Raw genomic sequence first — 72,089 nt, 5'->3', positions numbered from 1 at the left:
TGTTTTGGTCACATTTTTGTAACAAATTAATTTTCCTAGGTTTTCGTAGGTATTTCCAAGAAAACCTGCAGCACTAAAAAAAACCAAAAATTACATGAAAGTATCCAGATTTTTACTACTCAAAATGCTGAAAAAAAATCTAATACAAAATAACTACCCTGATGACATAATATATATACCTTGCATTTAATATAACAAAAATGGTAAGATAGTTAATATAAGTAGGGTTGAGCAAAACCGAGCACGGAAACTGAAAAACCGAAAAAACCCGACAAAATCAAAACTGAAACCGAAAGAGAAACCGACAGTTTTGGTATGAGCTTTTTAAAAAACCGAAATAATGCGTTCGGTTTCGGAATTATAGTCATGAGTTCAAGTCTCAATTGAGACATAGGTGGTAATTAAAAGTATATTAGTTTGCCATTTAAAAAAGTATTAGATAACCATAAACAGGGTTGGTTTGGTGGTAATGGCGATTGACAATCAAAAGCGAGGTTGTGTGTTCGAGTTTTCTCGTTGTCGTTTGTTTTCATTTTTGATTTCAAGCCAAACTCCCGATCCCACATTGCTGGAAAGATAGAAAAATTGCTATACGCTTCCTCTTTCTAATTGGTACGCATTTGATATCGGTTATACTCGTCCCACATCCATGGCTGTAAACGAACACGAATGAGGGCTTGCTCATGTTCGTTCGTTTAAGTTAGTCGAACAAATAAACGAACATGAATAGATAAATGAACACGAATGAGGGCTTGCTCATATTCGTTTGTTTAATAAATTAGATTGTTCATGTTCGTTCGTTTATGTTCCTGGACATGCTAAACTGACATCAACAAACGAACATAAAGGAGCAAACATAATTGAACATATATGAACATAAATGAAAATATAATATTCTAATGTAATCAAACACAATTAAGCATACATAAACATAAAAGGAACTTATATGAACAAACATAAACGAATGCAAACGAACAATATAAACGTTCGTGAACGAACATAATTGAACGAACGAGTCCATTGTTCATGTTCGTTCGTTTAACGAACGAACGAAAATTTATGTTCATGTTTGTTCATTTATTAAATAAACAAAAATAAACGGAAATTCTCGTTGAACAATTCATGAGCAGTTCACTGAACGTTTAGTTCATTCATAGCCCTACCCACATCACTTCAAACACAGAAGCTGCCATCTCCATATCAGTTATATAAATATTTTCATCTGTGTATAGAACTTGGGCTTGGTTGAAGGTTATGCGGTTTTAAAACCAATAAACCGAAACAGAATCGATTAGAAACCGAAAACCAAAAAACGGAACACATTGGTTTGGGTTTGGGTTTGGGTTCGGTTTAAGTTTTTGAAAACCGAACTAATTTGGTTTGGGTTCGGTTTTTGGTCAAAAATAACCCGTGTATTATTGGCATTCCTTGGAAATTTTCGCAGGAACGTATTCTAGTAGTGAAAATTGAAATATCATATTGTTCCATTTTTAATTAATACTTTGTCGTAATTATTGGCATTCAACTATCATACGTACAGTAATCACCTCCTAACACAGAGCATTTTTAAGTAATTATTTCTACCAGTATCAAGGTGTGTAGGAAATGTATTCCTCCCTTAATGGTTTTGAGGGTTCAAAGTCCTTTTGTGGACAAAGGTGGGTTAAAGGGTGTATGTGCTTTTTCGTTAAAAAAAGTAATTTCAAAGCCAATTTGAGACATCAAACCAGAGTTATTTCATGGGTCTGTTCACATTGTCAATAAATTTCTTACTTGCAAAAGAATCTAAATTCCACATTTTGATGTAGATGTTCCATGAATAGTTCAGAACAAGAAAGACTACCAGAAACTAGAAGGCAAGAAAATGATGGGATTGCACTAAATAGATCTCCACCGCATTTAGATACAAATGGGAAAAAATACAGAGGAAATAGTTCTTACAAAGAGGATATAAAGGTGGTACGAAGCCTCTTAAGGATGTTTCCCATGTGGGGAACGTTAATCGTGGTCTCCTTAGTATCAGCAGCCGGGAGTACTTTCTATATTGAACAATTCAGCAATCTTAAAGGTAATGAGGAAATTCCCGCCCAGATGTTCGATGTGATTCAAGATATTTCAGGCTTCGCTATCCTAATTATATATAGTTGGACTCCTTTCTCCAAAAATGAGAAGCTTAAAATTGGTGTTGGAATGTTTTGTTCTGTCATATCTTGCGTTTGTGCATGGAGATTAGAGGTTTCCAGGTTGAAAGCAGTCATCGAGCAGGGTGATGATGATGATGACACGTCCATTAGTTTTCTTTGGTTAGTGCCTCAATTCAGCATCCTTGGATGCATGGAATGGCTTGCTGAGGAAGGGTCGTTAAACTTTTTTAAGTCACAAATAGAAGAACCCATCAAGAGTTACCGTGAGGAGTATATGGAAGTTGTGATGTGCCTTGGAATATTGGTTAACACTTTTCTCATTTTAATACTCAAAACCCAAGGGTGGTTTGGATACGATGTCAACAATGGTACTCGTCTGGACAAGTATTATCGACTTTTGGTTTATCTATGCTCGGTTAACTTGATAATCTACTATTGCATTGCGAAATGTTTCTACAAGGAGACTGAACAGGAACGCCACTCTGCTCATGGTAACTTGCAACTAAGTGAAAGCACTGATCATGCTACTACTGGGAACAGTTATAGGAGGAAACGTTTTCTTGTTTTGTTATCACGTCAAGTTTCTTTTGTGTTTGATACTCTATTTTGAATCATGTTATTCGTTGTAGTATTTTCAGGTAAAAAAGAATATTATTTGTACTTACTAGTCGTCACAAATGGAGCTGAAACAATTACAGGAAGACGCGTAAGTATGCTTTAAATAATAGATAAACATTTTTATTCCATGTTAAGTAAATAATAAACGCTTGTATATAGCTTATTAAACATAAACATTTCTATTCAAATAAATTACTTTTTATATAACCAAGATTAAGGTATATATTCCTACTTTCGGGAGAGTTCTTATTAAGCTATTCTTACTTTAGCTAAAAGCTCTTAATTAAATGGTGATTAGTTCAATATCACCACGTTTCCTAATTCAATAAAGAATGGAACAGAATCTTCTCCAACTTATATATATTACTACTAGAAAAAAGGATTTTAATCACAGCGGAACTACAACGCACTAAAATGTCCGTCATAAACAGCTGTCATGATTTATGATTTATGATTTATGACACACATAATTAACCGTCGTAAAAGTATATCAATAGTTAAAAAAAATTCATGATTTACAAAAATGTATCTCATTGATTACTTTCTAAATTGAAACTAAAAGTCCAACATGTCTAATGTAACATTCGGATTCCCAGGTATCTTATTTTAAGTATTTATCTTGAGTTTTAGGGAGGGACTCGACGAGTAGGCGCTCAGACTCGTCGAGTAGGATCACGATTTCTTGCTTGGATTAATGACCGGACTCGACGAGTCGATGAGTGGACTCGGCGAGTCCGCACTGTAAAGTGAAGCCCTAAATCTTAGGGCCTGAGCCCTATTTAAAGGCCCTTATGGCCGTCATTTGCGGTCACTACTCCCCTATGAAAACCCTAGAGAGCAAAGAGAGCTTAGAGAGCAATTTGGAGGCTAACTCTTCATCCTTTGGTGTTATCTTGCAAGAAGGAGTGGGAAAATCGAAGCTAGATCGATTGTGAAGCTTGGATCTATGTTGTTCACGCTGAGATTCACGTTTTGAGGTACAAGTCCCTTCCCATCTCGTGTATTTGATAGATTCCTTGAATCTAGGGTTTCCTTTGCACAATTTTGAGTTAGATTGTGAAGCATATGAGGTCCCTTTGGGTATAGATGATAGATCTGGACCTTGAGAGGTCCAAAAGGTCCCAAGCTTCCATCTTTATGAGGTTTCATGTGAGCCTTGAGAGTAGAACCCCATTTTAAAGGTTTTTTCTCTGTTTTTGGTCTTATAAGCATTGCATGAAAGTAAAGTTTGAGCCTTTACATGAATTTCGAGTGTTAGAAGGTTAGATCTACTGGTTGGTGAAGCATATCTGACCTTAAGAGATCGTTTGAGTGTTTTCATGGGAGGAACTCGCCGAGTCCATAAGGGGCTCGACGAGTCGAGTTGGGTTGCCCCGCGATTCGCAGCCTGTGATAACCCGTTGAGTGTAGGGTTGACTCAGCGAGTCGAGTGAGGACCAGGGGCGAAGAGGACATGCACGTACTCGCCGAGTCACATGAGTGCACTCGACGAGTCTGGTCAAAGTTTGATCGTTGATTTTTGTTGACTTTTAGGGTTTGGTCAATGTTAGGGACTTTGAGCCATGAGAGGGGTAAAATGGTCTTTTACCCTTCTGAGAGTGAAGAGAGGGATTAGTCTAGCCTTGAGGGTTGTATTGATTAGAGTGCTTATTCCATGTGATTAGGCGGGGTCTAGACCAGATTTTACCGAGTTCGAGATTTACCGAGTTACCCGAGGTGAGTCTTCTCACTATACTTTACCTAGAGTGGTAATTAGAGTTATATGACAGAGTATCTTGTATGTTATTTATGCGATTGTGATACACTGCATTATTTCTATGTGATTAATGTCGTGTATGTTCCAAAGTTATAGAGTTAGAACCGGAAGGTTCACAGAGTTAGGACCAGAGGGTCCATAGAGTTAGGATTAGAGGGTCCACAGAGTTATAGGCTCAAGTGGCTATTATGTGTCATATGTGGTATTTTGAGGAACTCACTAAGCATTTATGCTTACAGTGTTATGTTGTGTGTTTCAGGTACCAGTGAGGATCACGGGAAGGCGCCGGCATGATCAGTACACACATGAGGAGCTTTTATACATTATGATCTTGGGGTTGTGTTTCTATGGATTGATATGTGATACAATGACATTATTATAATATTTATGAATGAAAGTATGTTTTGAAAATGTGAAAATTTGTTTCAAAATTTTGGTGTTACACCTAAGAGGGGAACCCTAAGATGCCTCATTGCCTAATATATATATATATATATATATATATATATATATATATATATATATATATATAGAGAGAGAGAGAGAGAGAGAGCTAGGTTCAAATGTGAATTGACATCTATTGTCCGGACGTGTGGACAGTGTTATTCTGTGATAATGACAACTAAAATATGTTGTTTGATAATATGAATACGTTCAATCTTACATAACGATTGTCATTATCACATATTCCTATTAATTAAATCGTTTATAAGGTTATTATAGACTCTTTATTATTATTCTCATTTTGTCAGAATATTGTCAGAATATTTATTGAGTTGTATTTTGTCAGAATGAAAATGAGTGAAAAACGATGTGTGAGAACAAAAATAAATAAGACTTAGTGAGAATGCATGAAAATGACGATATTTTTGTAAGGTTGAACGTATTCGCATTACTAAACAACTTATTCTCGAAGTAATTCTCATAGAATAGCACAGTCCACAAGTCCGCATAGTAATTGTCCATCCACATTATAATCTAACCCTATATATATATATATATATATATATATATATATATATATATATATATATATATATATATATATATATATATAGGGGACAGTTCACTTGAGATTAAAAAAAATGTAGAAATATAGAGATTCAACCTCAGTCACATATTTCTCATTAGCCACTCTAACGCTTCAGCATACCGACAGCAGCGGGGTATACCTAATCATAAATGATTATATGGCAGAGAGGTATAATCATATATGAGTATACATGTTTATACGTATATGCCTAATCATAAATGATTATACATATATGTTGTTCACAGACTAAGTAATCATATATGATTATGACAGTTGGTGGCAGAAGAGGTGGTTGTGACAGAGATGGCGGTGGTATAAGTGACGGAGGTGACAGTGGTGGGGTCGACTAGTGTCAGAGGTGGTGTTAGTGGTGGTGGCAATGGCGGTTCTGGTGGTGGGGATAGTGGCGGAGGAGAGAGGAGCGGACGGCGCTATATAATCATTTATGATTAGAACAGCCCTGCCACGCTGGTACGCTGGAGGGTTAGAGCGGCAGATGTGAAATATATGGTTGTGGTTAAATCTCAAGATCTCTATTTTATTTTTAATCTCAACGGAACCTAACTCTCTCTCTCTCTCTAGCTCTCTCTCTCTCTCTCTCTCTATATATATATATATATATATATATATACCTCTTAATTGTGATTTTACACTTTTGAGTAAAGTTTTAAAAACCGGCTTTTAGTTGAACCGATCAGATCCTAGTTCAACTAATTCAACCACTTCAATCGCCGATTTAATCCGATTTTCAAAACTTTTATGTATTTTTTATTTTTCCTGCATATATCCAGAAACACACACACATACACACACACACACATATATATATATATATATATATATATATATATATATATCATAATGAACTATATCATAAAGCCATTAACACAACAATTGAGAAGTATTAAGTTAAGAAGATCGACGTCGGACGGGTGCTAAGTGTGCATCAAAGTCGTGTCGTATAGTGTTGTGTGTCGGTATTCGAGTTGTGTACATTGTGGATAACTTGATCGATCAAATTGTTCAATTCATTCGGAAATAGATTGTTTTAAGAGGCTGAGCGAAAACTAATTGTCCAAATCCAATAAATTGATTCAAATGGTTTTTTATCGGGTCTATCATACCAATTCAACTGACTGATCAAGTATATAAATCGACATAAAACCGACCCTTTTCGTCTCCGGTTCCCGGTTCAAACTGGTTTTTAAAACATTGCTTTTGAGCAGTTTATTACCGCTTAAAGTCTCTACTTGATTTGTTTCCATCGGTAATTAATTAATCGATATATACAAGGTCTAAAACTTTATAACTTTAGATAATGTTTTATGCCATAAATCATCTCTAGATCATATTTACAACGTAAAATTGGCACTTTCTACACGAAAACCATATTTAGAAGCAACCATGACATCAAAACGACAAAGCCCGCCCTCAAGGATTCTTATTGATCAGCATGTGGCTGTATTTGACCACATTTTAAGTCTTTTTATCCCAATTTGGTCCACTACGACACCATGTGTTGTACGGGTAAGTAGGTCGACCGGACCTATTACATGTTACCCGTTTTTGGTGATTTTCAATTATGTAGTCGTTTTCGATAGAAAGTTTGATTGTTTATGATTTTGATGGATCAATTAGCATAGCAAGGTGGGGGAAATTCAAACTAATACGTTGATAATTTATTAGCAATGTGATGATATAGGCAAGGATGAATCCTTAACTGAAAACCGAGCCGAATCCATTTGGTATTGGTTCTTAGTTTACGGCTTACTCGATTTTGATTTTTTGATTCCGGTCCGGTTCTAGAACAGTTTACATGCCTAGATATAAGTATATATGTGATCAATTCCTATGGTTCTAGTAGACGAGTGAATGGTGATTTTTTATGGTGAGTTCGTAGTTGATTTTCTACGAACACATCTATATAAAATGTTATTTACTATTATTTTTGTTTTAGGACTTGTGCGTATAATATACATACTATTTTATGTGAAGTCATATTTGTATACTATGTAGTGATGGCATGTAGTATTGACATGTTATGATTGATGTAGAGATGTTTATATGCTATGATGATGATATGCTTTGCTATTTTCCATTCTAAAGTTTATATGCATAATTTGATGATGATGATATGCTATACTAGTAGTGTATTCATGCGATGCGTAAGCGGGATTTGTTTCATTTCGATAATAAGGTTTTGGCCAAAAATTAGTTTCCTTTCAACAGACGTTATTATTTCGGTTAAAATAAAAGAATGTTGAAATTTTGTTTTAGAAGTGTGCAGGTTATAGTTAAAAACAAAAATATGTTATTGTTTTGAAAACTAAACTATGTAAACACATGACCATGTGATCTTAGCATATCTAGCATTTTATATTTAAATTTTTATTAAAAACATATTTTAATTTTATGATTGTTTTAGTAGTCGAAAGGAATTCAATTAGGTTGGTGGGTGTGGGCTCGACGAGGGGCTTGGCATCCTCGGCGCACACCGGTCCGACCCATCGGCTTGCCGAGCTCGGCTTGGTATCTCGGTTAGTATATGCTGAGTTTTGTTGTGTCACACCCCCGAACCAAGACGGCGGAAACGTCCGGGGGCGGATGACTTCATGTAAAGTATCATAACAATTGAATATGAATGAGACAAAGCAACCAAACATCATACATTAGAAATACACATTTACATAGTTTACATATTGAACTTGTTCATCAGTTACACAAAAGTAAGAAAGTAAAATTTCTTGAAGTCGCACCACTTGATCTCATAGCCGAGCCTATTACCTATTATTGGATCCCTGAGAATACAAGTCGTTTTGAAAGCATCAACTAAAAAGTTTGTGAGTTCATAAGCATTTTTGTATAAAAATGGTTTTGTACTTGTTTAAAGTAGTTCTCATAGTGCTTTCAGAATGCCGATATTTCTATAAAAATAATTTATAAGTCTCGTTCTAAAATTGTGAATGTTTGCATGCCTCTCCTAGCTTATCTTTTGCTTGTAAAAGTGAAGCGAATATTCCCCGAAAATCCGATATTTTCTAAAAAGAAATGGTTTGAAATATCTGAGTCCGATCTTATATTAATTCATGTGTGTTAATGTTTGCGAAAATAGAAAGAGAATGATCCCAGACAATCCGATGTTGTCTGCGTAAGAGAATGCTGGAATCTCAACCCCTGAGGTTGAGTACCAACGCGTATAGGTTACCGTTTTATCCAAAAAGAAAAGAGAATGGTTTCCCGTAAATTTTATAACGTTAATTCCTCTAAGCGAGCCGTTATAATCATACTAGATAATGACAGTTTCGCCTATCATGGCATTTTCGGACACTGATGGAATAAGATAAGGTTTTTGTCACCCTAGACTGGCCTAGTCTAACTGCAGCAAGCAGCTCAGGTGTGGGGTGTCACCCCCGTATAGATCTATACACAAAATCCCGCTCTCCCTCCAGGAGACTTTGGTTATAACTACAGGCTACGATTGTACACTCAATAGGTGTCAACCGACACGTCTCACTAGATCCGTAATCGAATTACACGAAAAAAGAAAGAAAAACATATAAGGTATATTCCAAGCCCAATAAACATGTAAGTGGACAACTAAGGCCCACTCAACATGTATAGTATTTCCAGGCTCAAAATGAATATGAATGTATATCTCGGGCCCAATATACATGTAAAAGGACAACTGGGGCTCACTAAACATGTAAAATGACATTAAGGCCCACTAAACATGTAAAATGACACTAAGGCCCACTAAACATGGGACATTAAGGCCCACTAAACATGTAAAAGAACACTAAGGCCCACTAAACATGTAAATTAATTTTCCAGGCCCAATAAAGGAAAGAATATATATATATATATATATATATATATATATATATATATATATATATATATATATAAATTGACATGTCTAGATGTTTTAAAAGTATATATAAGTTATACAAACTTGCATCTAACACAGGTATAAGAGCTATTAGCATGATAAAAGTAATTTCTTGTTTATGACCTTTCTATCCTGGTTTTTAGAAAAATTGCAGAAAAATCATCTTAAGTCGAATTCGGATCTGTAAACTCTGCCAGTTTGGAAAATGAGTCTACTTTATTCATAATTTTTATTATAATTTTTAATGGCCTCAAACCTATGTGAAAATGTTCATCTTCACAGACTGGTCCGAAACTATTCCGGAAATGATAGGCAGTTTTGTAAAAATCGCCAAAAATAGTAGAAAAATCGTATGAATGCGCGCGATAGTTATTTTAAAGGTATAAACCTGAACGTTTTGCAAGTAAAACAGTTTTGAAAAATATTATAATTAAGGTGGTCAAAAAATTCCGTAATTAGACCAAATCGTTTCTGTTAAAAGCTGATTTTTGAGTTTAGGTTATACTGTTGGATAGGGTGTCTAAGTCCATAACTTATTTGGTATATACTTGACCCGACCGGCATGGTCCATTTGGGTTGCATCTCATCCAAACTATTTATGGATAATTTTATGAGAGTTATACACATATGTTTATTAATATATTATAAGTTATAATATATTAATATGAAGTTATGTTATTTAATTAGTATTAGTCTTAAATTAATTATGAATTAATTTAGAGATTAAAAGGAAGACTAATTAGATTATGGGCTATTGGTTTTATATGGTGTGGGCTAACACTCATTTGTTAATGGGATAGGCTTGGATGGAAGTCCATGCATGATCCATGGAGCTTTTAACCCATGGATCCTTGGAAAAGGAAAGGTCATGGGTTATTAGGGTTTCACCCTAACCATGTACACTATATAAGCATGCTTATGGTGCATGAAATGGCAACTAGTGAACTAGTGTGTGTGTGCTTGTGTGTGGCCGAAAATACAAAGTGTGTATACTCTCTCAAAGTTTTCCAAGAGTTTGTGGTGTTTTGTGATTCCATTTGAGGCATTCACACTATTGGTGCTTGGCCCTCAAACTCCTCAAGAACCAAACTCATCAAAAAGGTATGTAATCTTTTCTAACTTTTTATGTTGAAATGTTCCCCATGCCATGTTAGATAGGTTATAAACCTTGGAAAATTATTATTTTGCATGTATTTAGACAAACATAGATCCAAGGTTTATTAGGGTTGCATGCACACTTAAGAAGTGTTAGATTGTTCAAAGCCCAACAGTGGTATCAGAGCCTAGGCTTGCTTGTTTGATACTTGATGCAAAATAGTTGAAAAAGTCGAAAAACTTGTTGTCTGCCTGATGAACTCGCCGAGTCCATGGGGGGACTCGCCGAGTCCATGTGTATCTTCAACCTACTCGCCGAGTAGGTTCATGCACTCAACGAGTAGGAGCGACAGAGTGCAGATTTTCGACTTTTGCTGCTGGAAATGGACTAGAAACATTACCCTAAACTGTTTAGGTGTTTTAAAACTTGTTTTAGTTGGTGTAATGGTTGTTCTAATCCATTTACAATAGCATATATCAAAATTCCATGATTTTTATGTGTTCATATAATTATTGAAATTTTGATAATCATGTTCATGTTCTTATGAATTTAGAAGATGATAGGAATTATTTGCTGAATTGTTTAGAATTAATTCTTGATCATTTATGTGTTTTAATGGAGTCCATAATTTGTCCTCAAGTTATGGATATCCAAAGGTCACTTTCTTTAACACACACATTTAAACACATAAGTTACATGAAAAATGAAGAGTCTTCATTTTATGAACCTTTAATTCATAAATTATGAAATGAAAAGTTTTGGATAGTTACAAAACTTGTCCTCAAGTTTTGGAATTTGTAAAGTTTCACACACTTTAATAAACTTTAATTCCAACCCTTAGAGTTTTAATAGTTAAAATTCAACCCTTATACTATTTATAACATTAATCGTTAATTATTATATATATGTATAAGAATAAGTCGTTCTACCGTTAGTAGGCCTCATTCACGAAGCCGGTCTATAAGGTGGGTATAAGGTTGTTGCCTATAAAATGGTGACTTAATGGGTGTCTACTCTCACCCACCGCTCGCTTGACTGGTGGAGGGTCGTTAGCCGAACAGGTAGGACAATGACTTTAAATCCTCATTAAAAGTATAATGATTATTATAAAGTAACTAAGCCTTTTAATTCCTAATCTTAGTTATTTTAGGAAAAAATGGTGCTAGTCCATGGAATTCACACTTTGTACCTTACCAAGTCGTTGGTGGAGCGTGTGTGGTTAACCGGCACACTAACTTGGACTAGTAAGGATCACGAAGGGTGACTTAATGTTTGTCATGGATCAATGGAGCGTGTGTGGTTTACCGGCACATTGATTAAGTGATAATATTAAGGGTACCAAGTGAATTAGCATGGTTATTCACACCTTGTTTTGTGATCCTCGGCATCCCAGTCACAAAACTTGAAGGGCACAATCGAGATTGAAACATGCCATTGAAAAGTTCAATGAATCTCAAAAGAATCAAGGAATTTCAAATCCAATTAAAACCTAATAATTCATTTTGTTTTTCATGGTGGAAATTGGTGAATCGTCATTCACCTACCTTTCAAATATATTATTACTTAGATTACGGCATCCCTCTTCTAAGTATAATATATTGTGATTGGGTCCTAGCCTTAATATTACATTTGGGTGTCTTATTAAGGATTCCATATATCTAATCTAAACTTGCTCTCTTCTTTCAGATGTCTTCCAACACTAATGCTTCAGGCTCTAACCCAACTGGTTCTTTCTCTCTCATGAATCTTTGTGGGAGGGTCATCTTTGAGGGTTCCAACTTCATGGATTGGATTAGGAACATCAGGATGGTTACTCGTTATGAGGACAAGGAATATGTCCTTGATAAGGAGTTAAAAGAGCTTGATGAGTCTACTGCTACTCCTGAGGAGATCGCTGAATTCAGGACACATGAGAGAGATGCTACTAAGGTGGCATGTATCATGATGGCCACGATGACAGCCGAGCTCCAAAAGTCATATGAAGATTACTACCCTTTTGAGATGCACCAAGACCTGATGGAAAGGTACCATCAGAGTGCTCGTCAGGAGCGGTATGAAATAATCTCCTCCATAATAACTACCCGCATGAAGGACGGTGATTCCGTCACGGCTCACATGCAAAAGATGCAAAGGTATGTGGACCGTTTGCTGAAGCTGAATGTGAACATCCCTGAGGAGTTGGCAATTGACATCATTTTGCACTCCTTACCTTCTTGTTATGACCATTTTCGTATGACATATCATATGAACAAGGAGGAAGTTACCCTCAGCAAGCTTCAAGGACTCTTGAAGACCGCTGAAATCGGTCTTAAGGGCAAGGCGGTTGTTACCTCTACTACTCCTACTCCAACATCTACCCCTGTTTTGGCTATCGGGCAAGGCAAAGGGAAAAAGAGGAAGCACCCTTCGAAGGGTACCAAGGGAAAGTCTCTTGAAGGCTCCTCATCGAAGACCAAGAGCGGTTCTGTCACTCCTTCTGCCATTCCCAAGGATGTTGAATGCTTTTATTGCCATGAAAAGGCACACTGGAAGCGAAACTGCCCTAAGTACTTGCAGGATCTAAAGGATGGGAAAGTGAAACCCACCCATGCAGGTATTTACACTATATTGTCTAATTACTCATTATATTCTAACTCTTGGGTGCTTGATACAGGATGTGGTATTCACGTATGTTCTGATATGCAGGGCCTAAGAAGAAGTGAGGATGTGGAGCACGGGAAGATAAACTTGATCATGGGGAATAGGAAGGCTTCACCTGTTTCCAAGATTGGAGTTTATACTTTGTTGCTTAATAATGGGTTAAAATTAGATTTGAATAAATGTGTGTACTCGTCTGAAATGGCGAGAAATATTATTTCTTTTCATGCTTTGTACAAACAAGGTTTTACCTTTTCATTTGATAATGAATGTGGTGGTATTAATGCTTTCTTTATAAATGTGTTTTATTTTAAAGCGTTACCTTGTGATGGTGTGTATGAAACTGTGTCGATTGTAGACAACTTAGGAAATAATGTGTTGTATATTGATTCTTCTACTAGCCTAGATAAAGCATCATTGTGGCATTGTCGTCTTGGACATGTAAATAAGAAGCGCATAGGCCAACTCCAAAAGAGTGGAGTACTGGAATCATTCGACCTTAAATCGGATGATAGTTGTGAATCTTGTCTACTTGGAAAGATGACAAAATCACCCTTCACTGGAACTTGTGAAAGGGGTGAGGGTTTGTTGGACCTAATACATACTGATGTATGTGGGCCATTCAAAACCGCCACAAGGGATGCTAATCGGTATTATGTGACTTTTATTGATGATTTTAGTAGATATGGGTATGTCTACTTAATCAAACATAAGTCAGAAACCTTTGAAAGGTTTAAGGAATTTAAACAGGAAGTAGAAAATCAGTTGGGCAGGAACATTAAGATGCTTCGATCTGATCGAGGTGGTGAGTATCTTAGTACCGAGTTCCTTGACTATCTTAAGGAGTGTGGGATTGTCTCACAATTGACTCCTCCCAGGACACCACAGCTGAATGGTGTAGCTGAGAGGCGTAATCGAACCCTATTGGACATGGTTCGCTCTATGATGAGTCGAGTTTTGCTACCAATCTCTTTTTGGGGGTATGCCTTAGAGACTGTCGCCCATATCCTTAATCTAGTCCCTACAAAGAAGGTTACCAAAACACCTCATGAGATGTGGACTGGGAAGGTTCCCAATTTGAACCACATCAAGATTTGGGGCTGCGAGGCTTTCGTGAGGCGTGAGACTCATGATAAGCTCGAACCCCAAAGTGAAAGGTGTATTTTCATCGGCTACCCACAGAAATCCTTCGGTTACCTCTTCTACAGACCCACTGAGAATGTGGTTTTTGTAGCAAGAAGAGGGGTCTTTCGTGAGAGAGAATTTATAAGCCAAGGAGACAGTGGGAGGCAAATTGATCTTGAAGAAATTCAAGAAGCAATTGGTGAAGGAACCTCAGACACTAGCAATCAACCTGAGGAGGAAACTCCTGTTGAGCAAGCTGACATGTCTGTACCTCCGAGGCGTTCCACACGGGTTAGGAACACACCTTCGTTTTATTATGGCTTTCATATTACTACGGAAGGTGATACGTTTATCAGTGATAGTACACTGGTAAATTTGGATGAACCTAGCAGTGTTAAGGAAGCCATGGCAGGCCCGGAGTCTGCTAAATGGAAGGAGGCTATGGACAGCGAGATACAGTCCATGTATGACAATCAAGTTTGGAACTTGGTTGACAATGTACCAGGCCGTAAAACAGTCGGGTGCAAATGGATCTTCAAGAAGAAGACCGACATGGAAGGAAAAATGCATACTTATAAGCCTCGACTGGTTGCGAAGGGTTTTACTCAAACTCAAGGTATTGATTATGATGAAACCTTTTCGACGGTAGCAAAGATTAAGTCTATTAGGGTTATGCTAGCCATTGCAGCATTTCATGATTATGAAATATGGCAAATGGATGTCAAAACCGCTTTCCTTAATGGAAAGTTGGCTGAGGATGTGTACATGAATCAGCCAGAGGGTTTTGTCAGTGCAGAGTACCCTAATAGAGTATGCAAGCTTGAGAAATCCATTTATGGATTAAAACAAGCATCTCGTAGCTGGAATCTTTGTTTCGATGAGAAGGTCAAAGAGTTTGGCTTCTCGAGAAGTGAAGATGAGTCTTGCGTGTATGTCAGAGCTAGTGGGAGTATAGTTAGCTTCTTGGTACTGTATGTGGATGACATACTAGTTATAGGAAATGACATCCCAACCTTGCAGGAGGTTAAGTCCTGGCTTGGGAAGTGCTTTGCTATGAAGGACCTAGGGGAGGCTGCCTATATCCTAGGGATAAGGATATTTAGAGAAAGGAGTAAAAGATTAATTGGACTTTGTTAGAGTACCTACTTGGATAAGGTGTTGAAAAGGTTCAACATGCAGAATTCCAAGAAAGGAGATTTACCGATCCAAAGCAATGCCAAACTAAGTAAGACTCAGAGTCCGAGTACAGAGGCAGAGATAGCTGAGATGAGCCAATTACCGTATGCTTCCGTTGTTGGCTCGATCATGTATGCTATGACTTGTACCCGCCCTGATGTGGCATTTGCTTTGAGCATGGTCAGTAGGTATCAGGGGAACAGGGCAAGGCTCATTGGACCGCGGTAAAGAACATTCTCAAGTATCTGCGGAGGACTAAGGATTGGATCCTTACCCTTGGTGGGAGTGATGACTTGAGGGTATTAGGGTATAGTGATGCTGGTTTTCAGACTGATAGGGATAACTTCTGCTCTCAGTCGGGCTGGATCTTTACCTTAAATGGAGGGGCAATTTCTTGGAAGAGTTCCAAGCAGGAGACGGTGGCTAATTCGACTTGTGAATCAGAGTATATAGCAGCGAGTGAAGCAGCAAAGGAGGTGATATGGCTAAAGAACTTCATCGGAGACCTTGGAGTTGTACCAGCTATTAAAGAACCTATGGAGATTTTCTATGACAACAATAGTGCGGTTGCCTTAGCCAAGGAACCAAGAGATCATGGCAGATCCCGACACATTGACATAAAATATCACTTCATAAGACACAAGATTGAAGAAGGACTCCTCGTGGCAAGGAGGATATCGTCGGATGAGAATCCTGCAGATCCCCTTACGAAGGGACTGACGAGGGTTAAGCATTTTCAGCATGCGAGGCGCATCGGGCTGAGGGACGATATTAGTTTTACAGATTAGATAGTTTTCCTGAAACTTGTAAAATGTAATCGACGTTTGATGATGAATAAAATTTGTGATTTATTTATGAGTAAAGTGTTACTATCATTGTCAATTATTTACTATTGTTTCAGTTTTGCATGTTTTGACTTCCAGAATAATTAATTTATTCAAACCTCCACAATCGGTCATACATCGGAAGTAGGTATGAATCAAGATTGTCATGAATTGGGTTTGTAGATGGCTGAAAGTGTTTAGACATGGCAATGGTTGCTGCAACATTCATGAGTACTCATAAGTTATGAGTATTGGTATAAACCCACGCTCACTTGTATCACTTCATGGAATTTATCTCGAGTGATCGTGAGACGATAATATCATATAAGTCTTCAAACCTAGAGATATGAGTTGTTACCTATGAGTTGGTTGTGCATTGATTGCACGAAAATGCATCAGTAACTTGATGTTATAAAATGTGCCTTTGTGTACAATTCAACAAGTAATATAACAAGCATATGAGTCGAAGTTTATTTGTTCCTTCTAGAAATAGAAGCGATATCTGGGCCCCTCGATGATTTTGTGTTGACCCATGTATCGGGCCCGGTCAGAACTAAACTGATGTGTTCAGTGAAGTTCTTAGTCAAACAAATCGGAAATCGAGAAACAACGGCCAGACAATAAGCAAGACATAGTTCCATGTGTTTGTCCGGCTGATATCATGAGAACAGAGGATTATATGATCACTTGTCTTAAAATGGCGCTTCATAGTTCAAAGGAGTTTTCGAGAGCTACGATTGCTGGTTGGTTCCTGAAGTTATATAGGCAAATACAGTTATTAGACTTATCCAAGTGGGAGTCTGTTGGATAAGGTGTCTAAGTCCATAACTTATTTGGTATATACTTGACCCGACCGGCATGGTCCATTTGGGTTGCATCTCATCCAAACTATTTATGGATAATTTTATGAGAGTTATACACATATGTTTATTAATATATTATAAGTTATAATATATTAATATGAAGTTATGTTATTTAATTAGTATTAGTCTTAAATTAATTATGAATTAATTTAGAGATTAAAAGGAAGACTAATTAGATTATGGGCTATTGTTTTATATGGTGTGGGCTAACACTCATTTGTTAATGGGCTAGGCTTGGATGGAAGTCCATGGATGATCCATGGAGCTTTTAACCCATGGATCATTGGAAAAGGAAAGGTCATGGGTTATTAGGGTTTCACCCTAACCATGTACACTATATAAGCATGCTTATGGTGCATGAAATGGCAACTAGTGAACTAGTGTGTGTGTGTGCTTGTGTGTGGCCAAAAATACAAAGTGTGTATACTCTCTCAAAGTTTTCCAAGAGTTTGTGGTGTTTTGTGATTCCATTTGAGGCATTCACACTATTGGTGCTTGACCCTCAAACTCCTCAAGAACCAAACTCATCAAAAAGGTATGTAATCTCTTCTAACTTTTTATGTTGAAATGTTCCCCATGCCATGTTAGATAGGTTATAAACCTTGGAAAATTATTATTTTGCATGTATTTAGACAAACATAGATCCAAGGTTTATTAGGGTTGCATGCACACTTAGGAAGTGTTAGATTACTCAAAACCCAACATATACATGTTTGAACACAACACTTATTTTTACTATTTTGAGTGTATAATCCCAGATCTACAAGTTTATATGTAATATATAAGACTAAACATACTTTTCTCATGGTTTTTATGAATATCTAAGTGATAAACTTCATGTTCAAGTAAAGATCCAAAAGTTAAACACATAACACAATGGTACATGCAAATATCCAATGGTTAAACGAGAGTTGACTTGTATCCTCCCCCTGAAAACATTAAAACTACGAAAGATATGGGGGTATGAAGCTCACCTTGAGGGTTTTTTAGATGTAGATGAAGAAGAAGAAGATGAAACTTTGAACCTAGCTTGAGTTCTTTGAGAGATCTCGAAATGGTGGTGGATCTAAGAGTTTTAACACAAAACAAAGGATGTAAACAAGAGTTTTAGCTTGAAAGATGTAAGGATATTTGAAGTTAACAAGAACACTTACCAATTTATGAGCTTTTGGAGAAGATTCTTTGGGGAATACCCTCACACACACGAAAAAATTTGAGAGGAGAAGGGGAATGTTTTAGAGAGTTAAGTGAAGAAGATGAGATTTGTGGAGTGTGTGTGTGTATGTGTGGCCGAGAGATAAGAGAGGGAGGGAAAGAGGGAGAGAGTTGACTTTTTGAGGCTTGATGTGAGATTTGCATGGGAATATGTTGGTCCATAGCCTTGCATGGGTACATGGTGGGTACTTGTATGGATGTTTTTTGGGTATAAGTGAGGTGGCATGTGTTTCTTTTTCTCATTTCTTTCTCTCTTTTTTTTTTAAATGGGCCAACCGATTAGGAGAGGGAAAGAAAGAAAATTTTGGGCTTGGTTTCGAATGCAACCGAGACACATTGGCCCAATAGAGATTTTTCGGCCCAAGAAGGCCCATTTATGGGTTTGCGGCCCAATGAAACTAAATGGAAAGGGTTCTCGGCCCAATAACTTGGAATAATTTCTCGTGGCCCAATAAAATCTAGGAAAATGTTTGCGACCCATTAAGGCCCAAAACAGGTCTTATGGAAAAAAAAAAAAAAACCAAGTTGAGGGGTTATTGGCCCATTAGGGCGCAATAGGAAAGGTTCGGTCCATTATGAATGTTTTAGCCCTAAAAAAATGCTAAGATGGAGTATTGGGTCCACTATGACCTAATAAAGGTATTCACGACCCAATAAGGAAGACTTGGCCCAAAAAGAGATTTGGGTCGAAAATCCTTGGGCTAAGGCCCAAAAATGATTGGATTTGGCTTATTGGATCGAGTTTTGGGCTTATACAAGGAGATTATATTGTTCAGGAATTCACATCTTAACCTAAGTTTGCCAGATGTGACATGTTGACTAATGGGAAAGTGGGGTAGCTGGCACTGGCTACTTCCATTTAATTTTTTTTTTAGAAAAAATAAAAATAATGATGATAATAATAATAATAATAATAATAATAATAATAATAATAATAATATAATAATAATAATAATAAAATCCTATATATACTACAACTTCAAAACATTTTAACTCATCAACATCAACTTACAACTCAAATACACTCTCTCAAACTATCGTCTTCGTCATCTTCATCGGGCATGTTTGATGCCTTGCTTGAAATGACTATAAAGGTTATTTAGGAGGCAAGGTTATTTAGGAGGCAGAGCAGATGATCGAACAACTACAAGAAGAAAATGCGGAGAATGCACGTTGGAGGAAGAGAAGATACATACAAAGATTTCGTGAGGTGGCTAATAATTGACTCATGCAAGATTACTTTGTGGATGATGCCAACTTTATAGGATATTATTTTCTTCGCCGGTTCCGTATGCATAAATCTCTGTTTTTATGTATAGTCAACAACATCACGGCAGCGTGTCCATATTTTCAACAACATCGAGATGCTAGAGGTACTATTGGTTTTACTCATATACAAAAATGCACCACTGCACTTCGTCAATTAGTGTATGCCACTTGCGCCGATGTACTAGAGGAGAACATGTCCAGTCATGTTGCATGAACTAACATTCACAAATTTTGCAATTATGTCATGAGATTATATGGTCCATGATATCTGTGCAAACCTACTTGTAGTGACATCCAACAATTGTATGTTCATCACTCAAATGTGCACGACTTTCCTGGAATGTTAGGAAGCCTAGATTGCATGCACTGGGCATGGGGTTGTTGTCCGAATGCCCATAAAGGGTAATACACCCGAGGCGATCATGGTTATCCAACCGTTATACCGGAAGCGGTGGTGTCACAAGATTTGTGGATATGGAATGCATTCTTTGGCTCAGTTTTCTCCCTTAATGACATCAATGTTCTTAACATGTCTCCGTTACTTGATGGCATGTACAACGCGACTGCACCAGACTCTTCTTTTCAAGTAGCTTGAACATCGTATAGGAACAAGTATTATCTAGTGGAGGGGATCTATCTGAAGTGTGGTTGTTTTGTGAAGTCATTGTCTTGTCCAAATGATTGGAAAAGGTTGAAGTTTAAGAGAGCTCAAGAGCGGGAGAGAAAGGATGTTGAATGGACATTTGGAGCTTTGAAAAAACGTTGACATATTTTTAAATATCCTGTGTCGTATATGGATGAGAAAAAAATGAGCGAGGTGATGTATACTTGTATCATATTGCATAATATGATTCTCAAAGACGAAGGAAATGCAATATGTGAGTATAAACAAAACGAGATCGTTCCACCAACACAAGCTTTTGAGGTTGGAAGCGCGAAATACATGTCGAGGAGGACATTAGTTCATGATGTTGAGACCCATCATGTTCTTCGCAGGGACTTGACGGAACATATTTGGAACGTCAACCACATTGAACTTAACACAAAACCGGTCTACGATTTTGAAGGTCAATTTTCTGATGAAGATGTTCTTCAAGTCTATCTAGGTTTGGTAATTTTAGTTTATATGTTTTTAATTTTAAATTATATATATATATATATATATATATATATATATATATATATATATATATATTGTGTTTGTTGTTGTTTTGAATTTCTATGTTTTTATTTTAAGTTTGATAAATTTTTAGTTTTTTAAAAATTTTATGTTTGAAATATTTTTTTTGTATATATTTTTTTAAAAAAGATATAGTTAACATGACAAGTGTGGTAACCCGCGCCTAGCAAATGACAACTTTTGGTAAGAATGTGGCAAATTTGATGTGGCGCCTAGATGGACCATGACAAATATGACACCACACCCACTAACCTTAATCATTTTATCTTTTAGCAGTTTATTATCGTTTTATTTTTATTTTCAGATGAGTTGAAAAGGGATATTATTAGTCATTTTATCTATCTATCAACAAAATGGTGGTTTGAATTTGTTTAAAATAGACCAACATAAAAATTACGATATTTTTGGATGTTTTGTTAATTTAGTTATTTTATTAATTACAGAATCCAATTATTTTAGCTTTCTATTCATAAGTATTTTTTATTTTAAGTAGATTGTTTCTATGGTAATTCGTATGATTACATAAAACCTATATGCATTGGAATGTTCAGCATATCCAATGAATATGCAATCAATTCCACGTTCTCCCAAATTTTTCTTTTTGGGCTCGGTAAGTTTTACAACTGCCCGACATCCCCAAACCCGAAAATAACTCAAATTCGACTTTTTCTTGAACCAAAGTTCATATGGGACTGTTTTGTTCCTTTTATTTGGAACCCTATTTAACAAATAGCAGGCCGTTAACATGGCCTCTCCCCAGAATCCTTCACTCAATCCCGAGTAAGACAGCATCGAGTTTACCATTTCCTTTAAAACTCGATTTTTGCGTTCAGCAATGTCATTCTGTTGAGGCGTGTAAGGTGTCATGGTCTCATGAATGATACCCATTGATTGGAAGCATATGGGATCCATATATTCACCTCCCCTATCAGTCCTGAGACATTTAACTGGAATGCCCAATTGCAATTCCACCTCGGTTTTGTATATTTTGAATTATCTAAGGCTTCATCCTTAGAGTGCAACAAATACACATAGCAAAACCGAGTGCAGTCATCAATAAAAGTGACTACATACTTTTTATTCCTTAAAGAAGGAGTGGAATGAAAATCACACAGGTCACTGTGTACAAGTTCCAAAACAGCTGAATTTCTAGTGACACTAGGAAAGGGCTGTTTTGTCACTTTTGTAAGCATACATGTTTTACATTTATCAGATGTCATATCAAAGGCTGGAATTAATCCATCTTTTGACATCTCATGCATCCTTCTAAAGTTGACATGACCTAATCTTACATGCCAAAGCATAGATTTATCAACATTAGAAGCAGAAGATACAAATGCAGAATTCTGAACAGGTAATAATTTGTCAATAATATTCAAACGAAACATTCTATTATTTAAATATCCAAAGCCCACAAACATTCCACCCTTAGACAAAACAAACTTATCCGACTCAATAACTTGTTTAAAACCATCATAATTCAAACAACTAGAGCTAACAGGATTCTTGCGAATCTTGGGAACAAACAAAACATCAAATAACCTAATTGTCTTTCCAGAAGTAAATTCAAGACACACGACACCTAAACCACAAATAGGAATAAAAGAATCATCTCCCATTTTCAGCACCGAGCGATCTTCACACGGAGTTAATGTTTCAAACATCTGTTTATCCTTGCATACATGGTTCATTGCTCCGAAGTCGATCCACCAAGCAACATCATCATCCTGCACATAGAATGATTCAGGGATAAATGAAACATAGTAAACATAATTCTGATTAGAATTGTCAAAGTTAGTCAAAAACTTACCTCCTTTAACTTGGGCCGAAGATCCGTTCACTTTCCCATTGGCTCCACTGTTTCTAGCACCATTGTTGCCTAAATTCACACGACAATCACGCTTGCAATGCCCAACTTGATTGCACCTCCAACAAACCATATCCTTTCTCTTTTTGTTGGAGTTGCTTGGGACATGTTCCTGCTTGCGTTTTCCATGTCCTTTGTGGTTCTGGTTCCTTGGTTTGTTTTCAACCATATGAACCAAGGGCTGTCCAGGTTCAACTTTTCCTTTGGGTTTTTCAGATTTGTCACTTTCCTTCGCACAAAGAGATTCTTCAATACGAATGTGACTAACAATTTGAACCAATGACAGTTCCTCCTTTTGATGTTTCAAGTTATGTTTGAAGTCTTTTCAGGACGGAGACAGTGTGTCAATGATAGTGGACACAGCTATGGATTCATCCATATTCATTTTGTGCAGTTTAAATTGTCCATATATGCCAAGGAGTTCATTGTACTGTTTAGTGACAGACCTTGAATCTTCCATCTTATAATTATTAAAGTCACTAACCAGAAACTTCTTGCTAGAAGCATCCACAGTAATGTATTTCAGTTCAAGGGTATCCCACAACTCCTTGGCACACAAGGCTTCACTATGGATATCAAATAAAGCATCAGACATACCGTTCAGAATGTGACCTTTACAAATGTAGTCATCATTGTCCCACTTCTGTCTCTTTCTTGTCTCTTCAGTCGTCTCAACAACACCTTCCTCAGGCTCTGCTGGTCTTAGAGTAGTCAGCACATATGCTGCTTTCAGAGTGGTCAGCATAAAGTGCATCTTTTTCTTCCAGCGCCTGAAATCGACGCCTTCAAACTTCTCCAACTTGGCAAACTTAGTGGTCATCTCGTGAATTGGGTCACCCATCCCCAGAAACAGAAAATATCAGTTCGATTGTTGGGAATATTAGGGCTTGCGGTGGAGATTTGGATACCAGCTTGGATCGTGATATCACTTTCCGAACTGATATTTCTACCCTATGTCTGGGTTACAAGAAATTTAGCCTAGGATAATCCAAGCGGACACTTACGTTTCTAGGCACAGAAAACGTAAGCTATTATGCTAAAGGGTTATGTGAATGTGTGATGAAAAACGAGAGCTAAAAAGAACGTCTGCCTTCTGGAAAGGAAGAGTTGTTTATATACTAAACACGATTAGGGTTTCATTAGGGTTGGGCCATCATTATTTGATTTGTAAGCAAGTAATATTAATCCGGATTAGGGTTACCAAAAACTAACAAGTTTCGCCAGGGGCTCTGCCCCTTGGACCCCGCTAGGGGCGCTGCCCCCGGACCCCCGACTAGTCGTCTAACCGGCTTCTGACTCGATCTTATACATGTGTGCACTCCACACAACCCCGTAGATGTATTAGAGTACAAATCATGAAGCCCCTTAGCTCACATGTTAGTTCCAGTTACTTAAAATGACATGGTGACACTAAAATCACCAACAATAAACACCAAGCCCTTATCACCGCCATATTTGTAATAAACAAATAATCGGTCGTTCTAGCCCATGATCAAATAAATAATTTTTGTACTTTATACGTATCTTCTTGATATTTAGATATCCAGATTCAAATTAAGGCATCAAATGGTTAGTAAAGTGGCAACACATCTTTGTCAAATGGGTTTAATTAAGAGTAAACCCAATATTTAAGTTCTTTCAAAACTTGTTGTAAAAACAGAGTAATACCAACGTTTCTTTATATGAATGACAACACATGGAGCAGTGCATGTATCATGGAAATGGGAGGAGTATAGATTGTGTTGTAGGAAAGATATGTACAAGTTTCCTCATAAAAACTTCGAGCTTCAAATAAACTGATACATCAAAAACGCTACTGCTTTTCTAGTTTGAGATAGAAATTTTAACAGAGGCGATGCTATTCAAAAACACCACAAAATAAGAAGTGTCAAAACTTATAAGATATTGACATATGCCAAAATGGATCTTTATTTATTAGAATAGATTTATACTAATAAACAAGAAATTATAATTACACTCACCATTATGAACCTCTTTTATTTTAAAACTATAAAATCTTTTTATGGATAATATATTTTAAGTTTTTTGTTTTTTGGAATTTTCAAAAGTATATCAAAATTTGGTCATTATGAAGTGATTCTTAACCTTCCGCTAGTAAATACTCAAAACATCCATGCTTCATCAATCATTCAATTGTGGCTTCATCTTTTCTCTGATCTTACCACCATTCTTCCTTATCATCGTCCCAATCGTTAACAAAATTGCAACCAACAAAAAATGAAGAACAAACCAACCTCTAGGCAAATGTGCCTCCCTTGGAACTGAAAATGGGAATACATAACTAGAAAAAAAAAATCTTGCATCGGGAAACTCAGAAATTTTTTATGCTTATAAATCCAGTTGGATACAGAAATCAAACAAGGGATACAATAACATAACAAATAATTAGACCCAAATAGATACCGAAATCAAACAAACAAATGTCACAAACACACCCACAAAAAAAGAGTTCACTCTTTTGATTATCTTCTTACAAATAGGTTTCAAACATAAAATCCCTTATACAGAAGCATAGCTTTAACTGAAAACACGAGGCCTATCTCCTTCAACCATTCTTTTAAACATGCCATGCAAAAAGAAAAAGATGAAGAACAAGCATCAAAAGGTTTAGATCTGACAATCGAAAATCGAAATGAACTTTTTAGTCTACGAAATAAATGGGGATTTTATCAGGAAAATGGATGTCTAAACATCTTCATCAAAGAAGAGCATTACCGTAAGCGGGGACATCTCAGATCTATTCGTTTCAAATTTGCTTTGGTTGTGAATGTACGATGGTCGAGAGTTTAGAAGTAGATGGTGTTGACAAAGGTGATGGTGGGAGGTATGCATGCCGATGGATTGTGGTGCATTGTGATAGAGTGGAAAAAATGGTTATGGTTCGTGGAGGAATTTGCTTGTTGTGGTTGAAGTTAGGGTTTTCTAGAGAGTGTAAGAGCATACGGTGTGGGTCGTGTTGCTTCTTCTTGTGGCTGAGTTGGGAGCCCATAATGCCGTTATAACATCAAAAACACTGCCCCCCCCCCTTCCTTGTTGCATCTTGTAGTGGTGCTCCTTGTTGTCTCCATGACAAGAAGAAACGTGATCATCTATTGGCTGCCAAATTATCTCTCTCTATCTCTCTCCTCTTAACATGGTGTTATAACACCATGAACACCACCCCCTCATCTTGTCGCTTCTTGTTATAATATCACTTCAAGTTGCCCATACCATACGCTCTAATATTTCTAAAGGGAAGGGTTTCAATTACACCGGTCGATGGAACAATATATAGATAAAGAATTAAAGATGCATACGAGTTTTTGTTTATGTCTTATCATAAGTGTGCTTTCTTGTGCTTAAAAAGTAGTACTTTTTGTCTTTTAAGTATGGTATTTGTTTCTAATTAGTTTAAATGTATTCATATGGATCACTATTAAATAAATGTGCACCATTCAAATCAGGTCCAATGGTTATACTTTCACCTCCTTATTTTTAAGACCTTGTCTTAAATTTTGATGGACACCATTATTATATATTCATTATAAAGTAAAGTAGTAAGATAAGATAATTGGTTTAAATGTATTCACATGGATCACTATTAAATAAATCTGCACCATTGAAATAAAATCCAATGGTTATAATTTTACATTCTTATTTTTAAGACTTCGTCTTAAATTTTGATGGACCGCACAATTACATATCCATTATAAAGTAGTAATATATATATATATATATATATATATATATATATATATATATATATATAATATGTAATATTATGTATAGATTTTATGCTAAACAAAGAATGTACGTAATTACGAAACCATAGACATAAAGAATGTTGAAAACGGAGTTTGTATGCAAAAATTACAATTATTTGTAAAAAACGGACAATAAACATACGACACACGAGCCATAATCATAAAAACGAAACTTCAAACGATTCCTTAGGTTAGCTACGCTGCCTTTTCGAAAAAAAAATATTTTAATATTTTATAAATCCTAAAATGATCTAGTATTTGAAAAAAACTCAAACGATTTTGCAAAAGTTGGGTCTCGACACTATGACATGTTGCGTTGAATCGCACCACACAGTCAACGATCTCGCCTTTCATTCGGAATTAATCTTGGCCCTCGATTCCAACTAACCCACCCTATAAATAAGACCTCTCCTCATTCTCTCCAACTTACACCATCTCTCTTAATCTCTGGTTCTTCTCCATCTCTCTCTCAGATTTGATGCAAAACCATCAAGCACTTCCCTTCGTTGCCGATTACCGGCACCAAAAGCCACAGGAACACCGCATGTTGCCTCCGATATTCGGCTGCCAGCTCCCAGCTTCGACCAACCAACACAACACCATCCCATATCCGGCAACTACTTCCGACGCCAACAGGAGCTTGTGAAGAACTATAGGAACGATAGATTCTAAAATGAAAACATCATAAGAAGATTTGATAGATTTTTAAGAACACAAAGAGGTAAATAAGATTTGTTTGCATTAATGGATATGAAGAACAATTCGTTAAAATATGATTGTTCGAAAATATTATGTTGGCAAAAGCTATCCATTGTGCTAACTAATGCCCCTATATATAGGCATCAGATGAGCACAAGAAAGGAATCCTTAGTCGACAATTCAGAGTTGCAAACCTATGATTCAATACATTCTGAAATCATAACACATTTTGGGATTAAGAAAAGACACTAAATATTAACCAAATTGCGAACAGCGCATACAACTAGACACAATATAATTTTCGAATCCTAACAATCTCCCCCTTGTGTCAAGTTGTAGTTGTGGTTTTTCCGTTCACGTTCTCTATGACTCCAAAAATCTTTAGGATAGTCTTCAACAAACTCATCTGAATAACAATCCACCATCTAAGCATATCGGAAACACATTTAACGTCACCTTCATTGTTTGATTTATTTTCCTTTGCCCTATCAATGATTTGATTCAAATTTTCATTAGAATACAAATGTTTGTCTCGTAAGAATAACATACAACTTATCACCTCCTCATTTTCCTTGATCGTGTAAGCCACTCCCGAAAGATATGTTTCAATGAACCCAACTTAAAAAGAACCCACATTTTCAGGAGGTGGAAAGGGCTTCAGAATGGGGGTCCTTTTAAGAATTGCTACAATTTCGATATCTATTTTTGAGACTTCAAGAATATATCGTCTTCTTAAGAAATTGATATATTGGTTCATATTTTACTTTGTCCTTGGTAACTATGTTGACCAATGAAATCCAATCATATGGATTCATAAAAGGAATGTATGCCAAAGAGAACTCATGAACTTCATGATTGTGACATCTGAAAGCTTTGAAAATGGTGCTTGCGAAGCCATCTACTACAACAGGTTTTCCGACTTTCAACCCGACAATCCTCTTCAAACTCCAAGATTCATATTGTGGCTTTGAATTTTTCACATAAATTTGATCAACCTTTTGTTAACAGAAACATTCGCCATAGGAACCTTTACAATGTTTTCAAAACATCGAAATTGAAATGCCTTTGGTGTGATCAGAAAATCTAGCAGACACTCAATTTTGTTTTCAAATTAGAAAGAGGTCTGAGGCTCTAACCAAAATTGATTCGGATTATCAATTACTTCATTCTAAATCTGAGCAGCTATCCATTCAGGAAACATAGCCTTCGTTGAAGCGAGAATATTTTCCAAAAATTTCTCTTCAGCTTCAAATTTCTCTTTTAATGCATTTAATTCATCAAGTTCCTTGTCATGCTTTTCCCGCTCCTTCAAATCTTTTTCAGATTAATTTGGATTAAGATCTACATCTCCTTCTGAAACGATATTAACTTTTCCTTTACTTGATCCAAAAGATACATTACCTTTCCAACCAGTGCTCACTTCTCTAACATTTTTCAACTTATCTTCAGAGATTGTTTTTCATGAACTTTTGCAGCATCTGACTTATCCATTTTCCCAGTTTCATAAGGATTTCTCAAATTAACTTCTAGAATTTCATCTTTATTAACGGGAATTTCACCTTTATTCACTTCTTTATCTTCATCATCTCCCCCTTGCTGCGCAGTAGCCAAGCTACTCGTAACTTTCAAAATTTCAGCTAGCTTCATAAGAACAGGCTTCATTTTGGCATCAATAAGCTGCAAAGTATAATCAACATATGGAGCATCCATGTTTTCAACAATTCAAACAAGGTGTTGATTAATCTCAAAGTTTTGACCTTTCACCAAAAGTATCTCTTCATTCATTTTCCGAGTTTAATGGTTGCATTCTTTAGTTGTTCTTTAAGAACTTTCACTTTTTGTGTAGACTCTACAAGTGCATCCATGATTTTATTTTCATATGCAAGATCAGTTTTCATTCTCAAGATAGAGTTTGCAATAGATGTATAATGATCAGCATTATCATGTTGAAGACCAAAATGGAGACTTGAGAGAGCTTCGTTCTTAGTTTGAAGAGATAGACAAAATCCTTCAATTACCTTGTTAACTTTAGTGAAATTCTTATCAGAAGAAATTTGAAACTCATACATAAAGTTTTTCATTTCGAAGGACATTTCTTTGATTTTAGAAACAACTTTTTCATTACATTCTACAATCTTCTTGGTTGAATCATTAGCTAAATTCTGTTGAGACTCAAAGGTGTTTGCATTATCTTTTGTTAACATTTTGATTGTTTCCTGATGAGATATAACCATGTTTTCCCAATTTGTTGTAGAAAAAGTGCTTGTATGCTTAAGAATCTGATCCATCTTATTTTTCAACTCACGAAATTCACCACGTGTCATTGGAGAAGATAAATTTTCCTCATCATCACTGTCAACTCTAAAACGAAAATTGGGGATAGAAAAATCTTCAAGAGGTTTAGGTTCTTCCCCAATAATAAAATCTTCATCAAAACTTAGAGATACATGAGGAACAGAAGTATAGGTGGGTTCCAACATACTCACACCAATATTGACATTTGAGTCCATATTAGATGTGTTCTCATGGATGCCTGAAGTTCTATTCTCCTCCAGATTGGATTCGAAATTAGAAACTTCTGGTGGAGGTTTTGAAGTTATAGTAGTTTGCTTCACTGATGGATTTGTTATGGAGTCACTAAAGATTAGACTCTGAAATGGTGAAGTGGTTTATGATTGATATGTTGGTTTAGAAATGAATTTCGGAATGATGGTTTCAATCGGAAAAGATGTGGATATCAGAGGAGGTGGTGGAGAAGTATGTGAAAGATTAATAATTAAGATTAATAATTGGGTCATTGCTTAGTTTTCAAAAACATCTGCCTCAGGTTGAATCATAATAGATGAATCCAATGGAGAAGATACAGTCGGAGTAAAAATCGTTGCAAACGGATCAGAATATGGTTGAGGAACTTTGTAAGTATGAGCATTATCTTCCTCATGTAAGATGGTATCTTCAATCCAAACATCACTGTGAGTATGATCCTCCGAATCTTCATCAAGTACAATTGGTCTACAATTTGGTTTTCTTTGGTGCTTCGGTTTCTTAGAAACGCCACCAGTTCCTTTTACTTTTCATTTTCCTCCTTGTTTTGGAATATCAATAGTTTCAAGGGTTGCTTGCAAAGGGGAAGGAATTTCATGAACACCAAAATTCAGAATCTTCATGTAGGCTTTGATAATATCATTATCAAGAGGAACCCTATCCAACATCACCTCTGCAATAGAACCAATAAAATTGAAATTCTTAGGATCATAAGTAATAAAAGTAGTGGTCTACATCTTCAGAATATCACCAACCACAACATCTGATATAACAGGAACCTAGTAATGATTTAGGGCTCGTCAAAAAACTATCGACCAAAATCGAGCATAAGAAAATTTTGAATCTTTTGTATTGGAACTCACACTTTGAGTGAATTGAGTCTAAACAACAGTTTCATAGTCAACATTCTCCCCAAAAAATAGTCCATATATCAATATGTAGAAGAACTTGCTTGCACTATCAGAACCGATAACCCTTTTCGATAAACACTTAAACAAGATAGTGAACAGTGCAATCCAAATAGGAGGCAAAGTAGACTTCTTAAACTCTTATAAAAGAGAAAGAACAGAATTATACCCCATTTGATGAAACATAGAAATGAGACAAGAAATTGCTAGTAAATCTGGATGACAAACATATTAAGAAGAAGAAAGCCCTAGCAATTTACAGAAGTTCTCATTGGAAATCGAAGTTCGATGCCTGTGAACCTAAAAATTCATCACCTCTTGAGCACTTTTGTAAATAGTCGTTGAATACGCCTTGGATAAGTAAGATAAAGGAACTTTTTCAAACTTTTTTAAAGCCTTCATCAATGGTGAATAGTACAAGCATTCGATCAAGGGTTGAATATTAGGGTTATACTTCAACGCTTCCAAATCAGCCACCAAATTCTGATTGACTTTGATTTTCAACATGGCAGTTGACGCAGTTTGATGCATGAAAGAAATATTCTCAAAAGAATCTATTTGTAGACGAAGATTGCTTGCAGAAAATCGAAGAACATTAGAGAGAATTGGAGAATTCTGTGAAAACTTGTTTGAGCATAAAGAGTAGAATGTACAACTCTTAAGTATTATATAGTCTTGGATAACCAAATGGTTTTTAATTAGAATTTGAGCCGATATCTATAAGTGGCGAGAGAAAGCATCGTTCACACATAAATTTCTTGTCATTACCATGTCATTCGAGAATTTCCATGCCCATCATGTCAAAATTAAAGGTCTAATAGGAAACCACCAGCTCATCATTCTTTGTAATTGCTTTAGACGTCGTTTGAAATTGCTAGAATGACATCATTGAACTTCAAAATATGCGCCCTGATTTGATTTTCCTACTTAGGAAACATTCTGTTTCGATTTGCAAAAGTTTCACAATCACTAATCCACTCTTTAGATTTGCATAAGCCAAAATAGAATCCATTGGAATCACGATTAGGATTGATTTAGCAACCAAATGTAGTAACCAGGTATAAGAAGATTTTCATCTAGTCACATGAAGAATGACTTGAATCACTAACTAGACTTTGTGAAATATTGGTCTGGATTTGTTTTACCCGAGACCTCAAGGATTTCAAGTGAAGTATGTGAAACTGCTAGAGAAAATAGATATAAGAAATAGGAAAGGTTAGCAGTGCATCACATTATCCTATGGTGATAGTAGGCAATCATCGCACATAGTTTTATAACACCATAAGTTTCAAATTTTTTTATTCAAAACCTCAGGGGCGCTATGCAGAATATGATAAAGATATGGAACGAAAGAAATAAATGGAGTGATAATAGAACACCGTCAATTCCTTTTTGGCAATGATTTATGGGTCTCGCTCTTCATCATGGTAATAACGATGAAAAGATCATAAACACAGAATTTTGTAATCATATATCAAGTTGGTTATACTTGACAATTAAGGAATTACATGGAAATCGAAAATAGATATGATACAAAGAAGTTATGGAGTGAAGTTGGTACATCATGATCTAGTTTCATCCTTCAATTCCTTTTTTGCTGCATACTAGAATTCGTAAATGAATTTACCTGTCAATTCATATTTGGAAATGAGTTTCTCACAATTTCATGATAATAATGAAATTGATCATAAAAACAATTTTCACGAAATCTAATCCCAAGTTGGTTTATACTTATAACATCAAGGGTTAAGTGAAAATCATTGTAGAAAGATCCGTCAATTCATAACAAAAATAAAGAAAGTCTTTTGTACTTTTGATATTTTTGAAAATTAGAGACAAAAATAAAGAAAAACTTTTTGCATTTTTGATATTTTTTAAAACGAAAGAAAAAAGTAAAGAAAATCTTTTTGGATTTTTGATATTTTTTAAAATGAAAGACAAAAATAAAGAAAATATTTTTGGATTTTTGATATATTTTTTTAAATAAAAGACAAAAGTGAAGAAAATATAGTTACCTAGTCCACAGGCCTACGAGCCATCGTACCTTCTCACAACGAAGAAGTAACTACAAAACAAAACAACAATTTTTTTCAAAATGAATAGTAAATCTGATATAAGACAAAAATCACAACAATTCCGAAATTAATAGTAGATTCCGAAGATCAGTATATTTCGGAGATGAACAATGAATTTCGTTATGAACATTGAATTCCGATAACTTTAAACAATCGAAACATTTCGGAATTATGCAAATGATTTTGGAACCAAATCAGCCTCAATCATTCCACCCCTTAAATAATTCGATTAAAATTGATTTCTGATAAGGCTTTTGTAAAAATGTATGACGATTGATCTACTAATCTAACAAAAATGAACTTTAACATTTTCGTCGTCAACATGATCCTTTATGAAATGATACCGTAAGGCGATATGTTTGTCTTAATTAGAATATTGAACAGGATTATGACAAATAGGAATTGCATTTTCTGAGTCACAATAAAGAGGAATCTTCTTCATGTTAATCCCATTGTCTCTTAATTAATTTTGCATCCAAAGAAATTGTGATGTACATGAAGCAACTACTTTGTACTCGGCTTCAGCAGTTTAAACTGAAACACAAGTCTGCTTCTTTGATTGCCAACTTATAAGTTTACCGTCCAAAAATTGACAGTCGCCCGTAGTACTTTTGCGATCAAGCCCACAAGCTCTAAGATTAGCATCTGAAATGCATGTATAAAAAAATCCAGAATTAGTTGGATACCATAAACCAAGTGATGATGTTCGCTTTAGATATCTAAATATATTTTTCACTGCTATTATGTGTAGCTCTCGAGGATTAGCTTGATAATGAGCACAATAGCATACCGAAAACATCATATATGGCATGCTCGAAGAAAGATATAAAATTGATTCATTCATTCGACGATACTTGTAAGATCTTCAACAGGTTTATCAAGAGATGGATTTAACTTAGTTCTGAATGCCATTGGAACTTTTATCTTTGAATCCCATGTCATTACAAATTTTGTGAGTAATGATTTAGTGTAAGCTTCCTGATTAATGAAAATACCTTCCTTACATTTAAACCAAGAAATAAATTTATTGGACGCATTGAACTCATTTGAAATTTAGTTTCCATCAATTTTAGAAATTCATTAGCCAAATGAGGATTAGTGGATCTGAAAATGATATCATCAACATAATCTGAACAATCATAAGATGTTCACCTTCCTTTTTACGAAAGAAAGTAGGGTCAACTGAACCTTGTTTAAATTTGGATTGTTTAAGATATCGAGTCAGAATTTCATACCAGGAACGAGGAGCTTGTTTCAAACCATAAACATCTTTATCAAGAACATAACAATGATCTGGATATTGTTCATTTACAAAAGCTGGAGGTTGTTCAAGATAAACAGTTTCTTTAAGCTCTCCATTTATAAATACACACTTCACATCCATTTGAAAAAAATTCAAAGTTTTTGTCAGTTGCATGTGCCAGAAAAATACAAACTGATTCCAATCGAGCTATAGGTGAAAATGTTTCTTCACAATCTATTCCTTCTTCTTGACAATATCCTTTAACCACAAGACGTTCTTTGTTCCGAATGACATTGCCTTCTTTATCCATATTATTTCGAAGTGCCCACTTGAGATCAACAACAAATGCAACTTTTAGTGTAGGAATTAATCTCCAGACTTTGTTTCTTTAAAACTCATGCAATTCGTCTTGCATTTATTTTACTCAATCTGCATGTTCAAGAGCAACTTTAACAGTTTTAGGTTCAATTTTAGAAATAAAAGAATTGAACAAGCAAAATTCCATTTTTGAAAATAAAGCAGCTTGTTTTTATTTTTGTTGTGCACGATATAAGACTCCTGAAATAGTATCTACAATGACTTGAGTTTTCGGATGATCTTTTTTCCATTTTGTTAAAGGTGGATAATTCAAATCATATTCATCATCAATTTCAACATTTATTTCTTCAAAATTTGATTTCTCACCAATGTCATGATATAATGAACTCTCCCACGAGACATTTGCATTCGGATTTGAACTCTCCCCCTGGAAATGATCATGATTATTTAAATTCTCCCCTACACAAAACCATCATTATGTAAATTGGAATTGGAATTATAGATTGATCTAACAACTTCTTCATTCGAAAGTGGAACAAAATTTTCTATATTCTCCCGCTCAAAAGTATGGTTCTGACTTTCTTCATGAATCTCAATATTTTCAATTGCATCATCGACCAGTTTCAACATTTCATCCTCTTTGCTGTCATTAGCTTTCTCTTCAGAAGAAATTGCCTTTTCTAGATCATCTAAAAGATTTAAAAATTCTTCATAAAGAGTCATAAGAGTACATGTTTGAGTATTGAAGATGGAAAACTTTCATCATTCTAAACATTTGGATTTTGTCAAGAATTCTTAAAAAATTTATCATCAAAAGTAACATAGTAGCTTTCTTTACTTTCTTGGATTTCGTGTTGATGACTCTAAAAGCTTTTGACGTCAATGAATATCCCATAAAAAATCATTCATCATCTTTAACATCAAACTTGTTGCGATGTTCTTTGGAGTTGTAGATAAAGCACCTAGAACCAAAAACATGAAAGAGTTTAATGTTAGGTTTTTGTTTATTCAAAATTTCATATGGAGTGATTGAAAATCTTTTATTGATAAATGAATGAATTTGAATAAAACTGTAACGTCCCAAAAATTAAGACCAAAAAATTTATTTTTAAATTAATAAAACTGTAATCCAAACATCATCATCATAAAAACAAGATAGAACAAAGTATATCAAATACATCATGAAAGATCAAAGTAATCATAAAATGCGGAATGAGGTGGTGTGTGCATTGCAATCATCTCGAGCTCTTCCCTTTCGAACTAGAAGTACCTGAAACATAAACTGAAAACCATAAGAACAAAGCTTATTAAGTTCCCCAAAATACCACATACCATACATAATAAACACATAATGGGCCCCGCCCGGCATCGAGCCCCTCTCGGTATAAGGATATGTCAGTCATTAGGCCCTGCCTGGCATCGGTCCCTGCCCGGTGTACATATAACATATAAAAATATAATCATACAAACATATGCAATAATCACAAAGATAATAGCATACAGGATAGTCATCAGGCCCCTCCCGACATCGGGCCTTGCCCGGTAACATATAAATACATCACATGCAAGAGTCACGCAGACAACTAGCATACTAAACATACAATCCATGGGTCGGCATTGGTGCCTTTAACCACTAAACACAGTGAGAAAACTCACCTCTAGCTGTTGAATCACTCGAATGAATCTCTGACTGCTGGCCCAGAAAATCCCTGCGCTATCAAAATCAATAATATCCAATTATTAATTGGATTTTGACCCATAAGAAAAAGTCTAAGCTATTTGGCCCATAACCAGGGTAAAAGACCATTTTACCCTTTATCTAACTCGGCCCAAAGCTAAGGCCCAATTCAACTGTTCAAAAGGCCCAAATCCAAAATATCAACCTTTCCAAATTGGGCCCAAAACCTAACATGGGCCTAAATCCAAGGAAACCCAACATGCTAGCCCAAAACAAAAGTCTAATGGCCCAACCAGGCCCAATTTGCAAATTCAACCTAGAGCTAATACCAAGGATGTCAAGCCCAAATCCCCTTTGCTGAGTACATGGGGCGTACTCAGCTCGTATGCTTAGCGTACTCCATCTGGGGCTAGTACACACAACGTACCAACTAGGTACGCCCAGCATACTCCCCAGTTTGCCAACCTACTCGATTAAGCACTTAATCAGTTGATATCTCAAGCCAAACTCTCAGATCTGATCCTAAAAGAGAAAGGGTAATTATCATGTAAAGTCGGCAACCTTACATACATGCATGGATTAATGGGACTCAAAAGCTCAAAAAGAGCTTAACAAAGGTCTTAATACATGCATGGACCAAAAAACATCCATAAAGCTTGCATTTTTATGAACATAGAGCCTAAATGGAGCTTAGATATATCATCCATTACTTCTAGAGTATATCAAAAGCTCATCTTTGCTTCAAAAGACCCAAAATGCCCAAGAAACACCACAAAGTAGATCTAACACAAAATACCATCAAGGTGTGAGCTTTTTACCTCAAAAGCTTGCAAATGAGAAGGTATTCCTGGATCTACAAGCTCAAGCCACTCCTCCAAGTGTTCCTCTTCTTCTTCTCCTTCACAAACCACCAACAAACACTCTTTCAAGCTCAAAACTCACCAGATCACTCTAGGGTTTCGATTTCATGGCAAAGGGAAATGGAGGCTGGTCTAAAATGTCCAAGAGATGAGTTTAAGTCATTTAAATAGGGCGCAAGCCCTAAAAAATAAGGTTTGTCCTATCCATGGGTAGGCCATGCGTACTCCACGTATGCCCCGCGTACGTTGGTGGAATCCACGACCAACAATGGGCTAGTACGCTAAGCGTACTCACAGAGTACGCCTCGCGTACTAGCAAGGGACCAAATTGATAAAAAAAATTGCATTAAGGGCTAAAAGAGAAACTTACCAAAACCTGAATGTTACAAAAACATTCAATTCCAATTACTTCAGCCCAGAAATATAAAGGAATATTTACAAAAGATAACATCGTCCTCGCAACTTCACATAAGGAACAATTTCACTTTGCAACTACACCATTATGTTGTGGAGTATAAGTAGATGAAAAATTATAACTGGTTCCTTTGTTTATGATGAATTCTTCAAATACTTGATTTTTGAATTCTGATCCATTATCACTTCTGATCTTCCTACTTGGTTTTCGCAACTGCAACTCTATCTGCTTCACGAAATCAATCATCCCTTTGTCGTTTCAGATTTCTGCTTAAGAAAGAAAATCTAAAATCGTGACAAATCATCAACAATAACCAAAATATATTCATTACCCTAATACTTTCAATTGATGAAGGACCACATAAATCAATATGAATTAATTCAAGTGGCTCAACAATTTTAGTATTTATAATTAAAGAATGACTTTTTCTGCTTTGTTTTCCCATTTCGCAAGTTGTACACAAATGTTCTTTTTAAAATTTGAGAAGTGGAAGACCTCGCACATGATCACTAATAACAAGTTTGTTAATATCTTTGAAGTTGATATATGAAAGTCTTCTGCACCATAACCAACTATCATATGAACATGCTTTCGCAAGTAAGAAAATAGAAGGTTTTCCTTGAATTGGTTTGAAATCAAGGGGATACATTTATCCTTTTCTTTTCGATTTCAAAATCACTTTTTCTAAAGGTTTATGAATAATTTTAGATCCATCCTCATTAAATGATACTTTGAAACTAGAACCTACAACAAGTTGAGAAACACTTATTAGATTGTGTTGCAATCCTTCAACATAAGCTACCTTTCAAATTGTAAAATCATCATTCGTGATTATCCTATATCCTTTTATTTCTCTAGTTGCATTGTTTCTAAATTTCACTTTTCCACCATCTTTTAGACTTCGATATTCTCTTAACTTCGATTTCCTTCCAGTTATATGATGAGAACCAACCACTACTAATATACCATACCTAATCGCATTGTGCATCACGAATTACCAAAAAAATTAAACCAGTTTAGGAACCCAAACCATTTTGGATCCTTGTGAGATTTTTTATTTGGAGTTTAAGATAGGAAAAATCTTAGTTTTGTCAATCCTAAATGATCTCTTAATCAAACCTTTATTCATTCCCTTTTCCATCTTGAAAACTAGAGTTTTAATATCACAAAGATTGATTTCCCTTAATGAAGTTTTTCGATTAATATTTGTCATTCTTTGTTGTGCCATCTTTTCCAAAAATTATTCTTCTTGTTGTTTCAATTTGGCTTCATATGCTTTTAGAATAGCATCTTGATCCAAAACCTTTTTCTTAGATACCTGAACATATCATGACGTTTTAGTATTGCTTTTTCCTCTTTTTCAATAGTATGAAATTTTAAGTTTTTTCATTGATTAATTGTATGAATATGGTGAAAAAAATTGGACAAGGAGATAAATGGATATTTTGATTAAAAGATCTTAATGAATTAAAAAAAACTTTCGATTTGAATTTTAGAAACAGAATCAACATTTTTATCATTAACCTTGTTTTCCTTTTTCTTCCAAAATTGTTTTCTTTCAATCAAATTATTTTTATATCTAGCATTCATTGCTCTTTTTCTTTGCTTTAATCTCTTTAACTGAGTTTTGATTATTTGTCTTTGTTTTTCCTTTGGAATTATTTTTCACAACCTCATTCTTTGTAATACAAATTGGAACATCTTTTGTTCCACTTGTTTCACCATCATCATGTGAAATATTCACATTATTCAAGGGTTTCGAGACATATTTCCCTTTTACTCTCCATGAAGTCTTTTCTGAAAGACCTTTGGTTTCATCACCATTATCAATTGGTGCTGACCAAAAATGATCTTCACGACCCTTGGCATTATCATCATTAACAATTGATGTCAATTCTAATCTATCATTCTTGTCAAGTCCCTTTTTCACAAAAACTTGATTAGGAGTTTTTAGAAATTTTGGAAAAATAATTGCTTCCTCTTTCAAAGTTTCAAAACCTTTATTCACAACATGATTTTAAATTCAATTGAATCCTCAAAGTTTAAATTCTTTTTCAACTCATCAGTATTTTTCACAAAATAAGAACAATCAACTTCGTCTTTAGCATCACTCATTTAACTTTCATCAAAATCAAAAGTATTATCATAAGAATGATTTTCTTCGATTTCAATTTTTGGTATAGCGAGTTATATTTCTCCATTGAATTTTTTTTGACTAGTTTTTTATCCTCTTCGGATAGAATATTGTTAATCGTCAATTTCTTTTCTTTGGATTTAATGAATTCTTCAACCTTTTCAAGTCCAATTCTGTATAAATCATGCAAAGATTCATCAGATGATATCATAGATTCACATTTATAACAATCAACATAAATTTCATCTTCTTTTAATTCAAGAAAATGAAGAATCATTTTATGCAATTTGTCATCAATCTCACAATTAAAATAAAGTTGTGTAATATTATTATACAGACGTTTGGCAATTAAATAGAATTTTTTTTTGTTTAGTTATCAACCTATTATCCTGTTTCAAGACTATTACATCATCCTAAAGTCTAGTTATTTCAATTTTAAGAGCTTCAATTTTCATTCTTCTTTCATCACTTGTGAAAGATTCCTTGCTACGACTATCACTAAGATCATAATTCTTAATGCGAGAGCGCTTAGGACATTCGCTAATATTAGAAACAGTGGCACGCAATTCAGTCATTTCAAAATCATAACGAGAAACAGGAATATTGAGAGATTTAAGAATACAATGTACCTTTTCGATTACCTTCTCGCTTTCTCCAGCATACTCTTTAATTCTTTTTGTTGCGAAACACTCATCAAATTTCACACCTTCATTAGTGAAATATCCTTGACTTTCGAAATTTGTGCTTCTCACCATCAAACACTTTCCTCCAATCCTATTCTCCTCTTCTCTCACAACAAAACTTTTTCCATGTGTAGCCCTTCGAACCTCATCATCTTCTTTAACTGTCAAAGCTTTTCCAATGCTTTTAGCTTTCCGAAGCTCTTCTATCTTCTGAGAGTAATAACTTTCATCTTTTGTCTTTTCTTTCTTCTCATGCACTTTTCTTAATATACACTCCATTGCAAAAATAATTTTTGTCATGACAGTAATTGCAATCATAACCTAAATCACCTAGTAACTTTTTCTCTCCTTTTTCTTTATCTTTCTAAAACTTCCTATAACCTTCTCTTTTTTTCTTTCTCCAAAACAAAGTTCTGATTCTAGAAAGTTCCATCTCCATTTTTTCCTTTGTTAAACTTGTTTCCTTTATAATTTTGAGTAGTTTTTCTTGAAAAAAAATTGGGATTGATGACCATGAGCACCTTGATTTCACTTGTAAATTCATCATCCAGACTATCTAAATCAGAATCATCTTGAACCACGTTGGATGATTTACCTTTAGATCCATTTGATTTCGCAACAAATGCTAATGGACCTGAATTTGGGACACTTTTGGCTTCTTTAAGAACTTATTTCTCATGAGATTTGATAATTCCATCCAATTTGGCAAGAGAATAGTCCTTAAACTGTTCATGAGCTTTAACAGTTGAAACAATGAGCTTCCATTTAGATCTTAGGCCATTTAGAAAAGTGACCTTTTGTTCAATCACTTCTCTATCCAACTTATGCTTAATCATTCTACTTAGAGAATGGTTAAAATGAGTGACAGTTTGATTAACTGATTCATCTAATTTTGGTTCGAATGAACCAAATTCAGATAAAATAGTAGTTTGAAGTGAATGAAGTAAATCAACATCACCCGAGTATAATTCTTTCAATCTTACCCAAATTTCATGAGCTGTGAGACAAGAACTTACCAAACGAAAAGTATCTGGAGGAAGATCAAACCTCACAATTCAAAATGCCTTTAAAGTGTTCATTAACAATTCATTTTCATCAGATCTAATGGCCTTTTCAGCAACAAGATCATCCAATTCCTTTTGAATGTATATGATATTATTGGTCTTTTCTACTTTGTATGGTCCTTCATAGATCGCACACCAGATAGATGAGCCACGAGTTACAATGCTATGAGCATAATCCTCAAAATGTAGTGCCCGGACTTCATAATCTTATGGAAAGAGAATCAGAATCTGATTTTTAGTAGCAATGACACCATGAAGATTGAATGAGATTGAGTGAGAATCTTCTATAGACGTTTCAAAACAAATCAACAGAAAAAGCGATTAGAATCAGATATGTAAGTTAGAAACGAGTTCCAAACCAAAAATCTAATGATTTGAACTAAGAATTTTGGATCAAATTGCAAAGAAAAGTTGCAAAATGCAGAATCGATGAAAAAATGTGAAGTAAAAATATAAAGAACACGAAGAACTTTGAAAGATTTTAGATATGAAAACAACTTACAAAACCTCCTGCTGTGATGCCACTTGTGAAGAACTATAGGAACGATAGATTCTAAAATGAAAACATAATAAGAAGATTTGATATATTTGTAAGAACACAAAGATGTGAATAAGATTTGTTTGCATTAATGGACAGGAAGAACAAATCGTTACAATATGATTGTGCAAAACTCTTATGTTGACAAAAACTATCCATTCTACTGACTAATATATATATATATATATATATATATATATATATTAAATACATTCCAAAATCATAACGTTTAGAACTGCAAACCTAAGATTAAATACATTCCAAAATCATAACACATTTCAGAATTAAGAAAAGACACTAAACATTACAACTAAATTGCGAACAGCGCATACAACTAGACACTATAATTTTCGAATCCTAACACAGCTTCGGCAGCCACCTCCGGCAACCGTCGCCACCCCTTTTCTGGCCAAAATCCGACACCGATTACTTTTTCTGTAACGCCCGCAGATCCGGGCTAGTCAATTTAGAGGCAATAGGGGTCGAAAACAACTTTTCAACAAAAAGATTATTTAGAATAAATAATCTTAACCAAGTTGTAGAAGATGTCACAGGGTTTCCGTACATATAAAAAACGCCGAAATCCGAGTTATAACGAAGAAGTTATGACCCGTCGAAGTTTCGCGTCGGAACCGGCACGGCGCCGGGAAGCGTAAATAGTAAATTTATGATAGAGCGAGATTTAGATTTAGCGCTCTAAACGAAAGTCGTATAGTATGTTAAACTAAGAACTTCGATAAAAAGAACGCCCAAATCTGACTTCGTATGAAGAAGTTACGATTTTTCGAAGTTTCGGATTAGCAGTGTACTGTCCGAAATTCGAATATTAGATCGAGCGATTTTTAGCCGACACAACCTAAACGAGAATTGAAGATCTCATTATTAGTAGCGTAACAATAAAAAGACAGATGAAAATCGACATCGGATGAAGAAGTTATGAGATTATAACGGACTAATCCTGTCCCGGCCTGTTAAAAATAAATTCAAAATTAGCCGAAGGAGTCTAAACGAAAGTTGTAGAGTGCGTCTCCACCTACGCATGGATATAAAGAACGTCAAAAACGGAGTTCGTATGAATGAGTTACAAATTATAATAACATATTTACGTATTAAAATAAAGTATAAATCATATATACGTACACATATATATATACATATGTATATATCATTAGAAAGGTATCGACGATGCGGTCATTATAAGACTAATGTTGAGTTCTTTCGACATTAGTTTAGTACAAATATCTTTAAATCTATTTAAAATAGTATTATAAAGGGGTGTTTAGTTGTTTATATAACTATAAGGTCATTAAGTAATTATGGGGGGTAGTTTTTGTAAATTCAATTACTATAAATAAGAGGCTTGGGCTCTCATATTTCTTGCACCATTCTCTTGATTCAAGAGTCTTTCTCTCCTTATCCCCCGAGCATTTCGGTCCCTCGTGATTCGACTTCTCTTTCTGTAGTTTTAGTATAGTAAGGTGAGCGCTAAAGCGTTGCACGAATCTTTCTTAGAAAGATTCAGCGACGAAGTTCTGCCCCTACAGAGCCCGACTCCTAGCTAAAATCCCCTTGTAAGTAAGTTATGCTTACCCTATTTTAAATATAGTTTATATTTAAAATTAGTATTGTTATTATAAATTTATAATAAATATTTGAGCTATTATTATGACTTATATAAGTGTCGTTATAATATCTTTTTAACTACTCGCGGTACGGGGAATCTGGTTTAAAGGGCCGCATAGGGTTGTTGGATTTCAGAAGTGCTATATGCCAAAATGGTCCTGCCCTCCGGTGTTTTATGTCTGGCCCCTGTCTGTACATAGTGGTTGGAAAGTATTGTTTAAACGCTTATATAATAATAATAATAAGACTAATAATTAGTCACGGTAAATATTAGACTAAAATCTAGTGGTAATAATACTAGGTTTCGTCGAAGGAAATTATTTTAAAGTAAACGAAGCGCTGTCCGAGTACCGAGTCACCACCTTCTCAAGTGAGTGCATAGTTACTTTCATCTTACACATAGATATGAAGTATTTTATATAAACTACGTGCTATGTGTGCACATTATCTGAATACTTGCTGTCTATGTTGGTTGAACGTTTTATACATGTTTTAAAGGACTTAAACTGTATACGTATTTTATATATACGAAAATGTTGGGTATGAGATGGGTAGATGAATGATGAGAGATAGAAGATGACGTGAGTATACATTGGCAGCTACAGACTTAGTGCCTATGGGACAAACACCGGTAGCTATGGACTTAGTACCTTTTAGACGTTGGTAGCTATGGATTTAGTACATGTAGGAATTGGTAGCTATGGACTTAGTACTTGTTGAACATTGGTAGCTATGGACTTAGTACCTATTAGATAAAGACTGGTAGCTATGGATTTAGTACCCGATGAATAGACTATAGCAGCTATGGAATTAGTGCTTTATGAACGAACATTGGCAGCTATGGATTTAGTGCCAGTCCCATAACCCTGGAAGTAAGGGACTTTGGAATAAACGAATGCAGGATAGATGACTCTTAGGTTAAATCCTTAAAGAGTAAAGAAGATAATGGGGATAGGTAATTGGGTTGATTGTTTGATTGAACATAATAATTATATTATTGTGGGTTGAAAACCCTATGTACTCACCAGGTTTCCCAACCTGACCACTCAGTTTATGTATATCACAGGTGACGAAGTGAAGTGACATTACACTGAGAGATTTAAAAGAGATGTAGATCACTAGTGTAAATCATTGTAAGTCTGTTTATGCTTATGTTTCGGTATTAACGATGACATCCCAAACATTTTAAAATGAAATAAATACGTTTCTTCAAAAATGTTTTAATAATGTATTTACCATGTTTTTCTGGGAACAAATTCCGCAACCTTTTTATAAAATGAAGTACTCTGATCCCACATCGGCTGGGAAGGAGAACTAAGCATTCCTTATAAGGGGTGTGGATACCTTCCCTAACACAACGCGTTTTAAAGCCGTGAGGGCAGCAGATCCCATAAGAACTCTGCAGTTAAGCGTGCTCGGGCGGGAGTAGTACCAGGATGGGTGACCCCCTGGGAAGTCCTCGTGCCGAGTTGCCCAAAGCGGACAATATTGTGATACGTGCCAGAGGGGGATGTTACAAATGGTATCAGAGCCAGGGCACGGGTCGATGTGTTCGACGGGGACGTCGAACCCTATAATGGGGGTGAAAGTGGGTTAGATCTAATCCCACATCGGCTGGGAAGGAGAACTAAGCATTCCTTATAAGGGGTGTGGATACCTTCTCTATCACAATGTGTTTTAAAACCGTGAGGGCAGCAGATCCCATAAGAACTCTGCAGTTAAGCGTGCTCGGGCGGGAGTAGTACTAGGATGGGTGACCCCCTGGGAAGTCCTCGTGCCGAGTGGCCCAAAGCGGACAATATTGTGATACGTGTCAGAGGGGGATGTTACATTTTCCGACCAAAACTTCAACGGGTTACTATTCATCTCCGGCAAGCACTATTCATCCTCTTCAACTATCTTTCCAATTATTTCTGGATTTTACTCCTAAATCATTATTAAAGCCACACTAACACCAAATTGGGTTTCACGACCCTTTTTATAACGTTTTACAATTTTCGGGGGAGAATACATGTCAAACTGCTATTAACTTTTATTTATTTCAAATATTGTCGAACTTAAGCTTACAAAACTTATACAGTAGATATATGTTAACAAAAAATTTTCTGGAAATTTTTTTTATAAGCTAGGGCTTACAAAACTTTTAAAACATTTCACTCAATGGTTTACATGAGACATATTCATTACCTAAGTACAATACTTAGAAGACGCCTGACCTATAATCGTTAATCTTTATGAGCGGGGAAATTATGTATAGATCTATACGGGTTGACACCCCTACTTGTAGTTTCTAGCTAGAAACTTGACTGTTAATTCACACGGGGTGATAATTGTCTATCATTTACGACGTCGAAGAAGCGTTGGGAGGGGCATATGGATCTAGTCAGGAGCTTAGTTGTAGGGACTCATTGTAACATTGAGAGTGTACTAAATTCATTTATATATAAGCTAGGAAACCACTTATATACAATGAAACCCTACTTTTGATTAAAAGTATGTATGATTTCAAATACTTTAAACCTGTGAAGTCACCAACATTACGTTGACACTCTTTCAAATCACATGCATTCTCAGGGATTTAAGAGCTTGAAGGTCGCAGTCATGGAATGGCATCCTACTTAGTATAGTATAATACTTTCATAAGTGTGCCTACTATTGAGGAGTGTTATGTACTTTCAAATTTCAATACCTCTAGGTTAAGTATCAGATGTAATTTCCCTTCAACAATCTCACTGCCTAGCGATTCCGTCGCTTGTTGGGGGTGTGACTAGTGGATACTAGAGAGTTAGCTATATGTAGGTGTCGTGTGGTTTCCTATGCGTGGGGTTTAGTGTACATATTTCGCTCGATGTTTCCTCCTATATATGGATTCCTTTGTGAATTCATTAATATGTATCCCTTCCCAGATGAGGATGTATCAACAATGAATTTGGGATAAATGATAAATGAGCTGGGAGATGCCTTAGGGTAGGAAGAATAGGCATGCACTTATATGATGTTCTTTGATGTTGCAACGAGTATGTGATAATGATATGTTTCTTTGATGTAAACGCATTATAAATGTTTATGTGTCATTTATGTTTGATGTATTAGTGATGTTATATGTGACTCTGATGTTAGATCTTGTGATTCCATATTGATGTTTTTTTCATATGATGCTTATACATATGATGTTTATAGAATCCTAAAACATGTCTATCATCAAACCTTTTAGACTAATGTAGTATTTTGATGTGTGTCTTGGGTAGCGAAGTTAGAGACACTTGCGGTTAGAGACGCAAATTAACTTGGGAGACTAGAGATACACTAACATGTACGACAAGTTCTGGAGTTTTAGAAAAGAAAAGAAAAGAAAGGGAGAGAAAGGAAACTAAAGCAAATTTGTATTTTGTGTTCGCGAGTTGGAGAGAAGTGAAAGAAAAAATAAACATTTTAATATTTTCTATCAAAATCCTTGCAAATTGGAAGTAAAATTATGAAGGAAAAATGATCCTTCCAATTCTTTTATTTAATGAAACTCGGAAACGTTAATTTCTTTTATTTTCTTCTCACTTATATCCATTTTCCATTTTGCCCTCGTTAAGTTGACTTAGTATTTATGCTTTGCTTATGTCTGATGATTGCTTAAGACATCCCTTGTGATTATTTTCTTTTATCGAAACATTTTTATTTATCAAATTCTTGGATATATCTCAAATTTTCTGTTGTAGAAAATGTTGTGAAATATAAAGAAATTTCAAATGGGGTCTAAATTGGGAATGTCAAACTAGAAATACTAGTTATTTTACAGTGACCAAACATTACATTAAACCTTTTTAAACTTTGTACAAAACAATCAAACACATAACATTTTCCAAAACAAAAGCCAGGTGTTTGGAATGTCAAGTAACAAGGTATAAATTTAATCAATGAATTAATGTTAGTATCATCTTAAATTTGTTTAACTAGATGTGTCCTCAAATTGCCTTCCTTTATTTTCGTAGTCACCAACTCTTTGAATCAAGAATCATGTCTGCATCCGAAAGTTTTTTAACAGATCAATGGATTTACAGGTTTCAGAGTCAAATAACAGAACAAAGCAGTCAAGCAAAAACTGCAAATAAATTTTTAACTTGTATCAAGAATTCGTATGGAAAATTAACAACCATCTTACAACCAACAAAAAAATTCATATAACAAAAATAAAACAACAAGTAATTTACTTTGTAATGACTAAAATGCCCATAATACCCCTACATATTCGTGGCACGGGACAACAAAAACAGACCATATAACAACTTACCACACAACAAAATAACATATTACACCATAAAAGAACATACAAAGATCATTTGTTTATTGCAACACACATTCACTACAAATAACAAACAATTATTTAATCCAACTCCATGGCCGTTGCAACACTCCTACCTTCATCTCCCACCTTTTTTGCAAGCTTCATTTTAATGATTCTTTCTGACTTCTTTCGTTTGTTAGGCAGTTTAACATGCTTAACTTGATGAACACGAGCATTGGCCTTCACCCCTTCATCCCGTCCATTGACTCCCACCGTCAACTCTTCCTCACCAGTCCTCTCCAAAGCATCACTAGCATCTACCGTTACCTCATCATCCCCAACCCCTATGGCAACATATACAGACTCCTGCGTAGGTATAGTTTTTTGTTTCTTTGTTCCATTTTGTTTGGATGTCCCTACACATTTACTACAAGTAGCCTTGTTGTGTCCTTTCTCCTCGCATATGCTACAAGACACGTTCTTCCCTGCCTTGGAGACGATATATTTTCCCATCCGTTCAGAAGCATCTCTTCTTCTCTTTATGGTTGGCCTGCGTGGCATACGTCTTTTCAATGGAGGAAAAGGGGGTATCAAGTCAGTAGAAGGCCACATGTTTTTCCATTCATCCCATGGATTGGCTGTTTGTAAGTATTATGGTATAATGCAACCAAGTACATTGGATTTACATATGGACCATCAGGTGTGATATTTAAGTAGGCTAAGGTGGCAACTGAGTGTACGCAACCATATCCATTAAGTTGCCATAGCCTCTAGTTGCATTCCTTTTTTTCAACATTAACAGTAAACGCCTTGTCCATTTTCCTTGCCTCAAACTTCATCCCCCCACAAGAAATGACCTTCCAATGCCTACATATATAGATGAAAACTGTAAATATCATGAGATGTGAAGAGTAAGGTACTAATGTAATTGGATAAATGTACAAACCTTTGCTCAGTCTGGAGCATATTCAACCGTATTCTGATATTTGGACAAACATAATAACGATTCCATCCTTGTCCGGTTAGTTTCATAGTCACCATCCTTTGCATCACATATATACGAATGTCCTCTAACATGCTTATTATTGGTTTCTTCCCCGTATCCAAAATCACACTATTAAAACTCTCTGAAAACCCATTCTCTACTGACTCACAAGAATTATGAACTCTGAAAAAAGCCAAAGACCAAGTCTTTGGATCTCTATCCATAAGATACACAACTGCTTCCAGATTTAATTTTCCAATCTCTTTCATAACTACATTAAATTGTGCTTCAGTTGTTGCCTTGCTCGCTTTCCAAAACAAATTTTCAAACTTGGATCCACTAAATCTCTTTCTAAAATTCGCATAGATATGTCTAGCACACTGCCTATGTTCAGCTATAGGAAATACTTCCTTTACTGCCTCAATCAAACCCTACATAAGTCACATTAATGTTAGAAATTAGAATAGCAATTACTAAATTTAAAACATGCACTAGTTTTGAACCATACCTTGTGTTGATCCGAAATTAGAACCAAACCATGTCCATCATTCCAACATTGCAAATCTTCTGAAAGCGTTTCTATGAACCATTTCCAATTCTCTTTGTTTTCCACAGAAACAACTGCCCAAGCAATCGGGAATATTCCATTGTTAGAATCTCTACCAACAGCACAAAGCAACTCCCCTTGACAAAAACTTTTTAGAAAACAACCATCCAGGTTAATGATCCTCCTACATCCTCCCCTCCATCCCTCGTTTACTGAAGCAAAACATATGTATATTTTGCTGAAATAATTCTTACCATCAGGCGTTGAATCAACACAAATTTTAACTGTGGATCCAGGATTTGATCTTCTAATCTCCTCACCATATGACCATAATCTTGCATAATTTTCAGCTATTGTGCCTTCAGCTAGACTCAATGCATACTTCTTGGCTCTCCTACACTGACTCATACTCAGATTAATCCCAAAAGCGGTTTTTACCTCCTCTCTAAGCAATCAGATACTCATCTTTTGATTGTTATAAAATTGGTGCTTAAAGTGGGTCCCTATCCATTTGTAAGTCACAATTGATCCGAATTTGAAATTTTTTGCACAATTATGCTCACCGATAAGAGACTTTATCTGGAAAGACTTATCTTCACTCATCCCAGAACCCCAAAGCCTAAAAGTACATTTGCCATCACAGCATTTGACAAGTAATCGTCTAGTATCATTATTAACAAAACATAATTGATAACCATTCGCGACAGCATAGTTACAAAGCATGTGTTTCAATTGCTTAAGACTCTCAAACCTCATACCTAAAACAGGTTCATGCTCCTTACAATTGAGCTTATCATTGAAAATGTTTGGCAATTCGGGATAAATATCTTCATCGTCACTCATGTCTTCTTCGAAAAACTCACTTGCACCTGCTTTCTCACCCATGTCTACCTGAATCTCATTACCCTTTATAAAAAAAATGAGGCTTCTGATGGTCATCCTCATCGTCATCGACGTCCTCATCCCCGTCGTCATCATCCTCGCCATTCTCTTCCTCATCGTTTGTGTCACCCACATCCCAATGCCCTGTTGCAACTTCCTTAACCAATCATGCATCATCAAATACTTTTTCCTGTATGTTACCAACAAACTCGTCTTTGTGTTCATCCAACCATTCCTGTATGTTACTATTCTCAAAATGGTCTACATACATAAGGAGTATAACACCACATTCATATGCAATTGCTATGAAGTCGTAATAATCGAGGTCATTGCAAATTAGACTCAAACCTTTTGGAAAATCAATATCAGGTTGGCAGTAATAGAGTTTCTCATACTTTTCCCCAGTGAACCTTTCGATGAACGCAACACACCCATCCTTGTCCATTCCTGTGAAATCGATGTCCGAAAACCTCTGAGTAATTCCACCGGTGTAGCGTACGGGGTTCCGTGCGAACATTCCTTGGAAGTGGACATCTACTTGTAAGAATACGGGTTCCATGCTTGAGGATTTAGAAGCAGCTCACAAAAAAGGGTTTACCGATGAAGTGTTGAACATTGGAGGTAAAAGGGCTCTTTTATAAAGCATATACCAACATTAAGAAGGAGGTGACTAATTAATGACATGGCATTAGACGAAAGTCACAGTCAGCATCCGATGTGGTGTTAGTAGAAGGAGGTGGACTTAAAATGACCGGCTAACCCCTTCAAAATTGACATAAGGACTTAATCGACCCGACAAAGAGTAATTTGTTCGCTTATTAAGCTACAAAATAAGTTAAGTAGCTGAATGGGTAAACCGTAGAAACATTATAGGGCCTATATGTCATTTTCCCTTTCTCGTTTTATAAGTGATACATAAATAATATATAGATAAAAAAAAAAATTGATAAGACACAAAAAAATAAAAAATAAAAAAAACAAAAAAACCAAACTTTAGGGACTTTCTGAACGCAAAAATTACATAGAGATCAAACACACAATTTCAGCAAACCATAAGAACAACTTTAATAATTTGTTCCGTCTTAAAAGTATCAAAAGCTTTCACTTTTCATTGATCTTGATTTTTTTGCGGTTTCTATTGAAAAAATGTAAGCTTTATGGCATATTGCTAAATTAACTACTCAATCATTTCTTTTTTAAGGCTAATTATTAAAGAAAGAGAAAATTACAAATTTAGCCAAAAACACTAATTACTTTGCAAATTTAGCCACAAAAAAAAATTGAAGTTGCAAAAATAGCCACTGAAATCGCGGATGGGAATGGTCCATCTGTGATTGGCCATCCCATCTGCGAATGTACAAGTGGCTAAAGCACAGACGTGCTTTAGCCACTTGTACATTTGCATATGGTTTTTTTTGTATATATAAGCAAGAATTAGACTAAAATCGCAGATGGACAATGTCCATTTGCGATTTCCTCCCTTTCATCTGCAATTTTATGGTTTTTTTTACTATAAAATCAATGGGTTTGTAATCCATAAAATCCAATTTGAAATTAATTTTTTTAATAAAGATATCTGTAAATAAGGTTATACAATCCATTAAATAAGGTGCTTTAAAAAAAATTGTCCAGCTAAAAATCGGGCATCAAATCCTTAATTATCGTCATAAGGCTAACATCTCCCAATACTATTTGTTATTTATATTCCATCTTCTGCTAATAAACAAGTTCAATAAAACAGGTATTCCATCTGTTTCTTCTTTTTTCTTTCTTCCTGTTTGTTACTTCATGTTTCTTACGTAAATATTATAATATTATTATGTGATTTTTTTATTTTTTTTATATTGTTTCAGCTTCCTGTTTCTATCCCTTTGATGTTCAAAATCTTTAAAAAAAACCCATCTACAATTTCCTACAAAAGTTTATATATAATAAGGTTATTTCGTAGTCAAACTCATTGATTTTATAATAAAAAAATAAAACATAAAATCGCAGATGAAAGGGAGGAAATTGCAGACACTGTCCATCTGCGATTTTAGTCTAATTCTTGCTTATATACAAAAAAAAAACAAAAAAAAAAACCATTTGTAAATATACAAGTGGCTAAAGCACATCTGTGCTTTAGCCACGTGTACAGATGTGCTTTAGCCACGTGTACATTCGCAGATGGGATGGGCAAATCACAGATAGACCATTCCATCCGCGATTTCAATGGCTATTTTTGCAACTTTGATTTTTTTTGGCTAAATTTGCAAAGTAATTAGTGTTTTTTTTGCTAAATTTGTAATTTTCTCTTAAAGAAAATTGTCAGGATACGATAGTGGTTTTTACAGATGTAAAAACCTGCCAAAGTAGGTACTATCTACAAAGTTGTACTGTTCATTTCATTTGGCTATCAACAACAAATGATGTAGATGATTTTTTTATGGAAAAAATGTTAAATTCGCAATTTAACCCCTCATACCGCAACATAAGGTCCATTAAACACCCAACAACATAATTCTCTCACAATATGAGGATAAATCTAAATATTTGACCAAAAATAGCAAGGAAAAAAATTTAGTAGGAGTAACCACAAAAAGAACAACATACTTTGAGGATAAGTAAAGAAACTATATACATTTTTCAAACCAAAATAAACCAAACCAAATGAGTTAGTTTTTTTTAAGGTCCAAAGGTAGCATCATCAACATCTTATATTCTCTCCTGGTTTACACATCAAGAAGCTTGGAGTTGGATCATATAAAACCTACATGATTGATCAAAAAGGATTATGGGTTAGTTTACATTTGTTGCAACTAAAAACATATGCATCAACAAACAAACACATGATGATGATGATGATGATGATCATCATCATCATCATCATCATCATAATCATAATAAAAAAAAGTGACATCAACTCACTAGATATTCAATTCCGTGTATGGAAGGTGTAGGACCTCTTATTATATTTGAACCCCGCTTCTTAGTATGTGTTTCAGTATCAGATTCAGATTCAGATTCATCTGTCACCAGCAAGGACAAGTCTGATTTGAACCATGCCTCACGCCGGCTTCGCATACCACAAAAATCATCTTCTGAATCTTCTTCATCTTCTTCATCTTCAGATGGGACTGTCTTTGAAACAAATGGTTCCACAAGGTCCTTGTTATCAGATTCAGATTCCCTGACTTGTGCTATTGATTTCTTTCCCTGACTCCTTTTCTTTACATCCCAATGTCTATGTTGGTGCTTCTGAGCTTTCTTGTAGCCACCGACTTCTTTTCCAATAGGAATCACATTTTTTTGAATTCGTGATGTTCTCATGAGTGCAAATGGCTTCCCCAACCTTGACATTACAACTTGACGTCTCTTCCTCCTTACTCCAAGATTCAGTCGCTCACTATTAGTCTGGAAAACCTGATTTTTGTTGTTCCCTTCACCAAAGAAGAAAAAAAGCATTCCTTTCGTCAAAATGGATATCAAACAACATACAAACATATGTAATATCAATAATCAAATAGAATACCATCAAAGTGATCACTGGAATTTGCGTCTTCACTGCCATGCATTGCCATCTCCCCTACACTTTGTCTGTAGAATAATCAATACAGACAATGTCAAAAACTGAGATTTCACGCATTCATGGTGCTTCAAATTCCAATTACCATCAAAAATCAGAGAAAAAAACGTAAAAAAATGTCCAAACCGGTTTCTATTTTACCATAAAAATCATAAAACAATTCATTGATACAAGTTACAAGATCTAAAACAAACAAAGCATCACGCGATTTTAAAACCCTAAGGAGAAGGATTAGTTTTAATTTTACATTCGTTCAATAATTTTAGGTTAATCTACCTAAACTAAACTCCATTAACGTCTCATCACGCCATCATACACCGCAGATGAACATTATAGCCATTGAAATAGAAATTAAAACCGGAAAAATGCATATAGACGGGATTTAAGCGAACAAATCGATCGCTGCCATTCAATACTAACAATCGACAGATTAAATTAAGGTTTCATGGAAGTAGAATACTCACGAACAAGTGGACGTATAGTACCGATCGATTCAAGATTCTCGTGCTATCGACTGTAATACTATCCTTCGGGAACGACCTTTTAGTTTAATCAAACCCTCCGGTGTGAGATTCTTTTTGCTTAGGGTTAATACTCGGGGTAGAAAAGATATGTGGTAAAAATATTTAAAAATTTTGATTTTGATATAAGGAAAACCGGAAAACTCAGAAACTTCCTTAATATGTCTGCCGTTTGGGCCAAGTCTCACAAAAGCCCAACTGATTTCTTCTTCTTTTTTGCTAATAAGTAAAAAGGTTAATATTTTTGTAATCAACTAACTTGTCTTTGGTTTCAAAGGTTTTTTTTGGTATTTATACTATTAAAGTCAAATTTTACTCCAAGCATGGTAACCAATTCAAAAGGTTTACCGGTAATATGCTTGTGTGCTTAATTTATGTTGTCCATATATTTGATATTGTTGCAAAGCTATCTACCATTGACGAATCATAAGACAATAACCAGCGAATATGGTCTTAACTTAAGAAAAAACATAATCGCCTACTTCAAAGTGGATTTCTCATCAACGCTGATCTGCCTTAGCCTTCATTAATTGTTGTGCACAGAGTAAAAGACTATGCAACTCTTAAAACACATTGTCTCATTCCTCTAAATTTTCGTCCACGTCATTAACGAACTTTGAGTCATACATCATATCTTGTACTCATTCACTCTTGTACTCCTTAGACTTATAATCGAGCTAAACATATCTTATTTAGATCTCTTGTTCTTTATACTTCTAACATGCTACACTACCCTAATCTCTTCATCAAATAAGTACATGAAATAAGGCTACATTATACATTCTCAGGGTATGAAATCTTAATCATGCATAGCTATGATGTTTACACTAACTACTACAGTAATAATGTCAGTTTCACAAGCAAGCAAATAATCTTCCAAGGCTACCAAGCATCAAATTCATCAAATCCAAGCAGTTCCAACATATCATTCATGAAGATCCTTAGCCTACTAACTAGAATGTAGCTCTAACATAAACTCAATACAAATACATGTGTGGGTATCTTGGGAATACATTATTGCTCCGGCTGATCTTACACATCGCATCCTCCTTTTGATCGATTTTTTTTCCTGAAAACTTCTGTAGATCCTTAGTTGAGTCTGACCTCACACGAATGCTCATCTATTTCTATCAAACCATGGTTATGATACCAACTTATGACATCCCAAAAATCATGATACAAATTTTCATTTTTAATTAGGTAAAACCATAGTGAATAAGAGTAAGTCATCCCAAATCATGTGTGTCAAATACAATGCATCCAAATCAAACATCATAAAAATCCATCATAAAAATCCATCATAACAAAATCAATGGAGGATTTGTACGGTCATGCCTTCGCCTTACCCTGATCCTCAGAAGTACCTGAAACAAACATTGAAATTATAAGCCAAATCTTAGTGACTTCCCCTAATATAACACACACAAACATAATAATACAAGCATGCGAACATGAGCCTACATCCTATCTGGGCCACTCTATCGGGCTTTCGGCATAACTGGACCGCCTTGCAGGGCCTACAACCTATTCAGACCGCCCCCAGGTATCTTGGACTACAACACAAAGCAAGACTGTCTCAACCCAATCCTATATGTCAACATATACAAATAATCAAATATGACATAATAACCAGTAAAACAATAATCATACAGATCTACCAACTATTGCATACCACATCCTAAATACCATATGTTATACATTATCAGACGGTCGGCATTGGTGCCTTCGATCCTCGGGAACAGTGAGAGAGAAACTCATCTCAAACTACAAACAAAGAAACATTGCAAGAGTTGTAGACCCGAACTCCTCAGAATAACAAATTACCAAAAAACCTTAAGTCAACATCCCAGATAATTTTCTAAACTGACAAGTCCTAAACTTAAGATTCACCAATTAAGGTGTAACACTTGGATTCTGGTATGTTCTCTTTAGACCTTGCACTATTTAAATAGTCACATTCTAGTCCCTGAGTGATACGTTGCGCTTACATTAGAGTACGCTTAGCGTGCTTGTGCGAAGCGAGTACGCGGGACGTACCTTGTGGGACGCTTAGCGTACTCGTGTGAGGAAGGATCGGGAACCCGGACGCGTACACAAGGCATACAGATCAATACATGGGGCGTACGCGATGATTAATGAAAACACTAATTTTAGGGTTTGCCACTATATAAACAACCATATGGACTTCGAACCCTCATCTTGATCAGCCTCCTTACTCTCTAAACCCTATATTTAAACCTTAATTTCTCTTGTGTGTTCTTGAGCTTTTAAAGACCATTTTGAGGGTATTTTGGAGGATTGAAGGAAGGTGTTAATAAATTAATTAGAAATCAAAATATATGATTTGTTAATATATTATGAAAATAATATATTAATTGGAAATAATATTATTTAATTAATAATTAATCAGAAATTAATTTGAATTAATTTTGGGATTAATTAGATCAATTAAAAGTATGAGGAATAAAGGTGACAATGTTCAATAGTTGAGCATTGGACAATTCTAGAACCTCCCATAAATAAGGGGAACGAAATATAGAAACTTTCTAGGGTTTCATTGAGCATTAAGGGTGCCTTAGATGCCTTAGAGAGGAAGTTAAAGGATTAGAGTTAACTTGGAGATACTTGCCTTATCCAATACCTTATTTATCACCTATATAAACCGCAATGGGGTTTGATTTTGTCCAAGCATTGATTCCTTAGAGGAATTCCGATTATTTCCACCTCGCTCCCCTATATCTATTTAAGCTCCGTGGTTGTTAGGGTTTGGGTGTAAGGCATTAGAGGCACGACACTTGTAACACTTGCTTCCAAGATTTATTCAAGAAGGTTTATTTGTTATTTATACAATAACTACTAAGGTATGTTTCTCCTAACCCTAATTAGTATAAATTGAAAATATACTAGGTATCCTAGAGTTTTCTATTTTGTTGTTCAAGTTGTATGTTCAATTAGAGAAAACATAGATCAATTATTTAGGGTTGCATGCACACATAAGATTTATATGTTTTGCATAATTCTCATCAGTGGTATCAGAGTGTAGGTTTAGTTTTTTATTGAATTGATACAATTGTTGAACTTGAACAGGGAGGAGAAAACAAAATCGTCATTTTGTTCATCAAACACGTCGTGGTGTTCTTCTAACACGACGTGTTTACCTGCAAATTTCGACCCAACACGGCGTAGTGATTGTCTTACATGGTGTGTTGGACCGTCGGATCCACAAAATCGGATTTTTGGCTTACCTCATGAGTTGATTAGGATAATTACCTTAGATAATGTTTTAATCAATTAAAGCTGAATAATTATCCATGTAATTTGATATCCTTATCTTAAATTCATGATTGGTTTATATTTTTAATTTAATTAATTGATTATTAATTGTGAAATTTTAAAATATAACTCTAATATTTTGAAAAGTTTAAAATACATCCTTATGGATAATATTAATAATTTAATTAAATGATTAATTAAAATATATTTAATAAATCCATAAAATTGTTCAAATTAATTGAATTAAAAGTTTAATTTATTAAAAGATTAAACCCTTGAAATATTAAAATGTTTTAAAATTCACCTTATACTAGTTATATAATTAAAAGTTATATATATATATATATATATATATATATATATATATATATATATATATATATATATATATATATATACTAGTTTATAACCCGTGGAAACCACGGTTACAAAATTAATTAAATTATTATAGTGAGAACTCAAAATTATTAATCAATAATTTCAAATAAATTATTAATTAAGAGATATTTTTTTAGTTATATAAAACTATAATCATTAATTTAAATAAATATATGAAATTATATCACTTTATAATTTGTATTAATTTTAATTTAATTTTTATTCTAATGTAATTAAATTAATGTAATTAGAGTGGGAAATTTAAAATTTAAAATTTAAAATTGAGAATTAATAGGTTGATAAATAGCATTCATTAATTATGAAGCCTAATAGGGTGACACATGACAAAAATAGAATAAAATATACATTAATTAGGATGTTTAATAGGATGACACATGTCAAAAGGAAATTAAAACTATTCTTTTATTAGAATAAGGATATATATATATATATATATATATATATATATATTATACGTATAAGATTAGTCAGGCATACCAATACTAGACCTCATTCACGAAGTCACACTATGAAAAGGGTATAAGGAAGCAGCCTATAAAATGGTCGTTGAATGGGTGTCCACTCTCACCACCACTCTCTTGTATGGTGGATGGTCGTTAGCCAAACAAGTTTGATAAGACAAGTTAAATCTCATTAATAATTATAATGTGATATAATAAGTAACTAAACCTTTTATTAAAATCTCAATTGTAGTTACTTCAGGAAAAATGTGAATTTGATGCTAATCCATGAAATTACACATTACATTTATAAGTCGTTAGTGGAGCATTTATGGTTAATCGGCACACTAATGTGTGATTAATAAAGAGTGGTAATGGGTGACTCGAAAATCATTGTTGATTAATGGAGCACGTGTGACTAACCGGGACATTAAAACGAGATGATAAATAACATCGATAGTACCAAGCTAATTTGCATGATTATTCACATCTAGTATGTCATCCTCAACATCCCAGTCACAAAAATGAGAACATAATCGAGATTAAACATGTCATTGATAAGATTCAATGAATCTCAAAAAGATCTAGGAATTTCATAAGATTAAAATTGGTAAAAGTCTTACCTACCTAAAATAGATTCGAATTTAATTATGACATCCCTCGTCAAAGTTCGAACGAAAAATATTGATCATAACCTTAATTAAAATTTATGGGTTAATATTTAAGGATTAAAAGTCAACTAACTTGAATTCTCTTTTCTCCCTTTATAGATGTCAAATCAAAACAATAGTGGTCTTCCTTATTTTTATGAAAATGGTTTCCCTCTTTTTTTGAAGATGATCTTCCACGTTCAAATCAAGGTGAAAATGTTTTCTCTTTTTCAAGAAATGATGGAACTGGACATCATTCTTCTTCAACTTTTCTTCCTCCTCCTCTAGTGACTCTCCCTAAGTCATGTCTTCTTCAAGTTGAAAAGTATGAAATTACTCGACCCCTATTGGCATTTAAACATCAAGATGGAAAGTTTGTGTGTGCGCATGTTCTGGAAATGAAATCGCACATTGACAGATTGGATATATGATGGGAGTCGTTTTCATAAAGGATATGATGGGTGTCGTTTTCGCAAAGGAGCTAGCCATTGGCTTGGTTCCACTTTCACTTCCTGAGTCATATATTCAGTTCATTAAAGACTATTATATAAGCGATCACGACGTGACCCTAATTGATCTGACACATATCTTAATTGTTGTTGAGGCAGAAATGCTTAAGAGCGCAAATGAAGCAAAAGTTCTTGAATGATCTGTCTCCAAAATTTCCATGGACATTGACGATGACAACAATAGTAGTCTAGAAAAGGTTTCCTTTTCCAATGGAAATAGATATGCTAAGGTCAAACCGTTTGACCATATGGTAAAGAGAAATGCTAGTTCTGAGATAGCTCTATGTGCTAATCCTAAAAGGTTCATATGTTTCTATTGCCAATTGGAAGGCCATGGGTTGTCTTTCATATTGCAACAAGTGTGTAATAATATGTTCCACCGATGCATACTATAAATGTTCATGTTCCATTGATGTTTGATGTACTAGTGAGATGTTAGATCTTGATGTGATTCCATATATATTGATGTATTTTTTTACATATGATGTTTATATAGTCCATAGACACGTTTCTCATCAAACTTTTAGTCCGATATAGTATTTTTGATGTGTGTCCTGGATAGCGACGTTAGAAACACTTGAGATGTGATTATTTTTCTAGTTTGATATCTCCAAATTTAGACAACATTTAGAGTCCAAAAACATGTCTCTCATCAAACTTTTTACTCGGATATAGTATTTTTGATGTGTGTCCAGGATAACGACGTTAGAGACACTTGCAATGTGATTATTTTTATATTTTCGAAACATTTTTATTTATTGAATGTTAGAAATATCTCAAATTTTTTGTTGCAGAAATTGTTTTGAAATATAAAGAAAATTGAAATGTTGTCTAAATTTGGATATGTCAAACTAGAAATACTAGTTGTTTAATAGTGTTGTTAAACGTTAGATTAAAACTTTTTAAACTTTGTGCAAAACAAACGACACAACATTTTCCAAACTGAAACAAGTGTTTGGAATGTTAAGTAGGGCTGTCAAATTAGGCAATCATGTCGTGTTTTTGTCTGACAAGACACGACACGATAAGATTTTGTATAACACGAACACGACAAGACTAACACGAACACCGACAAGACACGATGTCATGTTTTTTTTTTCCTTAACACGAAAACGAACCAATTAAAACACGACAACAAGACACGACACGACAAAGATAATATTAAATAACTATTAGTTTATTTCATTCATACTTAAAGATATCTAACACAACAAAAACGAAAAACACGACAACCACATACTTAATCGTGTCGATTTATAAACATGAACACGACACAACATCCTGTTTTTTAATCTTGACACGAACACAAATATGAATTTTCACTTCGTCCCGATTTCGTTTCGTTTTGTGTATTTTTGTGGTGTGGTGTCATAAATTGACACCCCTAAATTGTTAAGTAACAAGGTGTAACTTTAATCAATAATTTTAACGTTAGTATCATCTTAGATTTGTTTTAAATCATGTGTCCTCAAACAGCCTTTCTTTATCTTTGTATTCACCAACTATTGAATCAAGAAACACTTATTTGCAACCGAAAGTTTTGGATATATGTTAGACAACACCTTGATTATAAAACTACATTCGAAACAGAACAAAGCAGTCAAGCAGAAACTGCACATAAATTTTTAACTTGTATCAAGAATTCGTATGGAAAATTAACAACCATCTTACAACCAACAAAAAATTTCATTAAAAAAAAAACACAAAAACAACAAGTAATTAATCAATGAAAAACAAAACTTCTATCATACATCAGAGTATAAACCCATCTATCCCTCTTTATTCCTCTCATTACCCTAGTCATCCCAGTCAGCATCCCATCCATCTTTCTTCCTAGAAGTCAACCCATTTGAGGAGATAGTTTTCGGTGTCACACCGCCACCTGGCGATCTAATCGCCTTATCTTCATCCCAGTCATCATCATCCCAATCTTGATCCCATCCTTCCACAGTATCAACATTCACCGCATTGGAAGATTCCGGAAGCCCCATTTCCAGCTCCTGATACGGAATCCCGCCGTCATTTCTCCGCTTCCGGAAGCTACACAGGGCCCACGACCCACCGACAACTAAAGCCAAAAGAAACGCCACGTAAGCACCATGCATAGGTGTCACTTGCTTCGAGTAGAAAGTCAACTGGTCTAAAAGGTTGTTTTGAGAAATCGGAACATCCACACTTTCGGGAGGGGGGATGTCTTTTGGTGACGTGGCGGGGGTGTCGATGTCTTTGGATGACGTGGCGGGGGTGGTGTTGATGTCTTTTGGTGACGTGGCAGGGGTGTCGGGGATTGGTATTGGAGGTTCTTTGATTTCTTTAGGATTTGTTGGGGCGTTGTTAGGTTTTGGAGGATTGTTGTCTTCTTTGGGGTTTAAAGGAGTGTTTGCAGGGTCATTTTCGTCTTTTGGCTTTTGAGGAGTTTTGGGATCCTTAGGTTTTGGAGGAGTGTTGATGGTTGTGGTCTTGAGTTGAAGCTCACAATCACCATTTAGAATAAGTTTTGTTGTCTTGTCTCCAGATAATATAAAATTAACCTACAATAATCAAATGTAAGAAATGAAATTATGATGCTATAATTTTTTTTTAAAAAACTCAATAAAAATCGAACCTTTTTAGTGGTATGACCAGGTATTTCAAAAGGTGCTAAAATATCGTTTATAGATGTGTCAGAAGTGATATTCACTTTCAAGTCTAGAATTCCTTCATTTTCCACAATAAGTGTCACATTGTTGGAACCTGCTAGAAGAAGGTGGTTAAATGTAGATAAATAGATGGGAAAAAGAATCAAAACTGCAATGTTTTAATTGGATAGAAATAAATGAATGTTTAAGAGTATAAATAGTTAAAATGGATCAAAAGAGAAGAGTTTTCTTTTTACCATTTTCAAAATCTTGAATACATGCGATCATGGTTTTTCCCTGGTCTGTACAAACAGGATTGCCATTGCAACTTTTGGTAGCAAATGTTTCCATTTGTGTTTGTGTTTCTGCTTTCTCTTTCCCATCTTTACCCTTCTCCTTTTCTACTGTCTTATCAGGAGGATTTTCAGAATTAATCTTGGTTTTATCATCATTCAAGCCTTTAGAATCCACATTTGAGGGATTTGTATTTGGACTATCAACTGGCTTTGTTGTCTCAGTTGGAGAGGGATTTAACTTCTTATCATTAATGGATGTAGAAGATGGATCATCCTAAAGACGAATAACAATTTTAGCAATAGCATAACAGAACAAAAACAATTTACATGTACAAAGAAGAAGATCAAGTGAATTTCATAGTGCTATCTTGTTTCCACCCTAATTGATGCACTGAAGTTATTGATAACAGGATCGGCCAGCAAGTAGTTAACTTACATGATTTTCAATTAATTTCTTCAATAAAAAATAATCGGTAAGTAATTCGGGATAACAAAAACACGTATCAACAGATCACGAACCTTAATTGCATTAGAGCTGCCATTTGGATCCGGTGTCGAAACTAATTTCCTGGAACTCAAGGCATTAGACCGACCCAAAACGGTCATAAATAAGAGCAATAACACTATCAGCAATCCATTTTTATCCATTCCACCTCAAAAAGAACAAATCTTCGATCCAAAACTCAAAGTATAAGAAATCCTAACTTAACCTGTTGATATAAAGTTATCAATCGTCCACTTAATCTATTCAGTTGATGAAATCGTCTCATCCTCTTGATAAAAAAAACCCTAAGCCCTCATCAACATCATCTTAATCAGCTGCAAATTTTCGATCAGAACGGAAGTTTGGTTAAAGGAGTGAGGGGTAGCTTACAAAGCACGTTACTGGCGATCTTAGGAAACCCGAAGGAGTGGAAGAAATCAGAAATTTGTGGAGATTGGAATTGGAATTGAAATTAAAATCGGAATTTGTTAGAGATTTCAATTCGCAGAGAGGAAATTGTATCAGTAGATGTGTTCTTGTCATTCTTGACGATGTGAATAAAATTACTTGAAGCCGAGTTATCAGATTATTGGGCCGGACGCCCAGCTTATAGTCTTCAAAAAGTTTCAAAACTATTTGGGCCTCAACACTTTCTAATCATTTATGTGTGGCTCCGAATTTTAGCAAATAAAAAAAAGGTAAGAAAAAAATAATAAAAAAAAAGGAAAAAATATATTGTGTTTTCTCACATTGAAGATAAATGAAAGCAAAATAAAACATTTTGCTATATCTCTTCAAATTCTTCTAAATTGAAAAGAAAGCTAGGAGGGAAAGTAATCATTTCATTTCCTTTAATGAATTCAAAATCACCAATTTTTTTTTTTTTTTTACTTTTTTCTTACTTCCATCCATTTCTTTTTTTCCCCTTGTTAAGTTGAAGGTAACAAAGTGTTAAAGTAGGCGTGAGCAAATAAATCGGTTTTGAATTAGTTCCATAAGAAAAGCGAGGCCAAATCAATCTAAAACAAAATATATCTAAAAAAGGACCGGTCCAAAACAAAAACGGAACAAAAAAAGATCTTTGAGCGAGACTGAACCGATCTAAAGCAAAATATGTCTAAAAAGGACTTGTTTACAAAAACGAAACAAAAAAACTTCCACTGGTCCAAAAAAGAACGACCATTTCTGATACCGATCCTAAAAAATACTGGATCGTTTTTGTGTCCAACTCGACTGCTACCACAACCTATTTTATCGATAAACATCTTCATAATGTGTAACATCCCAAAAATTACAATCCAAAATTTTCATTTTTAAAGTTACTAAATCCGTAACCCAAAACATCATCAGTTTCAAAAGCAATGTGTACATACGGTGATTATAGTATTTAAACAAAATCAGACATAGAAAAGTATTATCAGAACTTAAGTCCCAAAATCTCTAATACGGAAAATTAGAGTTGTGATGCGATGCGATCATGCCGACTTTTTCCTTTCGAGCTAGAATTACCTGAAACACAAACTGAAACTATAAGGACAAAGCTTAGTGAGTTCCCCCACCATATCACATACACAATAAACATACTGCCAATCATATATGGGTGTTGGCCTACCCCTTCGGTCTATTTCAACCGGATACTGCCGAGCATATATGGGTGCTCAACCTGCCCCTTCGGTTTATTTCAACCGGATACTGTCGAGCATATTGAGGTGCTTGACCTGCCCCTTCAGTCTATTCCAATCGGATATCGGGTCTACTTCACCACCTACCACTACCACATAATATCCCACATAATTCACAAAATCATCAAACATTAAATGCACAACCGATAATTATCATAAAGACAATCATCATGTCATATCATAACTAGTGGGTCGACCTTGGTGTCGACCAATAAGTTCTACGAAAGGAGACTCACCTCAAACTGTGGGTGTAATAATGTACTCGGCGAATGACTCGTTAACTCCTCCCCTATCGTACATCATAAAATTCAAATTAGCTAACAAAGTATGACTCCAACCCTAATTCATGTCTTAAGGCAAAGATTCCTTAATTCTTGCCTTATTGGGCCTCTCCCTTCTAAGGCCTAGTTTCGAACAACCCAAAAGTGACCAAGCCCAAACAATTAAATTCTAAGGCCTAATAAGGCCCAAATATCATCCGTCAACCCTACACCCAAAGGTCTTCATTCACAGATGGGCTTGGGTCTAACAAGCCAAGTCCCAACAAATCATTTTTGCATTATGCATGCGTACGTGTGGCGTACTCAGCATGTACGCCCAACTTATGCTGGTCTTGACCTGACTCGGGTGGTTAACCCAGTACGCGCAGCGTACCAGGGAGTACGCCCAGTGTACTACCCAACCAACCCAAGAATCCTCTTGTGACTTAATCCATTAATTCCTAACGTCCATAATGTAGATCCAGGTTCCTAAGAACATCCTAAGCCATAAAGTCATAAACTTTATGCTTTTGCATGCATGGATGTGGATTAAGACATAGATTAAGTCCATAAACACACTTAGTTGGTACCTAGAACTTGCATGGTTGAGGCTAAACCATCAATGTTCGATTTTTATGGCTCTTAACACTTCTAAGAGCCTAAAAGGATAGCTCATATGGACTGAAAACTCATTTACTCAAAGAACCTCAACTATAAGACGAAAATATAATAGAAAACATCCCAAAACTAGATCTAAGTATAGGACATTCCAACGCGAGAACAGATCTAAGCCTTCTAAATTTTAAAATCAAAGGTTTATATTATCGGGCCATTTATATAAATTCTGAAAGTCATAGGATTAAACTGTAACTTCCTAATTACCTAAAAGGGTACTATAGTCATTAGGTTTTATTAAAATCTCTCTCTCTTTCTCTCTCTCTCTCTCTCTCTCTCTCTCGTTTCCTTTAAACCCTAATTGATGGAAGCCAGGACTAAAAAAAATGTCTGCCTCTTCCCTCTCATCTCTCCACTGCCGACTTTTACATATTAGATCTGAGCTTCATTATCCGTAGAAATTTGATCCATGAGTAGCCTTTTGTGACCGAAGGGATTTCAATTTTTTCTTGTTATCAATTGTATCATCCAACTGGTGTAGGGAGAAGCAATAAGTGGTGTGTTGGAAGTTGAATCTTTTGCCATTTGTACAAAGGTGTCAAATACGTGGAGGTAGAAGAAGGTTTTTCGATTTTAGAAGCCAAACACCATGATAACGACAATGTTTTCACGAGCAATTCATTGTAGTAGCAGCAGGATCAAATTTCACCACTCTTCAATCTCACGCATCTTCTTCATCGCCAGGTGCATTATCGATTACTCTAATCGTTATTAATTTTTTAGGGTTTTTGGATAGATTCATGAATTCACTAAATGGAGTCTCGGATGGCTCAGATGAGCACAGAAACAGAAAGTATTGTTGATCGGCTCAAGAGTTCTGGATTATGGCGAACCAAAGGTCTAATTGGAGGAAAATGGATTGATGCTTATGGTAGGAAGACAATCGAGGTATTAAACTTTTCCACATCATCGTTACCGAAGATCACTCCAATCCATATCATATATGAACTCCTAACAGAAATCACAATTTAATTTCTTTGAGTCCATAATTTTCGATTTTGAATTTTAATTTCTTTGATGTCATAATTTTAGATTTAATGGAATAGCTTTTAAATATAGAGATCAAGAGGTAAGCTTTGAGTTTCAATCATTAATGATTATAACATTTCATTAACGATTATAACATTAGTTGTAGATTTTGGATGCTCTAGAGAAGAGAAAAACACCAATTTCATATGGGTTTTGTGGAGGTTCTTTGGAGATGTTTGAGAAGATGAAAGGTGAAGAATTTGAGCTAGAAGAGAATGAAAAATTGTATTATATTCTATATTTTTTAGATGTAAGTTATATTATTTTTTTATGAATTCATTTATGTTAGAATGTGTATTTTATTTATGAATAACATTGTATTCATTTGTGAATAGCAGTGCATTCATATGTGAATGAATGTTTTTATTTATGATTTGAGGTATTCAATCATTCATTTGTGAATACCAGGGTACTCATTTGTTAATAATAGTGTATTCATTTGTGAATAGCATTGCAATCATATGTTAATGAATGTATTTATTTATGATTAGAAGTATTCTTTCTATGAAAAAATGATAATTTTACACTCTTTATTTTCAATTGATTAAAAAAGAAATTGGATTACTTGTAAATTGATGTGTATTTATTTGTGATTGGAGTAGTATCATGTTTTTTGAAAAAAGAAATCATTTGTGAATACAAATGTATTGATTTGGGGTTAGATTTCTATTCATTTTTTTTTTGAAAAAAAAGTCAAACAGGAGAAATTTTTTGATTTTTTTAAGAAACAAAATACTTTTTTTCAGTTTTAAAATAATTTTTGGTAAAAATGCATTTTACATTCCATTAATAAGAAGATTAAAAAATCGAATATTTTATTCTTTTTTGGTAACTGATCCTAAATTTAAGAGATTTGATTGAATTTTGTTTTATTTTAATTTAATTAAAATATACAATTACTAATATGCCCTTATATATTGATTGGTCCAGAACTGTTATCGCGTTCTCAACCTTTTAGGTGTTCTCATTTGATCCTTTCCCTATATATATATATATATATATATATATATATATATATATATATATATATATATATATATATATATATATATATATATATATATATATATATATATATATATATATATAAATTTTAGTATATTTAGTGTTTAAGATTTTAAGAACTTTAATATTAGCATTCACCGTATTAGTAAAGTGTAAAGTTTAAATGCCCCATTTTTCTCCATTGTTTTAAATTTTAAACTCGTGATAGAAATTAATATAAATTGTTTAAAGCGAATTTTCACTACTAACAATTACAAAAATCTTTTTTCACAAAGTCTCTATTCATGTTCCATAATGCTCAAGAACACGTCTCCATTCATAAAACCCTCCATACATTTTGGAATATACCATTATCAATCAAACGTATTGGTATACAAACAAGTTAATATCAACTATACTTGGTACAGTAATAGTAGCACAAATTTTATACCCGTTATAATTTGTACGGTACATAATTTAGTAAAAAATGATTGACCGTACCAATTTCATCCCTATTATAAAAACATTAACAAGAACCATACAATCACCAAAGGTCCATCCTATTGAGGTAAATCAAAACATAACAACGTGTCAGGCGCAAATCCAAGATAAGCTACCATCCTAATTAATACAACTAACCTATCGACTGTAAGTAATGGAGAGTGTATGCTAATAGTCATCATAACATAACCACACATTAAATGTAGGCAACGAATACCAATTTTGATCGACAACATATAATTTGATTTCTAACAAATAACAATATGTGAAAGAAAAACGAATGTTATTAATGTCTACTGACCTGGAAAACTCGTGAATGTTTAAAAAAATGTAATGGTTTGAAGACCTTATAGATTAATATGAAGGAATCTTACGAAATTTTCACACCTTAAACAAGTTTTGGACATCATAAGCAAATATAGAAAAATTAAAGTCGGTGAAAATAACAAACTCTATCAATATGAACAAGAGTTTATAGCTTCCAACTAGAAACAAATGGTAAGTGGGTTTAGTGGAAGTTAGGGGTGTAACTGAGCCGAGCGAACTCGTGTGATACTCGGAACCGACTTGAAAAATACTCGAAGTTGACTCGGTTCAAATTGAGTTGAGCTCGAGCTCGAGCTACTCGAGTACATTATTGAGCCGAGCTCGAGTATAGAAATACTCGGCTCGTGAAACTCGTGAGCTTAATCAAGTAGTGTTATATTTACACATTTACCCTTTATTTTCTTCATATATTACATATTATAGAGTCGAGTCAAGCTCGCGAGCTTCAATGTATTTCTATTGTAATTTAAGGTGGTTTTATTTTTTTAGTAGCTATTCAAGTTGAGTTGAGCTGAACTCGAAAGACTCGATTACTTTATCGAGCTCGAGCTTGAGCTTGAAGTGAAGGCTCGATTTGAGTTTAAGCCGAGTTTTGAGCTCGATTTTCTTAATTGAGTCAAGTTTCGAGCTTGGTAGTGGTCGACTTTGATTACATCCCTGGTCAAAGTTACAATCTTGTCCTTGCATTCAATCTTACTTTTAGTCCATGGCCCATATTAAATAGGAGATCTAGATCTCGAGTCAGGCCGGTAACAACATAGAAATTATAAGTGTTTATTTTCATATATTGATAAAATCTATCCATCAATAATTTTAAATAATTTACATAATTAATTTCAATTTAATGATAACATAATATACACATTTATTAAGCAATCCAAATATTATCCAACATAATTTTCAGTTATACCCTTAACGTTGTTTCATATCATTTCAAAGTAGTATACAAGTAAAATTGTTGATGAAATACACTTTAATGCATGGTTACAATGTTAAATTCATGGTTAGACTTTAATGCACATGTTTATAGTGTTAAATTCATGGGTACTTGGGTGTGAATTAAAAATAAATAAATAAATAAACAAATAACTTCTTAGATTTATACAAGTGGAATTTTGTTGCTTTATATCGCAAACACATGAAAAACTTTATCGGTATGGTGACTGGTTCAATGTTTATTAATAATAATATTATTATTGTTGTACTTTTAATGAGAGATTAAAACAAAACCTCTACTCCAACGCCCTTTGCAACCATGGACTTAGACCCTCTCTAACTTTGTCATTTTTTTACGTCAAAATGGTATAAAAAATGGTGCAAATAGTATTTCATTTCCAATTGTACACCATTTTTGTACACCAAAAGGTATATTTCATAGAATATTTTTTTATCTTAGATTATCAAATACCTTCTTCGACTTATTAGCCTTTTACAACTTTTTTGTGTAAAACTTTTCGACTTATTAGCCTTTTACAACTTTTTTGTGTAAAACTTTATAAAATATTATTATTAATTTATAACCAATTTAATTTTTTAAGATATATATGTCAAATTTATTTTATTTTATAAAATATGTTACTGTATTTTAAAACTTTAAAGTATTTAAATTTTTAAATAAATTGTAAACCTTCATATTAACTTTTATACTTATGAATATCAGTTTAACATAATATTATAATGAATAATTATTATATTTAAAATAAACAAATCCATACTTTATAAAGTAGAATATAATAAATATTAAAAACGAGAGACTAAAAGTGTCACATAAAATTTTTACATCATAACATAACACCAAATTTGATGTTATATTATGTATTTACACAAAAAAAAAATTGTGTAAAAATGAAAAAAGATTAAAAATGATTAACACCATTTTGGTGTAAAAAATGGATTTTGATGAGGAGTTAGTGATACCCTTAAAACACCAACATCTTCTTTTCTTCTCCTTATTCCTCTTTTTTGGCATTAAATACAAACACATCTACTCCAAATCCCCATATAACCCCTGTGAACTTTCAAATTGTCACCTTCAACCTCTAAGTCTCTCACTCTTCGTTGTAGGAACCCTAGTTAATAAACTCGAAGATCATCTCACAACCCCTCTCTTCTTGTTCTCATGGGTAACACCCATTTCAATCATAGCGAAACAAAAAAACAATGCTTCCAAAGCCCTTTGGGGAAAAGCTTATCCAAAGTTCTCATCTAATTTCAAACTTATTCAGATTCCTTCGGGAAAAACATTTAACAATGTTTGAGTTTGATTTATAACGTTATTTTGTTTTGTTATATCACGAAATTTGGGTTGACGCAGACACACAACAGAAAAATGTACTTGTAACCAGGCATGTCCATGATATTTCAAGTCCTTATGTGAAAATTAAATTAAGGTCCCATTAAAAATTATTATAAAATGTTATTAAGCCTAAACGTCATATATGGGTCTTCACTTGTTACTAGTATTTACTCATTACTAATAAAATGAAACTCCTGCAAAAAACTTTCCAAAGAAGATAAACCGACAAGGCATTACTATTTCTTAAACATCGTAGTCTAGCATTTTTTATATAAGCAAACATATGTTATATTGTCATAACAAATATTTTTAAGAAACATTTAATGTAGAGACATGGTAGAACAATAAGATTTTAAAAGTTTTAGTTTTAGAAAACTTTTTTTTTCGCTTATGCAATTGTAATGGAAACAATCAACAATATTGTGTATGCTGGCCAAGAAATTAGTGTTAGCCTTTGGGTTTTGAATATCAATCAATACTTCGATAATTTTAAGGATCATGTATAAGAAGCATTTTCCAAAATTTGTTATTTCAACCTTTTTTCTTGGGGTATCATGAAATCCGATTTGAGATAATCCAAGAACAAAACGAATTGAAATACACGTATATTCCAATTCTGAAACATAAAAATATACCTTGCAATCGATGTGTTTTTTCTAGAAACCAAGATGCAAATAGAAGATAACAGTTTTTATGATGTTCTAAAGCGTTATAATCTTCTTTTATATGTAGAAGATGATGGTTAGTAGGGAAAACGATGCCCTTTTAATGGACACGAATAATGGGTTATTTAGCTAGAAAAGTTGGGCTCTGCCCCTTAGACCTTATTAGGGGTGTTGCACCTAGATCTCACCAAGGGAAATGTCCCTTGGAAACCCATCATGGACTCTGCTCTTGGACCCCCCGTGTTCCCGAGTCCTCTTAAGTTATCCACGTCATATCTCGAAACATAACTAAAAGTTCATATTGCTTGTATTGCTCAAACTTTCACTCTAATGAACCAATAGTTTGATCAACTATGTACATAAAATACCGAGTCATGAATGTTTTTTTGAGGTGAAAGTTCATGTATTAGTTCTAATGACTGATTGCCTCTCTTGTCAAAATCTATTTTCTTAACAGTTCTTCTTTTATTATTTTTCTCATCAAACACCATATCAATTCTAAAATTTGAAACTATAATTCTAGCTTAATTCAAAGTCTTCTCAAACCCATGTTCTTGGTAGGTCCTTAGATATGTAAATGTCTTTACATTAATATTTAAATTCTAATTGATATTAATAATTCATTTAAGAAACTTACTTTTTATTATTAACAAAACATGAATTATATTCGTAACATGCAACAATACTTGTAATTAGTACAATTGATAGTTTATTTGATTTCCTTCTTTTTATAGTTTATTTTAGAATTTTTAGCCATTTCTATTAGTATTGCATTGTATATTCTTTATTTTCTTTATCATGGATCTTGTCAAGTACTTTCTATTTTGCATGAGGTATTATGCAGGGTTTTGGAGTCTCGGTGCGGTTACGATTTGGCTTGGAGATGGATTTAGTGGGCTTTAGAGGCGTCATTGGGCTTTATGGATCCATCAAAGAGGAAGTAGGCTTAAAATGTTGAAGACTTAGATGAAGTGGGCTTATAAAGAT

At 34.6% G+C, this 72,089-nt stretch overlaps 4 protein-coding genes and 1 pseudogene across 5 annotated transcripts in view; 2 read left to right on the top strand and 3 right to left on the bottom strand.

Annotated features, from left to right (window-relative positions):
- LOC145072611 (protein NRT1/ PTR FAMILY 5.14-like) overlaps positions 1-4,923 on the top strand; it is a 16,710-nt gene extending 11,787 nt beyond the window's left edge. The window contains exons 4-5 of the mRNA XM_079019061.1: positions 1,809-3,739; positions 4,778-4,923. Coding sequence (XP_078875187.1) covers positions 1,809-2,754 — 946 coding nt within the window. The 3' untranslated portion in view covers positions 2,755-3,739; positions 4,778-4,923. The remainder of the gene's footprint in view (positions 1-1,808; positions 3,740-4,777) is intronic.
- A 39,670-nt stretch (positions 4,924-44,593) lies between these two features.
- Positions 44,594-44,711, top strand: LOC145077373 (5S ribosomal RNA; annotated as a pseudogene).
- A 3,573-nt stretch (positions 44,712-48,284) lies between these two features.
- On the bottom strand, positions 48,285-50,045 carry LOC145075641 (uncharacterized). Its single transcript, XM_079021806.1, has 5 exons — positions 49,610-50,045; positions 49,301-49,489; positions 49,008-49,183; positions 48,461-48,930; positions 48,285-48,381 (listed from the first exon to the last, which is right to left on the bottom strand). Exons 1-5 carry the CDS (start codon positions 50,043-50,045, stop codon positions 48,285-48,287), a joined length of 1,368 nt encoding a protein of 455 aa, XP_078877932.1.
- A 2,380-nt stretch (positions 50,046-52,425) lies between these two features.
- Positions 52,426-54,123, bottom strand: LOC145077200 (uncharacterized). Its single transcript, XM_079022963.1, has 4 exons — positions 53,958-54,123; positions 53,440-53,504; positions 52,836-53,347; positions 52,426-52,677 (listed from the first exon to the last, which is right to left on the bottom strand). Exons 2-4 carry the CDS (start codon positions 53,486-53,488, stop codon positions 52,615-52,617), a joined length of 624 nt encoding a protein of 207 aa, XP_078879089.1. The 5' UTR covers positions 53,489-53,504; positions 53,958-54,123; the 3' UTR covers positions 52,426-52,614.
- A 6,829-nt stretch (positions 54,124-60,952) lies between these two features.
- Positions 60,953-63,236, bottom strand: LOC145073734 (uncharacterized). 2 transcript variants are annotated; one of them, XM_079020241.1, is made up of 4 exons: positions 62,719-63,236; positions 62,161-62,473; positions 61,891-62,021; positions 60,953-61,816 (listed from the first exon to the last, which is right to left on the bottom strand). In XM_079020241.1, exons 1-4 carry the CDS (start codon positions 62,845-62,847, stop codon positions 61,082-61,084), a joined length of 1,308 nt encoding a protein of 435 aa, XP_078876367.1. In that variant the 5' UTR covers positions 62,848-63,236; the 3' UTR covers positions 60,953-61,081. The 2 variants fall into 2 exon arrangements, with proteins under 2 accessions (XP_078876367.1, XP_078876368.1); XM_079020242.1 differs by having other exon boundaries at positions 61,891-62,018.
- Positions 63,237-72,089: the final 8,853 nt, after the last annotated feature.

The sequence above is a fragment of the Lactuca serriola genome, chromosome 9 (genome assembly GCF_051521515.1).
Source record: "Lactuca serriola cultivar US96UC23 chromosome 9, Lser_US96UC23_V15, whole genome shotgun sequence".
Taxonomy (NCBI): domain Eukaryota; kingdom Viridiplantae; phylum Streptophyta; class Magnoliopsida; order Asterales; family Asteraceae; genus Lactuca; species Lactuca serriola.
This window is presented reverse-complemented; position numbering and strand designations above follow the sequence as displayed.

What these genes read in the sequence shown, in the direction of transcription:
- LOC145075641 (XM_079021806.1), bottom strand. Translation starts at nt 50,045, where the DNA reads ATGAGGAAGAGAATGGCGAGGATGATGACGACGGGGATGAGGACGTCG. An exon ending in CCAGATAAAGTCTCTTATCG is followed by an intron (nt 49,490 to 49,609) that starts GTGAGCATAATT and finishes GATTGCTTAGAG; the next exon opens with AGGAGGTAAAAACCGCTTTT. An exon ending in TAATTTCGGATCAACACAAG is followed by an intron (nt 48,931 to 49,007) that starts GTATGGTTCAAA and finishes TGACTTATGTAG; the next exon opens with GGTTTGATTGAGGCAGTAAA.
- LOC145077200 (XM_079022963.1), bottom strand. Translation starts at nt 53,488, where the DNA reads ATGGCAATGCATGGCAGTGAAGACGCAAATTCCAGTGATCACTTTGAT. An exon ending in TTCCAGTGATCACTTTGATG is followed by an intron (nt 53,348 to 53,439) that starts GTATTCTATTTG and finishes TCTTTGGTGAAG; the next exon opens with GGAACAACAAAAATCAGGTT. An exon ending in TACACGGAATTGAATATCTA is followed by an intron (nt 52,678 to 52,835) that starts GTGAGTTGATGT and finishes TCAATCATGTAG; the next exon opens with GTTTTATATGATCCAACTCC.
- LOC145073734 (XM_079020241.1), bottom strand. Translation starts at nt 62,847, where the DNA reads ATGGATAAAAATGGATTGCTGATAGTGTTATTGCTCTTATTTATGACC. An exon ending in GCAGCTCTAATGCAATTAAG is followed by an intron (nt 62,474 to 62,718) that starts GTTCGTGATCTG and finishes ATTCGTCTTTAG; the next exon opens with GATGATCCATCTTCTACATC. An exon ending in CTGGTCATACCACTAAAAAG is followed by an intron (nt 61,817 to 61,890) that starts GTTCGATTTTTA and finishes TGATTATTGTAG; the next exon opens with GTTAATTTTATATTATCTGG.